The 66,165-nt window shown below is 41.4% G+C and overlaps 2 protein-coding genes across 3 annotated transcripts; both read left to right on the plus strand.

Annotated features, from left to right (window-relative positions):
• The first annotated feature begins 4,773 nt into the window (after window positions 1–4,773).
• On the plus strand, window positions 4,774–6,027 carry LOC128198597 (uncharacterized). Its single transcript, XM_052884791.1, has one exon. It carries the CDS (start codon window positions 4,774–4,776, stop codon window positions 6,025–6,027), a length of 1,254 nt encoding a protein of 417 aa, XP_052740751.1.
• Window positions 6,028–33,181: 27,154 nt separating this feature from the next.
• Window positions 33,182–57,910, plus strand: LOC112052364 (retinal homeobox protein Rx-like). 2 transcript variants are annotated; one of them, XM_052887740.1, is made up of 6 exons: window positions 33,182–33,463; window positions 49,970–50,136; window positions 50,421–50,561; window positions 55,392–55,479; window positions 56,772–56,916; window positions 57,048–57,910. In XM_052887740.1, the coding sequence occupies exons 1-6, from the start codon at window positions 33,394–33,396 to the stop codon at window positions 57,226–57,228; spliced, it is 792 nt and encodes a 263-aa protein (XP_052743700.1). In that variant the 5' UTR covers window positions 33,182–33,393; the 3' UTR covers window positions 57,229–57,910. The 2 variants fall into 2 exon arrangements, with proteins under 2 accessions (XP_052743700.1, XP_052743707.1); XM_052887747.1 differs by having other exon boundaries at window positions 50,424–50,561.
• The last annotated feature ends 8,255 nt before the right edge of the window (window positions 57,911–66,165 follow it).

Here is a 66,165-nt window from a genome sequence, read left to right on the forward strand (position 1 = left end):
TAACTTTCAATAGCCACATAAGTTACATCTGCAAAAAGGCACTTAATATATACAAGCCACTCGCTAGAACTGCAAAAATAAATTGGGGCTTGTCTGCGGAGATTATTAGGACGATGTATGTTGCAGTTATTGAACCGATTATCTTATACGCAGCTAATGTGTGGGCTCCAGCCGCGGAAAAGATAACGGTCCAAAAGCAGCTAAACACGGTTCAACGAGGCTTTGCACAGAAAATGTGCAAAGCCTACCGAACCGTCTCCCTCAATGCCGCTTTAGTGTTAACCGGCTCCATACCTCTCAATTTAAGAGCCCAAGAATGTATGGAGCTGTACGAAGCTAAAAGAGGGAAGCCGCAACTTGCTTTAGGAGATCGGGAGGTGGAAACCAAAGTATGCTTTCTGAATGCAATGCACCCCGTAAAAGAGACGATAGAGGCATATACTTGTCTCGAGGAACTGAGCGCAAAGACAATCGAGGAGAACAGTATAATGGGGCTGAGTATATTCACGGATGGCAGCAAAATTGATGGCAAAGTTGGAGCTGCACTATCATGTTGGGAAGAGGGAAAAGAAACAAGGAACAATAAATTTCTCTTAGGGAGTTATTGTACCGTGTTTCAAGCAGAACTTTTTGCAATATACAAAGCCACGGAGACAGCTCTCAAAATGAACAAACCAATCGTGAATATACTCAGTGACTCAAGGTCGGCCTTGGACAGCATAAAATACCCGAATAACTTTCACCCCCTGGCATATAAAATTAGAAAAAATCTATCAAAAATAAAAGAAAATAGAAAGGATATTAGGCTCTTTTGGATAAAGGCACACGTCGGAGTTGAGGGCAACGAAAGAGCTGACATCCTAGCCAAAGAGGCAAGCAAAAAGAAAACTGCCCCCAACTACGATTTGTGCCCTCTATCATTCATAAAACAAATTATTAGGAAAAATACAATTAAAATTTGGAATGAAACCTACCAGGGAGGTGATACCGCGGCCGTAACAAAACTGTTCTTCCCGGATGTCAATTGCGCATATAAAGTAATAAAAAAGGTAAAGCTGACTCCAATCCACATCCAGGTGTTGACCGGGCACGGCGGGTTTGGACACTATTTACACCGCTTTAAATGCAAAGGCAGCCCAGCCTGTCAATGTGACCCAAATTGTGAGGAGTCAGCAATACATATCCTAGTCGAGTGCCCTATGTACGGCAAGGAAAGATTCGAGACCGAACAAATAATAAAAAATAAAATAAACGAGAAAACATTAGCACAAATTATAAACAGTAAAGAAAGCAGAACAGCATTCCTGGAATTTTGTGACATGGTCTGCAGGAAAACTATAAAAAGAAATAAGACCGAATAGACTAATTTTAGTATATTATATAGGTTAATAAAGATCAAATGTATTATATTTATTATAAGAATAAATGTATTTAATTGATATAAATTACACATGTATAATTTAGTAAAATTAGGCTAAATTGTATATTTTTATAAATCTTAAAGTAATAATTGTAAATATAATTTAATACTGTATTATTTAATTATATAATTTATCAAATTGACTTACAATAAAAGGAAAATAAGAACTCTGACTAAAGTCGGGGGAAATCAGGACTTCTCCGAACCGGGGATTTTTATTAAAAAAAAAAAAAAAAACCTAACCTAACCTAACTTAACCTAACCTAACCTAACCTAACCTAACCTAACCTAACCTAACCTAACCTAACCTAACCTAACCTAACCTAACCGCAGAAGAGTGAGGACGCGTCCGAGACCATTTTTAATTAAATCGGCCGCGAAATTCGGGTGACTTTTTGGTGACTGAATGTCAACCGTGAGTGACTACATGTCAACCGCGAGTGACCACATGTCAACCGAAGGTGACATATAAAGTGAAAGTGCTGTTTTTGTGTCCTTGGAAAGGAGCCCTACTATTTGACACCTGCTGGCCGCTGACGAAGAAGGCCGGCTTACTCTCACAACCATCGCCGAGGAAATTGCAGGTGAATACAGAATTCTGGTGAATTTGGTGACTGCATGTCACCCGCCGTTGACAATTACAGTTAACACAAGCTAAAACCTTGGTGCGACTTTAATTGTAATCCTAGAGTGACAGAGTGTCAACCGCGAGGGACAACCAAGGTTTTGGTGAAGGTGCAGCCTCGAACTGGGAGCTAAGCCATTTGGCACCTGCGAGCTGACAGTGAGGAAAGCCGGCTAGCTGGCTTTAGAAGTTTTCGCCGCGGAAATCGCAAATTAAACTTTACAGAATACTGGTGACTTTTGGTGACTCTACGTCAACCGCGAGTGACATCAGAAATCCAGTGACGTTCGGTGACGGTAAGCGTGATCACTGAAGGACAACAGGAGTGACATCGCTGGGTGATAAGTTGCTGTGAGCGACATCAAGTGGAAGGAATCAAGGAGTGACTTGTGTTACCTGTGGTCACCGACTAGGGTTGCTGGTGGTGACTTGATGCATTACGCCTGAGGGTAATATTTCGGTGGAGACTTAAGTGACCGGTAGTCACATATAATTGACAAGTTTAAAAAGTAACCGCCAAGTGTCTACCGGAGTTATTGATATTTTTTTTTTTAATAACCTAACCCCCCCCACTTGGAAATGTCGAGCTCATCTAACAGCTCTTCCTCTACAAGGAGAATCGCTGCAAAGCCATGTACACCGACCAAGAAACCTAAACAACTGAGCGCTGGAAAGAAACCCGTGCCACCTCCCAAGAATCCTATTACTGCGCCGAAACCGAGAGTAATAGGTCAGAGCAGCCAGAGTAGCCAGGATCTCGGGGCTCCCTTGGACAAAGAAAATAAGGATGTTAATGAACCGCCCTTCGGTACCCCGGGCTCCTTAGGTTCAACTGCGGAGAGCTATAAAAGTGCAATGAACTCTGCTCAACAGGATTTGTCACCAAGATTGAGACGTGGGAGTGAGAGCGATGCGCACCCCGCTACATCTACGCCACAGTCTAGACCGACAAATGAAGCACTGTGCCCAAGACCTAGATCCGAATCCTCTCTGCTGAGAATTAAGGCTCAAATCCGAGCAGCATCAGCGGTGGAAATGGAGAGCAGTATTCAACAGGCAGAGGAACCCGATGACGACGAGAAAAGTGACCTTTCTGTCATTTCGGACTTGTCTGCCATTGGTGGGGGAGCACTTCATGAGATGCCGAGGCTCGCAAATGCTTTGATGTTGCAAAGCAAAGAGAAGCTCGAATCTAGCCGAAACCTCAACAGGGAGATCCGGGATGCAGTAAACAGTGGCCTACATGGGCTCTATGAAATGGTCCTAAGACTGGCAGATTCGAGGAACCGACACCTGGCGGAAAAAGAAAAGCTGAGGGCTGGATATGAACGCCAACTATCTAGACTGGGTACAAAACACAACGAGGCGCTTCAGGCTTTGATTCATTCTCACCAGGATGACCAGAACAAGCTTCTGCAGAAAGTCGGGGACACATTCAAGGAGGCTGAGGCGGCCAGATACCTTGTCTATGAATTAGAAGCTAAATTTAAAGAGCAGTCTGCAGGTCTTCAGAAGGTGATCGATAAAACCGACAAATTGTCTACTGGGGGACAGTGTGAACAGGGAAACAGGACCTTACAGGAAGATATAGCCATGATGCGACTTGAGTTGGGAACTTTAAACATGACGAACCTAGAAGGATCACAGCGCTTCGGGGAACCAAGAAGTGCAAGTGAGCAATTTTGGACCGCAAAAGATAAACAGAACATACTAACGGACATTGCTCACATCAAGAAGTCAGGAGATCAAGTGCTTGCGGCAGTAAATGAATTAAATAAAACAACTGCTAAGAACGGGGACCACATGGCATCGACTTCCAAGAGTGCATTCAAGCAGCCGACTACCCCTGCTGGTGAAGTCGTACGAACCTACGCCGGTGTTCTCGCGACTCCAAAGCATGGATTAGTGCTCGAATCTATAGAGCCACGCCACACTGGTGATGACATCCTTAAGAAAGTGAAAGAGGGAGTAGACGTAATCAGCATGGGTATAGGAGTCAATAAAGTGGCTAAAATAAGCCGGCAGCGTGTCATCATAAATTGTGACTCGGAGGGAGAGAAGAACAAACTCCGGCAGGCCATTAAAGAAAAGACAATGGGCCTAACTGTCTCTAGCACCCGTCCAAAGAACCCCCTCCTCCGTTTGATAGGCGTTTCAGCTGAACTGACTAATGTCAAAATAGAGGAGGCCGTTTTACAACAAAACAGAGGCCTCATGGATGGAGTCAAGGAAGAGGAGAGACATATAAAAGTTGTCCGCCGCACCAAAGGCCGAATCGCTCTACTAAATAATGTTGTATTGGAAACGACTACGGTGATGTGGCAATGCTTGCAAGGCCGAAAACTAAGAATTGGTTATCAAGTGGTTGAGGCAGTGGACCAAACTCCACTCATCCAATGCTACAAATGTATGGGTTTCGGTCACAAGGCAAGCGACTGCAGAAATAGCAGTAGGTGTGGCCATTGTTCTAGCGACCACGACACAAGGCAGTGCGGAGCCAGAGATTCCCCTGCAAGATGTGCCAATTGTATAGCACAAAAGTATTCGGATGCAGCACACCCTGCCTACAGTTCCAACTGTCCTGAATGGTCCAAATGGGATAGGCTGGCCCGATCCGCAGTTGCCTACTGCTAAAGTTCACACAGCGAATAGCACAGTCCAGTCTTCTAGACCTAAGAAGCAGGATTTAAAGTTAGTGCAGGTTAACCTGCAAAAGAGCTACGCCGCTATGCAGGAGTGTATAACCGAGGCTATAAATCAAAAAGTCTCGGTACTACTTCTCCAGGAGCCATACGTAGGATCGAAAGCTCATGTAAGCAGCTCTCACAGGGTTATACAAATGCAAACAAATGACCGGGAGAAACCAGTAAAGTCGGCAGTTCTTGTCATTGATCGTAGTGTAGCTATAATTGAAGACCCAGAGTTAATAGATGAAAACATTGTCGCGGTAATTGTAAAGATCGAAAGTATGAATCTTGGTATAATTAATGTATATCTACAAGAAGAGAGGGACATTGCAGAAGACCTAACAAAAATAGCGGGAAGACTCCGAAAAATGAACACAGACACAGTCATCGTTGCTGGTGACTTCAATGCCAAGAGTCCCTGGTGGGGTTGTAAGGCCGAGGAGGAGCGTGGATCAAAAGTAGTCGAATCAATAGCCGAAATGGGTCTACACGTACTTAATGAAGGATCGACACCAACGTTCTACACTATCCGGAACGGGAAGCCATACACCAGTATCCCAGACATTACCTTCTGTACCGACAATCTGCTACGTAAAATCAAGGGATGGCGAGTAGATCTAAATTTTGTTACTTTATCGGATCACAGGGCAATCCTTTTTGATCTTATGAAACATGCTGGAGATACTGACACAAAAATAAGAACCAGCACAAGAAAATACAATACTTCCAAAGCCAAATGGTCAAGCTTTAATAAAAGTCTTGCTGACAAACTAAGCCAGAAGGAAATAACAACCTCCAGCATATATGGTCTAACCACTGCGCTTGATTTAGATAAAATGGTAGAGGACTATGTAGCATGCATCAGCGAGGCTTGTGATGAAAGTATCCCAAAGATATCTCCGACAGTACATCCTAAGAGGACAGAATGGTGGACGCAAGAACTGAGCCTGAAAAAACGAGAAATGATCCGAAAGCGAAACCGAATCCGTAACTCAAATCCCACAAGGAAGCAATTTGTGATCAATGAATACCTCGAAGAGCTAAGGAGCTACAAGGAGCTATTAACCCAAACCATCACAGCCAGCTGGAAGGCTTTCTGCCAAAAGCAAGAGAGAGAGTCGGTATGGGACGGGATCTACAGAGTACTTCGAAAAACTTCCAGCAATACAGGCGATAAGCTCTTGAGATCTCCAGACAGTCGAGACATATTAACGGCGTTGGAGTCAGCATCACTACTAGCAACAACCTTCTATCCTCAAGATGACAATACCTCAGACTCTCAGAAACAGAGTTAGATCAGGGAAAAAGTCAAGACAGCACTACAAGTGTTATCGGGGGAAGGAGTCCGGCACTTCACTAAAGAAGAGGTCAGAGTGGTCTTGGGAGGCATGAGTGCAAAAAAGGCACCGGGGGAAGATGGACTAACAGCGGACATCTGCAGTAGAGCTTTTCACGCAAATGAAGAAGTTTTACTGGGAATCTACAACAAATGTCTAGACTTATCTTATTTCCCAAGTAAATGGAAGGTCGCTGTAATAAAAGTAATCCCTAAACCACACAAGGATGATTACACAGCCCCAAAGTCTTACCGGCCAATCGGGCTCCTCCCTATCCTTGGGAAAACACTGGAAAAGATTATAGCAAACAGAGTGCTTTATCAATTAGGCAAAGAACATGCATTGAGCTGTAAACAATACGGTTTCATGCCTCAGAAAGGGACAGACGATGCCTTGTACGACGCGGTCAGTATAATTGATAAAGCCTGCTCAAACAAGAAAATTGCCGTGGCTATATCACTGGATATTGAAGGTGCATTTGATAATGCCTGGTGGCCGGCCATTCTGGAGCAGTTACTGAAGAAACAAGTAGAGCCTGCACTTATAAAACTCGTAGACAGCTACCTATCGTCACGAGTGGTTAAAGTTAAGTACCTAGGCGAAGAAGTGTTGAGAGATACCAATAAAGGCTGCATCCAGGGTTCCACTTGTGGCCCCTTATTATGGAACATACTTCTGGACGGACTCTTAGAAAAAGAAAATGAAATAGGAATCCACGTACAGGCCTTTGCGGACGACATCCTACTTGTGGGAGCTCATTCAGATGGACACAAACTGGAAGTACAATTGAACAAGGCGCTAGAGGTAGTCACAAAATGGGGCAAAGAAGTAAAATTAAGGTTTGCTCCACATAAGACCCAGTTGACGCTCTTTACCAGAAAACTAAAATACCACGTACCAGTTGTGAGTATGATGGGCCAAACCCTTACTACTGGAAATCATCTAAAAATCCTCGGGTTAACTATTGACGAAAATCTGAACTACCTACAGCACTTAACCGAGACGACAAACAAGGCCATCAGAATTTACAAGAGCCTGACTAGAGCTGCAAGAGCTCAATGGGGCCTTAACTCTGATATTCTTCGTTCTATATATATAGCGGTGATAGAACCAATAATGCTGTACGCAGCTAACGTGTGGGCATCCAAGGCACAGACTGTCCAAATACGTAACAAATTGGATAGAGTCACCAGGATGTTCGCTATATTCATATCCAAGTCACACCGAACTGTGTCCCTCTCCTCCAGCACTATTCTTGCCAGGATTCTACCACTGGATCTTCGCGCTCTCGAGAACAAGGAATTATATGAGACTAAGAAAGGGCGCGAAATGGACTATTTACCAGGCAGGGAGATAGAAAAGCCCGTCAGCCAGTTCAGCTTACCCCATCCTGCCGATAGAGTAACAATAAACTTCGGAATGGTTGAAAATGAAGAAGATCTTATGGAAATAAAACAAGGAAGATCTTTAATTTTTACAGATGGAAGCAAGATAGAAGGTAAAGTCGGGGCAGCTTTCTCCGTCTGGCAGGAAAAAGAATTGAGATACCGAATGCTTTCCCTATCAAGCTACTGTTCGGTATATCAAGCCGAACTCTTGGCAATCCGGGCCGCAATCTCAATGATGAAAACTGACAAGAACCACCAAAAAGCACTTATCCTCAGTGACTCAAGGTCCGCTCTCGAAAGCTTGCGCAATCATAACAATGTGCACCCCATAGTAGCAGACATCCGAGAGAATGTTAGAGAATTAGAAATGTCAGGAGGGGAGGTTGAATTCTTTTGGGTCAAGGCTCATGTAGGAATAACAGGGAACGAGAGAGCGGATGAGTTAGCGAAGAGAGCGGCCCTTAAAGTAAAGACGGCACCAGCCTACGATCGGTTTCCCTCATCCTTGGCTAAGCACTTAATCAGGAACTCTACCCTAGAAGTCTGGCAAAAAAGATACTCGATGGCAGAAACTGGAGCGACGACAAAGAGGTTCTTCCCCACAGTTCTTGAAGCCTACAGAACACTCAGCAAACTGGACAAAATGGACAACACTAGGTCACAATTATTCACAGGGCATGGGGGTTTCAGGGCTTATCTATTCAAATTTAAACTTGCTCCCGATCCCTTCTGTGTCTGCGACAATGAGTCGGAGGAAACAATAGAGCACGCGCTTACGGAATGCCCCAGATTTGCGCTACTGCGACTGAGTTGCGAACACAGAATGGATCGAGATATAAGTGTTCACAATTTATCAAAATTAATAAATGACAAGAACTGCCGGGATATCTTTCTTACCTTCGCCTTAAAAGTGGTAAGATGGGTAGCCAGAGCTAATGGCTCAACTATAGCATAAGTATTGATGTAAATAAAAATTTTGTATATCTTAAAAATTTGTATATTTGTATATTAATTTGTATAATCTGTAGTATTTGCCCGTGCTGGGATCGCCGAGAGGATACCCCTGTAACCAATTGGTCACCCTAGTAACGAGTTGCAGAGGTCACCGCTTGGTGACGTTTGTAACTGTTGCTCGGTAAAATCGTAAATAATGCTACAAGTTAAAGACATGAACTTTTAAGTTTGTAGTATTAGTAGTTTATAGTACTGTGTTCATGTTATGGGTGACTGTGACACTGTGACGTGACTGCTTGGTGGCAGGGGTGACCACTTGGCGACCCTAGTAGCCAGTTAGTTGCAGGGATCACCACTTGGTGACGTTTGTAACTGTAATCGTAGATATTAATAGAAATGAAAGATAAATTTAACTTTTAAGTTAATTTTTAAGTTTGTACGATTGTAAAATCGTACCGAAGCCCTAAGTAAATTTGAAGTATGGTATTGTATATATAAAAAAAAAAAAAAAAAAAATTGTATATCTTAAAAATTTGTATATTTGTATATTAATTTGTATAATCTGTAGTATTTGCCCGTGCTGGGATCGCCGAGAGGATACCCCTGTAACCAATTAGTCACCCTAGTAACAAGTTGCAGAGGTCACCGCTTGGTGACGTTTGTAACTGTTGCTCGGTAAAATCGTAAATAATGCTACAAATTAAAGACATGAACTTTTAAGTTTGTAGTATTAGTAGTTTATAGTACTGTGTTCATGTTATGGGTGACTGTGACACAGTGACGTGACTGCTTGGTGGCAGGGGTGACCACTTGGCGACCCTAGTAGCCAGTTAGTTGCAGGGATCACCACTTGGTGACGTTTGTAACTGTAATCGTAGATATTAATAGAAATGAAAGATAAATTTAACTTTTAAGTTAATTTTTAAGTTTGTACGATTGTAAATTCGTACCGAAGCCCTAAGTAAATTTGAAGTATGGTATTGTATTATAAAAAAAAAAAAAAAAAACCATGATTTGAAAGATAAAATACTCATTCTAAATATGATAAAAAAAAAATACCACTGGGTACAGGAAAAAAAAAAAAAAAAAAAAAAAATATTATTTATGCACATTACTATGTTATATTTATATTATATTTATATTTTAAAGTGTTATTTATTTATGTACTCCTACTACCTACTCGTTTAAAGGTTGCCACAAAATAAGTAGTGGCAGTAGAATCGCGGGTCGCAGGTTGTTTTTAGTGGGTAGTACCGTACATCCCTACGGGTGAGTCCCACATACCCTTGCGGAAATGTCGCAGGCCTCCTGGGACATTTCCGCAAGGGATGCGTAAATGCATTTTCAACCTGCGAGTTCTAAATAAAAAAAAAAAAAAAACCTAACCTAACCTAACCTTATACCAAGCCACCAATATTGCTGCCAAAGTACAGGACAAACAGACAAACATCTTCAGCGACTCGAGATCGTCACTGGATACAATAAAAAATATAAATTCATATCACCCACTGGGATTCGAAATAAGACAAAATTTGATAAAACTAAAGTTAGATGGAAAAATAGTAAAACTTTTCTTGATCAAAGCACACGTCGGAGTCGTGGGTAACGAAAGAGCAGATCAACTAGCTAAAAAAGCAGCCCTGACAAAAAAGACTGCCCCCGACTACGACGCGTGCCCAATATCTTTTATAAAAAGAAATATTAGAATAGACTCAATAAAAATTTGGCAAGAAAGATATTTAAACAGTAGAAACGCAGAAGTTACCAAATTGTTTTTCCCGAACTTAGAGGCTGCATATGTTATGTTGAAAAAGATAGTCTTGTCGCCAGAATTGGTACAAGTATTCACCGGACATGGCGGGTTTAACCAATACCTAAACCGGTTTAAGCTGAAGGAAAACTCTGCATGTCAATGCGATACAGATGAAACACAGTCCGTCCACCACATCCTAACGGAGTGTCCCATACTCAGCAAAATAAGATACGACATTACACATTACATTGACCAAGAAATAAAAACATCCACAATACCAAAGATAATGGAAAACAAAATTACGAGAAACAAATTTTGTGAGGGCAGCAAAATTGGTAATAAGATTAAACAAAGACATAGATTAATATAATATTAAAGTCAATTATATAATATATCGTGAATACAGACCCAATGTACTTTATATATTATAGGAATATAAAAATCTACGTGGGTAAAAATTACACGAAATATCATATAATAGTTATAAACTCTAATAAAAAATACCAAGTAAATAAACAGTTAAATTGAATAAATAAGGTCTCCGTCATACGTCGGAGGGACGCCGCAATCTTCAACCAATATGGAGATTATAAAAAAAAAAAAACCTAACCTAACCTAACCTAACCTAACCTAACCTAACTTTTCGCTTGGGGTGAGTTTGAAATTTTTTCGGTACAAAGTCGAAGTAGTAGAAAAGTCTAAAATTATGCAAATTCAAACTAGCGTATTCTGAGAGCGCGGTTGTACGTAACTTTCAATTCTACATCATATTCAAAGACTCTTTTCGCTTGAGGTGAGTTTGAAATTTTTTCGGTAATCAAAATTCAAAATTCAAAATTCAGTTATTTCAAGTAGGCTCAGTTTACAAGCACTTTTGACACGTCAGTTGACTATTTGTAAAGATTCTACCACCTATTCGGAAGGCAGGTTCTGCTGAGAAGATACCGGCAAGAAACTCAACAGTTGCTCTTTTGAAAAAGTCATACAGTATTGCAATTTACATTTGATAACAATTAAATTACAATTTCTTATAGTTTTATTTCCTGTGTGAAGGTGGAAGCTGATCCAATGGCCTCCAAGCACCTTTGTCGTTAAGGAACTCATCAATAGTGTAGTAACCTCGACTAAGTAAATGTTTTTTAACACATTGCTTAAAGTTGTGCATTGGCAAGTCCATCACAGTCTTGGGGATCTTGTTATAGAAGAGTACACCCAAACCCACAAAAGATTTTTTAACTCTTTGGAGACGATATGCAGAAATAACTAACTTATGCCCGTGTCTAGTAAGACGTGGGTTTAAATCTCCTTTTCGTTTGTACAAATTAATATTTTGTCTTACATAAACTATACTGTTAAAATGCCTATTTCTTTAAACTTTTGACGAAGGGACTCGCGTGATTTAAGTTGATATATTGCTCGAATTGCTCTTTTTTGAAGTACAAATATAGAATGTATATCAGCAGCCTTGCCCCACAACAAAATACCGTAAGACATTACGCTGTGAAAGTACGCAAAATAAACAAGCCTAGCTGTATCAACATCAGTGAACTGTCTTATTTTTCTCACTGCAAATGCCGCTGAGCTAAGTTTACCAGACAGTTTTTCTATATGAGCACCCCACTGAAGTTTAGAATCCAAGGTCACTCCCAGGAAAACTGCGGAATTCTCTATTTCTAGTGTTTCACCATTGATCATTATAGACCTATCTAATTTTATAACATTTGGTAATGAAAACTCAATACATTTAGTTTTCTTTGCATTTAAAAGTAAGTTGTTAACAGTGAACCAATGCGACACATGCGATATGGCACGGTTTACATCGTCGGAATTATCTTTACTTCTGTCACTCTTAAAAATTAGGGATGTGTCGTCAGCAAACAGTACTATCTCACAGATGCCGCTAACATGGTGTGGTAAATCGTTTATGTACACTAGGAATAGAAAAGGACCCAGATCCAAAATGTACGTGTAAGCATTATAATATTATAAACAGAAAAAATATTATATAATGATTTATTTATTTTGCTATCATCCGCGAAAATTCGGCGAACCCATGCGACAACGTCACCCAGGTCCGACAAAATACTCTCTACGTACGTTTCACCCCGAAACCGGAGCATCCTCAGGAGATGTTGACTCTACAACGTGCAATTGCAAAGTGAATAATGAAAAATACTTTTATACATACATGCAATTGCATGGGTTCGCCGAATTTTCAAAAAGACACTTGGCTTTTGGTTTTTGTCGCTAGATAGAACCGCAGTGTCGTCGGCGAATGTAGCAGTTGTAACCCCTTTTACCTCTGGAAGATCTGATGTGTATAAGGTATACAACATAGGCCCTAAAAACCCTGCGGAACCCCAGCCTTTATTTCATAAAATTTAGATGTTACATCTATTTCCTTTACCTGGAACAATCGCTCTGATAGATAAGATTTCAGTAACAAGTAATAACTATGTGGGATATGTGTTTTTATTTTATATAACAGACCATCATGCCAGACTCGTTCAAAGGCTTGTTGGATATCGAGAAAGACTAATGAGCAATATTCTTTATTTTACAATGTTTCTCTTACTTTATCGCTAACCCTATGTACCTGTTCAACAATGGAGTGTTGCTGCCGAAATCCGTATTGGTGGCTTGTTATTGCATTATTGGCATTTAATATTAGTAAAATTCTTCGCAAGAGAAGTTTCTCGAATAATTTTGAAAGAATCAGCAGTCAACTGATTGGTCTGTAGAAAGTGATTTCAGTAGGCGGTTTTCCAAGTTTAGGTATCATCAGTATTTGTAATACTTTCCATAGTAGTGGGAAATATTGTACTCTTAAAATTCAATTAAAAATGTTATGAATACAATTGCCTCTTTTGGAAGTTGTTTTAATATTTCATTCGTAATAAGTGTGGTGAGCCAAGGAGTTCGCTTTACATAAGACTGGCTGTCTCATCGCGTGTTTTGAATTTAGAACACAATTCTGCCTGGCTGCGCATCGAACGTGCGCAGAGGAGGATCGGGCCGATTACCACTGAGTTCTCCACACAAGCGACTGATATTCAAACAAGAGCCTGAATTATAATTTCACCGCCTCCATTACTCATGTACTATTAATTAGTGGAATATATATAATGTTATAATCTACCGGCGTCTTATTCACAAGTAAAAGTATTGCAGCAAGCATTGAGATTAGTGCCAAATAAGGTCGAATCTTTTCTATCAGACAATCATTTAATTGTTCCCCACGTTTCTCTAACTGTAACTGGGATAGGTGGAGTAATCTCTGAAGTTCCATATTAAGATGCTGACTAATATCCATATTGGTTGGGTTGGGTTTCATAATTTTAGACTTTTCTACTACTTCTACTTTGTACCGAAAAAATGTCGAACTCACCTCAAGCGAAAAGAGTCTTTGAATATGGTGTAGAATTGAAAGTTACGTACAACCGCGCTCTCAGAATACGCTAGTTTGAATTTAATAATTTCTGATTTTCAAGTACTACGACTCTGTACCGAAAAAATTTCAAACTCACCTCAAGCGAAAAGAGTCTTTGAATATGGTGTAGAATTGAAAGTTACGTACAACCAGCAGTTGCTTCAAGGTCACTCCAAAAAGGCTTAGAAGCAATATCCAAATAGCATCATGCAAATGTCAGCACTTCCAAGTCTGTGCAAGTCACGTTTACGCTGCGCAAAGAAAACTTGCACCTTGATAGGCGTTTGACCTGACACCACCATATCAAAACAAAGAGACAAGAGGTTAACTTACGATACAAGAACATATACTGGATAGCAGGGTGGAATAGCAAACTATGCATTGATAACAAACTTTTGATATATAAGGTAATATTGAAGCCGGTCTGGATGTATGGCATCGAGCTATGGGGAAGTTCTAGCAACTCTAACATATCCATCCTGCAAAGGACCCAAAACTTAATTTTGAGAAGGATCTGTGTTGTTCCGTGGTTCATAAAGACTGACGAGATTCATGAGCAAATGAAACTGTATATGAAGAGATTGACAGAGTCTCTCAAAAGTATAAAACACGAATGATAAATCATCCAAATGTTCTGGCTTCAAAATTGATTCACAGAACATATCAGAGCTGGCTTAAAAGGAAGCACATTATTTAAACATATTATTATAAAAACAATGAGGGGATGTTCTTACTGGGGAATACACTCGAAAACCGAAGTTATCATAGAACATATCTGCTTATAGTTCTTACTGGTCGCAGAGAAACTCAGAAAAAAAAAATTACATTCAATTCCGAATCGAATGACACCTATTTTTATAGGAGACGGAGAACTTTTTTCTACTAAAGAGCTGTCATGTAGACTACTATTAGCTAAAGGCACTTTGCTATTGACAGTAAACTGTAAAGCTGCCTGCACACCGCGCTGTCGAGTCGTGCCATCGCGGCAGCTCTGCGGAGTATTAAGTCAGCCATTGACGGTCAATTATTCTCACGTTTCTGCAGCGCAAACGGCAGCGAAGACGTTTCATAAGTCGAGCCGTCATGAACGCAGTGACCAATACACGATCAGTTGTAGTCGTGGGTGCTGCAGAAACGTGAGAATAATTTATCGTCAATGGCGTGCATTATTGCGCGATAAGAGGCGACACTCAAGCGACCGAGGGCGCGAGCTAAAGGCACTTTGCTTTTGTTAGTAAACTGTAAAGCCGCCTGCACACCGCACTAGCGTGTGCTACCCGGTTTTAAATTCGGGACTTCATAAAAATATGGTTTATGGTTAGTAAAAGTACGGTTTCATTTATAGAATTGCAAACTCTCTCGGCTTAAGAGGGGTAACTTCTGCAGCAATGATTTGATGATGGTGTTGCTACCGGTAATCAGTAGCTGGGATTTAAAAAAGTACAGAGTGTCTGAGACCCCTTTATATAATAATAACAAAGGGGACTTCACCCGCTTGAAACCCTAACCCTAACCAACCCTACTCCCACCCTACCATACCCCTATCCCATTTCTACCCTACCTCTGGCTTACCTCTACCCTACCCCTAACCTACTCCTAACCTATCCCTAACCCACCCCTACCTTACCTATAATGTCCCTCATCATCATCATCATCATATCAGCCGATGGACGTCCACTGCAGGACATAGGCCTTTTGTAGGGACTTCCAAATATCACGATACTGAGCCATCTGCATCCAGCGAATCCCTGCGACTCGCTTGATGTCGTCAGTCCACCTGGTGGGGGGTCGGCCAACACTGCGCTTACTAGTGCGGGGTCGCCATTCCAGCACTTTGGGACCCCAACGTCCATCGGCTCTTCGAACTATGTGCCCCGCCCATTGCCACTTCAGCTTCGCAACTCGTTGAGCTATGTCTGTGACTTTGGTTCTTCTGCGGATCTCCTCATTTCTGATTCGCACGCACGCAGAGATACTCCTAACATAGCTCGTTCCATCGCCCGCTGTGTGACTCTGAGCCTTCTTATGAGGCCCATAGTTAGCGACCAAGTCTCGGAACCATAGGTCATCACTGGCAACACGCACTGTTCGAAGACTTTTGTCTTCAGGCACTGAGGAATTTTGGACGAAAAGATGTCGCGAAGTTTCCCGAATGCAGCCCAGCCGAGTTGGATTCGACGGTTCACCTCTTTCTCGAAATTGGACCTACCTAACTGGATCATATGTCCTAGGTATATGTATTCGTCTACAATTTCGAGTGCAGCGTTCTCAACTATAACTGGGTGGAGCGATACATGAGCATTACACATTATTTTTGTTTTGCCCATGTTCATTTTCAGGCCCACCTGTTGAGAAACGCTGCTGAGGTCATTGAGCATGGTACTAAGGTCATCCAGAGTCTGTGCCATGATGACTACATCATCCGCGAACCGCAGTTGAGTGATGTACTCGCCATTGATGTTAATGCCAAGTCCGCCCCAGTCCAGAAGCTTAAAGACGTCTTCCAGTACGGCGGTAAATAGCTTCGGAGAGATCACATCTCCCTGACGCACTCCTCGCTGCAACTGGATTGGCCTCGTAGTCTGATCCTGAATACGGACTGACATAGTGGCGTTTTCGTACAAGCACTTCAACGCTTGGATATACCTGTAATCAATTCGGCATCTCTGCAATGACCTTAGCACAGCCCTGTGCTAAGGTCATTGCAGAGTCCCTCACCTAACTATAATTATACATTGTATCGGTGTGTTTGAGTATCATGACTATTTACAGTTGGTGTAAGTCTGAGTCCGACTGATAATAATTATTTAAACATGACATGTGCCTTCGCAAGTCGCTGGTTTGCGACTTAGAGATCTGTCTACTGATTTGTCGGTATTTTGACGCATCTGCTGAAGACTGCAATCTCATTTCTTGCCTCTCTTCCATGAGTTTAAGTGTATGGTCTGAGAACTTTTTGGTTCTTTTCGTACGGTGGGTCTTATAGAACTTAGACCCAACGGAATGGACAGTTTCCACGAACCTGTTGTTCGTACCGATACCGTTCCAGCTGAAAGTTGATATTCAACGTGCCTCTAACCATTCGGTGATCGCTACCGGTTTTCACCCTAGTGTGCCTGCAAGTATTGCGTTGACACATATCTTGCGCAGTGTGCGGCGGGCCTGGCGCGCGGAGGGTCGGAACAATGCGTCGACAAGCGGAGAACATGAGTTCGAGTGGCGTGCGGTAATGGCCGGCCGAGCGACATCGACGACGACACGACACGACGACGTCACGATACGACACTCGGTGACTGTTACATGTAGACTTTAATTTTGGTTTACTTAATATTTAGAGCTTTTTACTTTATACGGGAAAAAAACTAAAAATATATTCCTAAATAATATAGTTTTGCTAATAAACTATTTAAAAATAAAAGTTTCAGTTCATAAAAATCTATCTAGAAAATGTATTTTATAATTCAATTTGAAGAGTTCTTATTGGTAATCTGGTTTAGACGATACTTAATGAATAGGTACTAGGACTATCAGTACACTGGAACTGACCCATGTCCTGCCGGTGTAGTTCGACAGGGCCACAGCGAGACTTATTTATATCGAGAGCTATCTCCTAACACAGAATAAAGATGTATTTTTATTGATTAACCATATTTTAAAATATTTACAACCGAATGGGGATGAAACCGAATCTAATGTTAGGCAGTTGACAGCTTCTACGCGGAGCAAGTCACAGGTTTCTGCTACCATCAATAAATATTATTATCATCAAGCGTCCTTGTCTCCCGCGCGAGTGGTGGGCGCCGACTCTAGGTACGAGTAAGTACAGTGTGAAGGGTCTGCGACTCTTTCGACCTCACCGCGACCAGGCCGAGTAGTCTTTACTAAGTTACCACCGTTCATACTGCCTCAGGAATCATACCGGGACCCCAGTTATATGGACACAGTAATTATTACTCGAGCCGTTTTGTCGTTTATCGCTTATATCGGAAAATACGGCAGACGCGGCGGCGGCGGGGCGGGGCGGGGCGGGGCGGGGCGGGCGGGGGCACTCGAGCAGTTAATGCGAAACCACTTACCGATCTTTAAGCTTCGATTTTAAACAATGACGCCAAGAAATGCCATCAAACATGCATTACCGGCAGCCCCACCTCACCTGGCGACACGACGCCGACACGATGCGACGCCGAGCCGCACTCGAACGAGCGACGTCAGAACAATATTTTGGTTTCAAAATGTTTACCCACTTGTAGATGACCTAGATAGTTACAATTTGGTATCCAGCTAGTTAATTATGTTCTTGTAAAGAGAAAAATCCGAGAACAATGAATTTCAACGAGTTGAGTTTTTTTTTTAATTTTCAATTTGTTTTTGTATGGACGAATTTACTGTTGACACACTGGCTAATCATTTACTAAAAATTATTAATAATATTGCAAAATCTCAAAATTTAAACTGCTTTCGGATTCTCAACATTTCATTGTTTAGATTTTTATTTATGTTAATACAACAATTTTTCCACTGCAACCTCACAAGCACATAAGTTCACCAACTTTACATCTTTACAACATTCATCATCACCATCATCATCATCATCATCATCATCATCATCATCATCATCATCATCATCATCATCATCATCATCATCATCATCATCATCATCATCATCATCATCATCATCATCATCATCATTAACGATCCATATTCGGCTCACTGTTGAGCAGGTTTTGTGACGACAGTTTTCCTTCACCGTTTGATACATGTGATATTTCATTTCTTAAAATGCACTCGCATGAGTCAGTCGCCAATAAACGTCTTTAGAGTGCACACGCACTGTGGCTTCATATCAACATCATCCGCAACCTGAAGTGAACCGTAGCCGATCAGGGTCAGCCTGGCTGTTCAGCGCGGAAACGCAACCAGTATTCTTGCCACCATTTCAGTTAGGCATGATTTGTATAGTTATTAGGATAAGTTAGCTTCAGAGCGCGCAGCGCTTCGGTTTGATATGGATAAAATTCGAGTTTGTTAAAATTAAAAAGAACTGGAGATCTGTGGGGCATGTCAATGAAAGTAATATCTAATATAATTGATGTCATTGCTCCCCACTTAGCCATTATTTTTAATGAATGTGTGGACTTAGGTATTTTTCCGAACCTAATAAAACATGGCAAATTGATACCACTTTTTAAATCAGGAGACAAATCAGATCTTAATAATTATAGACCGATTACAATATTGCCAACACTTAGCAAGGTCTTTGAAAAAATCATATTAAATCAACTTTTATGTCATTTTAATTTAAATAACTTGTTTCATCCTGAACAGTATGGTTTTACAAAAGGTCGCAATACAACTGATGCAGGGGCTAAACTTTTAAAACATATTTATGAAGCATGGGAAAGTTCTAAGAATGCTATTGGTGTGTTCTGTGATCTGTCCAAGGCGTTCGATTGTGTTGACCATAACACTCTTTTACTCAAGCTAAGCCACTATGGCATCAAAAATGTTGCGCTCGATCTCATTGCCTCTTATCTCAGTGATAGAACACAAAAGGTATGCATAAATGATATAAAGTCGCACGGTTCCACTACCAAAATGGGCGTCCCACAGGGTTCAATTCTGGGTCCTTTTTTATTCTTAGTGTACATAAACGATTTACCATTCCATGTCAGTGGCATATGTGAGATTGTACTGTTTGCTGATGACACATCCTTAATTTTTAAGACGGACAGAAATAAAGATAACACTGACGACGTAAACCGTGCCATGTCGCATGTGTCGCATTGGTTCACTGCAAATAATCTACTTTTAAATGCCAAGAAAACTAAATGTATTGAATTTTCATTGCGAAATGTAATAAAATTAGATAAGTCTATAATGATCGATGGTGAAACACTGGAAATGGAGAGTTCCACAGTTTTCCTGGGAGTGACCTTGGATTGTAAACTTCAGTGGGGTGCTCATATAGAAAAACTGTCTGGTAAACTTAGCTCAGCGGCATTTGCAGTGAGAAAAATAAGACAGTTCACTGATGTTGATACAGCTACGCTCGTTTATTTTGCGTACTTTCACAGCGTAATGTCTTACGGTATTTTATTGTGGGGCAAAGTTGCCGATATACAATCTAAATTTGTACTTCAAAAAAGAGCAATTCGAGCAATATATCAATTAAAATCACGCGAGTCCCTTCGTCAAAAGTTTAAAGAAATACGTATACTAACAGTAGCCTGTCAATATATGTATATCAGTATAGTCTATGTAAGACAAAATATTAATTTGTACAAACGAAAAGGAGATTTAAACCCACGTCTTACTAGACACGGGCATAAGTTAGTTATTTCTGCATATCGTCTCCAAAGAGTAAAAAAATCTTTTGTAGGTTTGGGTGTACTCTTCTATAACAAGATCCCCAAGACTGTGTTGGACCTGCCAATGCATAGCTTTAAGCAATGTGTTAAAAAACATTTACTTAGTCGAGGTTACTACAACATTGATGAGTTCCTTAAAGATAAATGCGCTTGGAGGCCATTGGATCAGCTTCCACCTTTACACAGGAAATAAAACTATAAGAAATTGTAATTGTTATCAATTGTAAATTATAATACTGTATGACTTTTTTAAAAGAGCAACTGTTGAGTTTCTTGCCGGTATCTTCTCAGCAGAACCTGCCTTCCGAACCGGTGGTAGAATCTTTACAAATAGTCAACTGACGTGTCAAAAGTGCTTGTAAACTGAGCCTACTTGAAATAAATGATTTTTGATTTTGATTTTTTGATTTTGAAGCGCAAACGAGATGCCTTATTATGACTTTCACCTGAGTGAAAGCGATTCTTGGCATTTAAAAGTAGGTAGATTATTTACAGTGAACCAATGCGACACATGCGATATGGCACGGTTTACGTCGTCAGAGTTATCTTTATTTCTGTCGGTCCTAAAAATTAAGGATGTGTCATCAGCAAACAGTACAATCTCACATAATGCCGCTGACATGGTATGGTAAATCGTTTATGTACACTAAGAATAGAAAAGGACCCAGAATTGAACCCTGTGGGACGCCCATTATGGTACTGGAACCGTGCGACTTTATATCACTTATGCATACCTTTTGTGTTCTATCACTGATATAAGAGGCAATGAGATCGAGTGCAACACTTTTGATGCCATAGTGGCTTAACTTGAGCAAAAGGGTGTTTTTGGTATAGATTACCGTCGCCCGCTCGCTTCACTCGCCTGCTCTGATGCTCCACTCGGCCTCGCAGGCTGCTGCGTGCAGGACTCCCTCTGCCAGCTCCGGCGCGCCGGCACAGCGCGGAGTCGTGCCGGCATGCCAGAAACGGCGCCGGAGTTATTTTATTACTTACTGTAAACGACTTATGATTTGTCGAGGCAGAGCGCGGGCGGGGGGCGAGCGCGGGGGCACAATGAACAGTCGCATTCATCAGGATAATGGCTGCGCTCAAAGCGATCGCTAATGGGCGCAAACAATCGCGCGGGGCCGGGGGCGGGCGGCGCGGGACGCGAGGGGGGAGCTAATTTGGCGGTTCCTTCCTTCCTTCCTTCCGGCCGTTCCTCGTCTCGATGTAATCGTCGGCTTCCGGCGCACTTCTGTCGCCGATTGCCGTTCTTCGAGAGCCGGCGCAGACACCTCGCGGGCGACGGTGTGCGATGCACATGGCGACGGTGGGGCGAGCACTATGCTCAAAACTATAACTTTAAAGATGACCGATTTATATTTTTTAAAGTAAACCCGTTTGAAGCCCTTTGACCAATGTAGTTGGCGCGTCGTTCTGTTACACCGACACACACAAACATAACATGTCTCTTACGTCCGTGCAGCTCTGCACAGACGACTTGACCATCCCCCCCCCCCTTTATCCGAAACTACTAAACCTAAAATTCCGACAAAAATGCAGAAGTTAGCTTTGTGCTAGTATATTTCCGGAAAACTTTGATACTCTGAAATTTTTGAATATGAAGGCCATTTTTAGGGGTCAAGATGGAAAATTAAAAAAAAATAATTTCAAACTGTATTGTGTGACACATCAAATGAAAGAGCTTATTAAGACGTTCTCAAATATATATTTTTTTGTAATTTTGGAATAAATAGTTTGCAAGTAATTAAAAAAAACCGAAAAAGTGCGAGCAGAACTCGCGTCACGAGGGTTCCGAACGATGTAGATTAACATCGTGTTTTGAAAACTGACCTGAAATATGTGTAATGAATTCATTGAATAAACAAGAATTTTGACATACCAATTACAGATCTAATAAGTAAAAGTAAATTAATATAAGGCTTCTTTTTGAATAACAAGTTACAAACGACTGCATTAGTAAATTAAATCAAGTACGCAGAATAATATTTTGAAGAAAAACTTGGAATGTGTTTTAATTTTAGCTGTTACTTAGGGTTTATCACAGTATTTTTTTATCTCTAAACCTCTCCTGTTTGTATAGGAGAAGATATGATCATTGATCATACAAGACTGTAAAAGTGAACAATATAAAAATAATAGTTTAAAAAACTAAAAAACACGATTTTAACACGCACTAAAAATTACAAAATAATTCGGACATTTAGTTTGATGACTCAAGAGTTTTCCCTTTGCCAAATCTTCATTAAATCGCAGGTAAACATAAACAATTTCAGTTCGTGACGAACGATAAACGACTTTTTACTCTCTTATTATTAGAGTCTCAATGTGTCAACTAGCATCATCGATCTACTAAATGAACACACTAGATACGAAGTCTGGAACTAACGAAGTAATCACTCGACACTCCAAATGAGAAAATCAAATCAGAATGACAATGCCAAATGAGTTGTCGTCCTGTTGTCATCGAGAATACTAAAATATCGTAAACAAAGTTGTTGTGTTTATGCTTACAGAATTATAATTACGCTAATCATGTAGTTAAAACATATAATGGTAAAAAATAATGAAATATACGGTTTGGCCGTGAAATGGTGACAAAAATACAAACAGACAAACTTACTCTCGCATTAGTCTGGACTATGGATATATTTTAAGCGTAGGATAAATATTGTATTATTAATTTAGTTACTCTAAATTTTCGGAAGTAGTGGTGGACGTACTCTTAGAGACTAGGGATTACCATAGTCTCTGAGAGTACACCACTAGAGTAGCGAGCAAAGAAAACATTTAATTACCTATTAAGACAGTTCAAATTTTCTTTGTTCGCTACGCTATTTCCAATAGGTCGTCGACACCTGCTCGCACCTGGCTGGTGGTACACATCGAATATGGCTCAACTATGGCTCTGCGTTTGCTTCGTCTGCAGAGGATGTCAGAGACACGGAGAGCCTGCGCGACAGTCGCGGCGCGGCCGGAGAAACGTCAAATTCATTTCCGGCGATTAGCGAGCGCGCCCGAGCGCGGCGGGCGGGCGGCGGGCGAGCGGCGGGCGGCGGGGCGGTCGCTAATGGGCCCGCTATTATTTTATTTTCCGGCGCAGAGAAAATTGCCTTAATTCGCGACAAAGAGACAACCCACCACCTCCCGTGGTCGCACGACCACTCGCCGGCCCGCGGGAGGGGCCGCTGCGTTGTCAGCCTTCATTCTTCACTTCCTGTGAAGCATAGCGCGCCTCGCCTCGTCTGGTGTCTTCTCACGTTTCAGAGTGAGCCGATTGTAAGAGAAGAAGAAGCTTTAACAGCTGTGTTAAAATACGCGTTATATTTGAACGTTTGAGAGTCTGCAGGCTTACTGCTACTATACTAGTGACCTATCGTTGGGGCATACCTAAATATGAAAGTTTGAAAAAAAAAATGACTTCGAAAACGTAGAACCGAACGATATTACGAGTACCTATAATCATTATAAAATATTATACCTATAAATATACAATTTATATAATATTTTGCTCTGAATATACAATTCTTAAATCGCAATAGGAATTTAACTATTTTTAAATGTTAGCTTTCTGTATTCTCCGTTGAAAACGAAAAATACTCGTGAAAGAATTATTTCGATACGTTAATTAATTCCCGAGATATAGAATTTTAAAGTGAGCGCGCGGTGATCAGATCGCGTTTAACGCCGTGACGTCATCAAACAACATTTACTCGCCCGTTATAGGCAATTTCGTACTGACGGTTAAACTAATGGTTAAAATTTATTTTTTTTTGTGTTGAAAAGCCCATTTATCGAGGAAGGCTATAAGGTACCTACATAACCTACATAACATCAAGCTACGACCAATAGGAGCAAAGCACCGATCAAAAATGTGGCCAAAACGGGGAAACTAATTTTCCTCACCAATTTTCTCGTCAAACGAAGCTAAGAATAATCTCGATATCGTCCTAGGTACGGATACTCTCTAACGCCGCTACTACTGAACCGATTTGGCTGAAATTAGAAATGGAAATAGATTTTACTATGGATTAACATATAAGCATACTTTTCATCCCGAAAAAATCTATGGTTCCCGCGGGATTTTTGAAAAACTGAATTATGGGAAAAGCCGGTTAGATGCCCCACTTTTCGAAAACGCTTCATGTTTTAAAAATATGAACTTTGCGGAAAATTGTTCAATGATAATATCTCGAAATATTGGTCTTTTCTCTTCTATAATAGCCTATTTTGTATGCGTAATTAACAATGGTTTTTATATAATAACTGTTTTATTTCACCTCTTGAAAAAGGGATAGTCCTACCATGGTGGATAGAGGCCAAGCGTGGAAAATGTTTCGCCTTATGCAGGGATAGTGACCTATGATTTTTATTATGAGTAAAAAGATACGTTTTTCAATTTTGTATTTGTTTAGCGTAATCTTAGTATTTTCTTTGGATTACATTGCAATGTAATAAAATACATTAAAAGGAGATCATTCACGCTCTATACATTTTTGGGCTCTTTTTGAAAGTGCCGGCCAACAAAAAAAAATGGCACGACTCGTTAGAATTAGCTATTTGGAGCAATAGTTAATATGGCATAAAAGTTGTCAGGTGGCTCTGAACCAAGTTATACAGGTTCGACGATTCATTATTTCCATACATTTTGTCAATTTTCAAAAGTGAACGCTAAGAAAAAAAACTGACACGTATCGTTAGAACTGCCCATTTGGAATAATAGTTAGTATGGCACAAATGTTGTAAGATTGCTCTGAATCAAGTTATACAGGTTCAATGACTCGTCACTTCTATACATATTTTTTGAGTTTTGTAAGTGACCACCTACAATATAAATAATACGTATCGTTGTAACTAGCATTTGCAGCAATAGTTACTAATGGCATAAACATTTTAGTATAGCTCTGTGTCCAGTTATGCAGTTTCGATGATTCGTCAAATCCATATGTTTTATTGATTTTCAAAGTGCCGTTTTACAAAAATATGCACTTATCGTCAGAACTGCCCATTTGGAGTAATATTTAGTATTTCACGAATGCTGTAGGTTTGGTCTGAACCAACTTATAAAAGTTCGATATTTCGTCACTTATATGCATTTTATTGAGTTTTGTAAGTGCCCAACGACAATATTAATGGTACGTATCGTTTTAACTGGTCATTTGTGGCAATAGTTAGTATAACACGAATGTTGTAGGGTTGCTCTAAACCAAGTTATACAGGTTAAATGGCATGTCATCTCCATACATTTTATTAATTTTAAAAGGTGCCTGCCAATAAAATTCTTACAGGTATCATTTTAACTGATCATTTAGACATACTTTTTCAGTTAGTATGGCAGACACGTTGTATAAATGCTGTGATCTAAGTTATACAGGTGTGACTATTTGTAATATATAGATATTACAAACATATATACATTTTCTTGATTTTTAAGTGCCAACCATTAAAATGGTACGTATCATTAGAACTGGCTGTAATAGGAACGGGGAGTAATAGTTAGTATAGTACAACAACCGTTGTAGGCCTGCTCTGAGCCATGTTATACAAGTTCAATGATTCTTAATTTCTATGCATTTTTTTGATTTAAGCAATACAGTTAGTTGGTAGGTATGACAGAAACATTGTATGATTGCTCTGATCCAAGTTATTTGCGTTCGATGATTCGTCACTTATGTTTTTGTTGATATCTGAATGTAATGGGGAACAATAAATAGGTAATAATGATGAATACTTTACTAATAATATGAAACAAATGTCATCATGGTGTAAGAGCTGTGTCATCATTATTTGTTATGTTCTTCCTTCTGGACCGTTTCTGCACTTTGCCATGTGATTCGCCGTTGTGCGTGTATTTGTTATGTTATTCAAGCTTGTAAACCGAAATTACCATTACATTACTAACGTTTTTATTTCTCTCAATGCACAATAACACAATTTTTAGTTACATTTGCACCATAATGTTGAATTTGTGCAAATGCTTAGAATCATTATTTCTATATTTTATATTATTGCTTTTTCCAACTTTTTTGGAAATCAATTAATGAAAGTTATATAACTTGTTTCAGTACTAGAATTTTTTTAAAGCGTGTGCAACGTGTTACTAACTATTGCTCCTAATGACTAGTTTTAACGTTAGGTACCATATTTTTTTAGTGTACTTTAAAAAATCAGTAAAATATATGGATGTGACGAATTATCTAAACAGTATAACTCGATTCGGATCTATACTACAACCTTTATGCCATAGTAACTATTACTGAAAATGGCTAGTTATAACGATAGCATTTACTTTGTAACTTACAAAACTCCATCAAATACATTGAAGTGACGAGACATCGAACCTGTATAACTTGGTTCAGAACAATCTTGCAACACTTGTGCCATACTAACTATTACTCCAAATGGGCAGTTTTAACCATAAGTACCATATTTTTGTTAAACGGTACTTTAAAAAATCAATAAAATAAATGGATTGGACGAATCATCGAAACTGTATAACTCGACATAAAGCTATACTACAATGTTTATGCCATAGTAACTATTGCTGCAAGTGGCTAGTTATAACGATACGTATGATTTATTTTGTTTGCGGGCACTTACAAAACTCAGTAAAATGTATAGAAGTGACGATTCATCGAACCTGTATAACTTGGTTCAGTGCATTCCTACAGCATTTGAGCGGTAGTAACTATTGCTCCAAATGGACAGTTCTAACGATACGTACCAGTTTTTTTTCTTGGCGGGCACTTTTGAAAATTGACAAAATGTATGGAAAAAACGAATCGTCGAACCTGTATAACTTGGTTCAGAGCCCTCCTACAACTTTCATGCCATATTACCTATTACTCCAAATGACTAGTTCTAACGATTCGTGCTATTTTTTTTCGTTGGCCGGCACTTTCAAAAAGGGCCCAAAATGAATGATCTCCTTTATCATTATTATAAATTATTAGCATAGCATATAAAAATTCAACAATTTGGTAATAACGTAGGTATTACTAATACTAATTTATATTAATACCGAAGTTTATTTTTCATCACATTGAAGTGCTTTAAAACATTTAATGAAAAAGTTAACAAACGCACTAGTCATACCTTCGAAGTTTGACAAGGTCTAGGCGTCTTCGAGTAATCGTATAACATACATACAACAAAAACATACAGAAAAATTGAGGACTTCCTCCTTTTTTTTGAAATCGGTTTAAAACAAACAGACGAATAATTGAGAGTCTCCTTTTTTGTAATCGGGAAGAAATATATATCATCCTCATCGTACTCACCCTCGAACTTGCCTTTAAATATTCGCGACAGGACAAGTAATATGGCAATACTGTCTTTGCTTGTTAATTTTTTAGTTACTCTAGAGACAACTATCCGCAAAAGTAAGTGGTGCAACTATCCTTTTTGAAGGATCCTATCCGGATACTTGCCCTTTTTTATTGCAAAATATCGATTTTTTTGTAATAAAACATATCAAACAAGGCAATTTAAACTCTAATACATGCAAAGAATCAAAAAGTTGACTGCAACCATGATTAGTAAAAAAAATAACTTGAGGAGGTCAGTACTATAGAAAAGCATATGCACGACTTATGTTCCTAACATAGTGTATTAAAAATCGGAGCATAGTGATGTGTTAATGGGTGTAAATATGAACACTGGTTCTCATCGTGAATTCCATTTTAAGTTTATAAAGACCAAACAACAATATGCATCATGTATGCGCACACAATCCGTGCGAGTCAATTTTGAAGTGTTCGCGCGTCGGTCGCTGGCACGACGGGCCGGCGCGGAGTCCCCGCGCCCCGCAACCCGCGTAGTCGTCCGACGTCTGCGCTTGGACAGAGCATGTATCCCACCGAGGCAGCTATCTGGCATTTCCTCTATACGCGGATGAAGTCGCGGGCGTCCGCTAATCTACAATATAATATAATAGCCTGCCCAATAATTTATAATGTAGCAATATACGTAGCGCAGAATCAGAGCCAGTTTGTCAAGAGGAGCGATTGTAACTTGCGAATGCGATACCCGAAAATATTGTGGGTGTGAAAAAAGCAATTTGTACGACTGATCCCATTTTTGGAACAAATTGTAACTAGTGTTATCTTGTCGAAAATGCATGTTATATTTTAGGAGAAATACGTTGCGTTTCTATGTGTAGGTATGTTTTGTATTCAAGTTATCGTTTAAAATTATTAGTATGACGGCACAAGACTAAATTCCACTTCTGATTATCGCAGAATGACTAACTCACGGTGGATTTCGGAGGAAGGAGGAGAAGACATACTGAATCTCACACACTGATATCGTAGTATGTCTCGACTAGGTTCTGCGCTTTACGTCAGGGATGGCAAAATAAACAAAAAAATGATAGTCAATCACTACCGAAATGATCACTAGACTTACTACTACAGTTCTACCCTCAAACTACAATATTGATCGAGGATACCGCTGACACTATCAGATCGAAACCAGGATAAGCTATCGTATGGCAGGGAGTCAACCCCGCTCGTCGTTGACTCCCTGATCTCAGACTGGCGATCGATAGTAGTAGGGTTTAGATGCCCTTTTAAAACTAGTTAACGTACCCTTCTCCGCTCATGTTGCATCCCAGCCAAGTAAGTAACTAACAATGCAATGGCCGTCGATAACTGGCCTACTTACGAAATTCACTAACTCACTATTAAACCAACTCAACCAACTCAAGTGCTCAACTGAATTAACCGGCGAGCTACCGTTTCTCGCTCAGAGATCGTCAACTGTCAGATGTCCACAGACAAACTACAGACAGATAGACGACACGTACTTCTTGACGTTTCTTACAGATATCGCCACCTAACTCACGGAACATTTTCACGGACCGATCTAATGACTCATTCGCGCCGACAACTAAATATTTTAATGACTATAAAAGATTTTACAAATCAATAATATTATTTATGTTTTAGTCAGTTAGTACCGCAATTGTAACGAAATGTCAATAGTGTACCTACTTGTCATATTTTTTCCTTCTTAAAAACTACTTAAGAAGTCGATCATTCTCTGTTGAGCCAATCATGAGTTCAGTCGACAGTGGAATAGAAACAGTTTGTAACCAACATTTTTTTAAAAGAGCCACTGTAGAGTTTCTTCTCTCGATTCCTCTCTGCATTGTCTGCACTTCCGAATCGAAAGTATAGTATCTACCTACCTACAACAGATTTATTATCAAAGGTAAACGACTATAGTCATCTTAGAGACGTATAGCACAGGTATATTTGGATTACTTAGACTTATTGTTGAACTCAATCATCAGTGAAAACATTTTTATTTGTAATTTGCACTTAGGTATAATCGACGTATACGACGACTTACCTACTTTACAATTTTTTTTTTTGAATTCTTAATATTTTGGTAATTCAACTATCATAATAAATGTGGCAAGCTATGGTAGTACACGCGTCCTACGCAGCAGGCGGGACCTACGACATGTTCTTACCTCCGGCGTAGGACAGAGAGTGCTCTGCCAGAACTGTTGCAGCGCAAGCCAACGTGTAGTCACGGCTCGCGGCAACATAAGCAGTAGTTGTATTTACTTGGAATTGTATATAGTTATTGTGATAGGAAGGTACCTACTTGTTTTTTGACGTGACTACGTCTTATAATTCGATGAAGCCAGATGCAAACTTGAAAAAAGATGACGTCATGCTTCGTTACCTCGCTCTAGGGTTCCCACTTTTTTTCAAGAATTTATTTATTTATTTATTTATTATTAAGAATAAAAATATATTCTGGTCTATGAAGATTATTAAACAGTATTTTAGAAAAACGAACAGTATATTTATTGGAACGAAAGTTCCATATCGCGAGTAACAACACTTTTTCTATACTTAGTTAGTACCTACTTAGTACGAGTGGTCTGGGCTGGAATTGACCCCTCAAACCCAAAAGACTCCCCAAACCACAAAAGACCCCCAACCCCAAAAGACCCCCCAAACCAAAAATACCCTTAACCCCAAAAGACCCTCATACACAAAAGACACCGCAAATCCAAAAGACCCCTAACCCCAAAAACCCCCCATACCCCAGAAGACCCCCCAACCCCAAAAGACCCTCTAACCTCAAAAGTCTCCCTCACCCCAAAAGACCCCCCAAACCCAACAGATCCCCCAAATTCAAAAGACCTTATAATACACTAGCGGACGCCCGCGACTTCGTCCGCGTAAATTTCGATGTCAACTTTACTACTACCCCTACCCTACCACTACCCCAACCCTACCCAACCCCTACATCTACCCTACCCTACCCCTACCCCTACCCTACCCCAAACCTACTCCTACCCTACCCCTACCTTACCTACACCCTACCGCCATACCCCCCCCCCCTATCCCAATCCTACCCGTACCCCTATCCTACCCCTACCCTCCCCGTACCCTATCCCTATCCTACCCCTATCCCACCCGTAACCCTATCTCACGCCTATCCTACCCCTACCCTACCACTTCCCTATCCTACCCGTACCTCTACCCTACCACTACCCTACCTCTACCCCTACCCTACCACTACCCTAAACCCGGCCCTAAACCTACCCTACCCCTACACTACCCCTACGCTTCCCTACCCGTACCCTACCCTACCCTGTAATTTCTCTATCTTACTCCTACCCTTAGCAAAATCGGTCCAGTCCTTCGAGAGTGGTGGTATGACCAAGAGAAATAGAGACTTCTATGCTAATAATATAAAGAGGTAAAGTTCGTGTGGTTGTAGGAGGTAATCTCTGGATCTACTGGACCGATTTGGAAAATTGTTTTACCAATAGAAAGCTACGTTATTTGCGAGTGTCACAGGCTATGTTTGATCCCCATATTCACACGGGAACGGGAACTACGTAAATGAAAGCGCCAGGCGTCATATAGCGGAATTTCTGCGTCTTTTAGAAATTTTGTATTATCTCCGAAACTATTTAAGTAATCAACATACTGTAAAGGGCAAATCTTATCTCCATAATATCCTTGTGATTATTAAATAATTTATTTTAATAAGGATTAAAGTTTAGTCGTATAAATAATGACGTAAACCTAAGTATATAAAATTAATAATTTTTAAAACACAAAAGGTACTATATCTGCTAATATATAGAAGATAGATATATGGTGTCGCGGACTTTTTTGTAGAACTTTTAAAGATACATTAAGTCTCCATACATTAATTATTTCAATTTTACACAATAGTTAAGGCAGCGCATGTGAATAAGTCTGTTTAAGAGGATTTTCAGTCCGACCTGTATGACAAAAACTGTGATAACTCGGCTAATATATATGATACCAATATAAAATATAGTCTATAGCACTCCCCGATAATGTAGCATTCTACTGGTGAAAGAATTTTTAAAATCGGACCAGTAGTTCCGAAGATTACCCCATTTAAAAAATGTGACAAACTTACAAACTTACAAACTTCACCTCTTTATAATATTAGTATAGATTTAAATAAAATGGAATCCTAAACAAGTCAATTATTACTAAAATTAAGCCTACTGATTAAATTTATATTACATTATATTTTAAATAATAAAAAAATATTATTATCACTTGAAAAAAAATATTACAATTCTATCACTAATTAATCGAAAGGAACTTCGTTCCATCCGGGTGTCCCTTGGCACCTCTCAAGTTTTTTTTTATTTATTGTTTTAAATATTTTCTGACGTTGTCACGTTCAAGTATCATCAGTAGATAAACCGACTTTTCACTACTCTTGCTCAAAAACATTGTCATATTACCACTCCACAGCGGGGCTAAACAAGCATTTCAGCCTCTAGGGGCTAAAGTAATTTTGTTTTTTTTTTTAATTTTTGTCTGTTACGAGTACTAGCCAAGTACTAGCCTACATTATAACTAAGGAGGTTTTATTCGTAAATAGAATCATCGTAGGTAAGGCCCTTCTTCTTCTTCTTTTGGTTATATGGCTCCGCGCGTCGAGCAATTGAGCCAGAGGCAAGGTTCTGATTGTTTGATAAAAATAAAACTTGGAATTGGAATAAAATGCAGCGTTCTTGTCTGTGGAATGCGGTAATTTTTTTTTATTTGACTTTTTTGAGTTGCGAATTTATAGAGCGAGATTTGAAGACAAGGTTACGGTTTAATGATAAAAATACCTTTGCCTTTTCTTCATGGGAAAAAATTATACCTATTAGTAAAGAAAATAAAATTAAAGAGCGAGAATTTAAAAACAATTATTGTCGTGAATAATCTAATTACTTGATATTTTTAAATAAATTCATTGTGAATTTGTGACCGTAATTTACATGTTTCGCAACATTAATTTTTATGTCTTCATCTAGTGAGAATAGTGACCCTAATTTGGAGATGGATCAAAAAAGACTTACAAATTAAACACCTAGGCTTACGAAAAATGTAATAAGTGGAGAAAAGAACAGCAAGTGCATTCACTTACGCATGGTGTTTTTTAAACAATTATCTAACATGTTTATTTAGGCGGTTATACCTAATATAAATACCTCGTTTAAAATGGGTTTTTTAGCCCCTTGTATAACAATCTACTATTACAGACAACCGATTTTTTTTAGTTCATTACGCTTAAGCAGTCAGTTTATTTTTGTTTTTATCATAATAAGTATATTTTATTAATTCCACCTAAGTAGGTATGTATTCTGTGCCTAGGTATTTAAGAACACTTGGGTTATCAATACGAATCTAAGGATATCTTAATTACCTACGTTTGGAAAGCAATGATATTATAGTACGTATAAAGTTATCATTGTTGGAACATACCTACATTACATACCTACTTACTTACGCGCGAAAAACAAAACTCTTCTTCGAGTCGGGTAATAAAATCGACCGAAATAAAAGACGTAACTATCCTGCTTAATACTGTAACTAAGAATTCTTAAATAACGTTTGCATTGCTAGATTATAGTTTCTATTTGGGAAAATATAGATTAATATTTTAGAACTTATTTGTTACTAGAATGGAATTTTATTAGTAAAACTGCAACCGACACAATCGTCGTGCGTCGGCTACCTAGATATTCTGTTATTCTTTCTTTGAAAATCCTACTTAGTCGAAGTACGAGCCTCGTCCCGGCCGGCGGCGGCGGCAGCGGCGCGTCCGCCGAGCGCGCCGGCGACCAATGGCGGCGCCGGGCGGGGCGCGCGAGCGGGACGGCGCGCCGCGAGCGAGCGGGACGGCGGCGGGAGGCTCCGGCGGGAGGCGGCGCCGGCCTCGAGTCGAAGCCTTCAGTCACAGTTCGGCGACAGCAGGGTGAGATCGGTCGCGCCCGCGCATTGTTCGTGTACTTCGCGCGTTCGGTCGACGACTCGGATAAGTCGGTCGCTGAAGCACGGCATCGATACTGGCAGTGCGAAGTTTCAATTGTAGTCCTCAGCAACGGGCAGCAGTGATGTGCGCGACATAGGCGCCGGCATGGCGAGCAGCGCGCGGCGCGGCGCCGCCTACACCATCGACAGCATCCTGGGCACCCGCCGCTCGCCCGGTACTGCGCCGCAACGCGACACACTAGTATTATTTTAATTCATATCGATGACCCCCTGATGATGACGTATTTGTGGGTGCTACAAGTTTGACATGTATTCCCGTAGCTGTCCGTGTGATTCTGTACGTTACCTTGAAAAGCGATAGACCGATTATAATGCGGTTTTCCGTTTGGACAGCTGCCGCGATGGATGTGACCCGATCCGAAGATATCGGCGATTTCATTATGATGTAAAGAACTTCGGAGATAAATAAATGTTCTTACTCTGTTTAAAATTGTAACTTTCAAGGTTTTCAAAATTCTTAATTTTCACTTGAGTGTTCATTCGTGTGTTCAAAAAGTAACTGTGGCAATAAACGAGCGTGCCTCAGACCACACGTCGAAAGCAAAACTTCGTTAGCTCTGCCTATCAACGTCCAACGTGCCTATCCTGATTACATTTTTCGTAACGAATTCACCAGCTTAGCTACTGCCCAAATGAAGTGTGCGTAAAAAATTTTTCTATCTACTGATAGTTCTGAAACGGCGTCAAACCACATACTTAAATACTAAAAAACTACTTGAAAATACTTAATTAAGGATACAAAGTTAATAATATCGTATCAAAACATAAATGTGAAAATGGGAGCCAAATTCAATCCTTAATAAGTTTCGATAGGATATTTATTATTCCTTTTTGTTAAAATTACTATTTATTATTTTTTTAATAGCAGACTCCATGTAGTTTCACCCGCGTAGTTCTTGATCCCGTGGGAACATATAGTCTAGGTATAGTACCTGGGGGTTCAGCTTTCTAGAATTTTTCAAATCGGTACAGTAGTTTCGGAGCCTACTCAATGCAAACAAACTATCAAATTTTTTCTCTTTAGGGGGCGTTCATAAATTACGTGAGATGTTTTAGGGGGGGAGGGGGTCGAGTCAAATCTTATCTAATCTTACGTTGGAGGGAGGGGGGGTCTCGGCAAATATCACGTAATTTTTTTTCTGAATGAAACAAAAAAAAAATATACTATTTTGGTCAATTTAATCCAGATTGTACATGCTTAAAATTTAATCTTAAGCGTAATCGTAATACGATTAAGATCATTTCCTAATTCGTTCTAAAAAAAATAATTTCATTTATACCTCGACGTTATACATTTACTGACTGTCCAATCACCATCCCTCATGAAAAAAAATGTAAAAAATATATATTTCGAAGTAAAAAAAAAAGGTATTTTAAATATATTAAAAATCTATAAAAAAATATATAAAATATGTACCTATAGTAAATATATTTTAAATAACTAATTTTTGGTCAGTTTTTATATATATTTTATAATATATATAATATATTTTTAATATATTTTAGTTATATTCAAGATATATTTTAAAATACATAAAAAATAAATGGCTAAAAATATATTTAAAATATATAAATTAAAGTAGACTTTGCAATTGCACGTCGTAGAGTCAACATCTCCTGAGGATGCTCCGGTTTCGGGGTGAAACGTACGTAGAGAGTATTTTGTCGGACCTGGGTGACGTTGTCGCATGGGTTCGCCGAATTTTCGCGGATGATAGCAAAATAAATAAATCATTATATAATCATGATGAACTTCCGCAAAGAGTAACGCCTGCTTCTATCCAAATATAACTTGGACACCCAGGTCACAGGTCACAGGGATTTTTGGAAAACTATTCAAATCAGTTTTAGATAATTAGGTGGTGTACCTATCTACGGTTTGCGTTTTATCCATTAATTACGGAACACTCTACCTACGTAAATACCTTGAAATATAAAGATAAGTACTAAAATATTGAAAAACAGCTAGTGCACCAATACATAATAATATAAATATTATAAATAATAATTAGCTTTACCTGACTGCAAGAAGGGTTATTATGTTTTTCGTGCGTGTATTGTACATACCTATTTATTAATATTCTCTATTTGGTACCTCATATTACTTATATTCCATACCGCAGAACGGATTCACGTAACTAAGTTATCGTAAGATTCGTCTTGAAGTCGGTTTCTTTTCTTATTGAATTCTTCTAGTAGGTAGGTATGTCATGGTCATATTAAAAATAAATTACCATAAAAAAATTATTAAGTATCTAGTAAGTAGGTACTAATTTATTTTATTGTTAATAGGTACTAATTTTTGTTAATGCTTATTGTTGGTAATATTACATTACTCAGCAGTCAACATTACACTGTGACTCTATACTTCTATAGGTACATACTAATATTACTTATAGGTAAAGTTTGTGTATTAAGTATTGAAGATACGGGGTAATTTCTGGATCTGCTCAACCAAGGTTAAAAATCCTTTTAACACTAGAAAGCTAAGTCATTTGTGAGTGTCAAAGGCTATATTAAATCCCAGTATTCTCATGGTGACGAGAACTACGTTGGTGAAACCGCGAGGCGGCGGTGGCTACTTTATACTTACTAATATTATAAAGAGATAAAATTTGTAAGGTTGTGAGGGGTAATCTCTGGATCTTCTACTGCAACTATTTTGAAAACACTAGAAAGCCACGTTGTCTGTGAGTGATATAAACTATTATATTATCTCCATATTGTCAAGAAAACTGGCACTACACGTGTGAAACCGCAAAGCGTCTGCTAAAATCCTACAAAGAGGTACAGTTTTTGGTATTGAGGGGGTAATCTTTGGATCAACGGAACCAATTTTATAAATTCCTTTACTACCTACTAGAAACCCCCGTTATTAGTTAGTATGATAGGCTATATTTTGTCCTCGTATTCCCACGGATACGGAAACGGCAACTGCGCGGATGATGTGATGAATATTATGTTCCGCTTGTAATGAATATATCCCACTATTTGCCCACCGTTCGGGTACAAACTTTTTTTAGACTAATATGAACCATATTTTGAAGGTCTATCGAATAAAAAAGGGATTGTTAAAATCGGACTACACTATAAAAAGTTACGCGTGGTTTTACTTTACAATTTAATAGGTAGGTATACAATCAATCATCCCCAGTTTTCCTACCCTTAGGATTGGATTTTTGTTTTCCAAATTGATATGGGACCTACTTCGAAATAAGGGTATATTTATATTGTAATTAAAAAAAATATCAAAATCGCACTACTCAACAAAAAGTTACAAGTGTTCATATTGTTAACCTTCTCCGTCTTTCGTCGGTTGAAAAATCGGATAAGGGGTTAGGCCAATAGTCCACCACGCTGGCCCAATGCGGATTGGCAGACTTCACACACGCAGAGAATTAAATGTGCAGGTTTTCTCACGATATTTTCCTTCACCGTTTGAGACACGTGATATTTAATTTATTAAAATGCACACAACTGAAAAGTTGGAGGTCCATGCCCCGGACCGGATTAGAACCTACGCCCTCCAGAATCGGAGGCAGAGGTCATATCCATTGGGCTATCACGGCTCAATTTTTTTATTACGCTCTTTTATTTGATGTAGGTATCACACGAAAGTTTTATTTTTAACTTTCCATCCTTACCCCCCATAAGTGCCCCCATATTCAGATTTCATCTACTCACGGTACACCTCTGCGTTTGGGTCACAGAAATTGATATGTGTACCAAACAACTTGGTCTAGTAGGTTCCGAGGTAACAGACGGACATCCGAATGTGCGCGAGTGATATTAGGTATATGGGTTTCGTTATTAGTCCCCGACGCAAAGAGAGGGGTGTTATAAGTTTGACGTGTCTGTCTGTTTATGGCACTATAGATACCGAACGGATGAAGCGATTTCAATTTAGTTTTTTTAACCGACTTCAAAAAAAAAGAAGGAGGTTCTCAATTCGTCGCGTATGTTTTTTTATGTTTGTTAGCGCATAACTTCGTCATTTCTTAACCAATTTTAAAAACTATTTTTTGGTTTGAAAAAGTATGCTTCCAAATTGGTGGAATTTCATTTTCATGAAAATCGGTTCATTAATTTTGTGTTAAAATGAAAATAACGAAATTGCTGTACGTATAGTATTTTACAGTACGGGCCAATTTTTTTGCCACAATATTACTAAACTGATTTTATGTGAATTAAATGCTACACACTAAAAACAGAAAAATAAAATCATTTTAATAAATAAGTTGTTATAGCCGATTAAATCATGAACTTTTAGGTTTTAAAGACAGTGATTTCACGTGGTTCTTTCAGAAACGGCTTTAATTAATACGTCACTGGCTTGGCACCGCCTTCAAATTGATCGAAAGGTAGCACATACGATGTTATTTTTTGCTTTTTAATTTATTTTTGTGATTTTGATCATATAAATAAATTAAAAAGCGATTTTTTGTTAAATTTTTTGTTACAAAGATTTTATATTAAAGGTGACTTATTATAAGCGAGTGTTCTTAAACATGTTTGATGAAAATCGGTTGAGCTGTTTGAAAGTTGTGGCTGAGAGTGGGGGAGGACAACCGAACGTCTGCAAATATTCTCGAGGGGTATCTACTGAAAGCACACTGAAAGATAATGTCGACGACTTGAACGAGAGTGTAATTTTTAAAATGATTTCTGAATATTCGGGGGTTATTCAAAATTTTCAGTTTGGAGTTTGGACTTACTACGTTCGGAACTCCAACTTGTGCCAATAAGAAATACCTATATTTAACAAAATAAAATAAGCAATAAAATTGATCATGAATGATTGAATTGAGGATGATGATTCCCGGCAACGTGCAGAGTCGTAGTCTGCATCGCAGTTCAAAACTGTACAATGCGCTCCTGGAACTGTGCACACGGCGCCTGTGTATATTGCAAGAAAAATATAATAAAAATAGTTCTTGATAAAAATGTTTGATAAAGTACGCCACATTATTTAAGAATTTTACACGAGGTCTAGGGTTCGAGTCTGTATGAAATTAATTATAATAACATTTTTTATCTTAACAAATTATAATGATAAAATATACATGGCCGCTACAATAAACTGATAATGATGGGGCTCAAGTCGAGCATCAAGTCGTACATAGTAAACTAAAACAAATCGCATACGTTCCCGTCCGTCCCCTATTTGTAAAGTTATTAATCCCTCTATAATTATTCGTCATCCCCGGGGCGCCGACCCTCGCCGGGAGTACCGGCAGCGATTATTGCACAACTGTCAATTCAAATAGCTATTGATGTATTGCCGCGTTCAAACTTCAAGCAGGACCAACGTGCTGGCTCGAGCGACTGGCTGAGCCGGTATTGAATGTCGAGCATGGATTCTTAGATTTGTTTCTCTCAAATCCTGAGCGTCGCGAGGGATTCAAGGGCACCAGTAAATAAATTTACTGCCGTGCGCAACACGAAATTTTTCATCTCACCATATGAAAATGCTAAGTATAAGAAATCTCAGTTTGACAATACATTCCCTTTTCTAATGTAGATGCAAAAAAAAATAAAGTTTAAAAACTATAACCCGACTACGTAAAAAGGAGTCTAAAAAACGAAACAAGAAAATATTTCCTATTGAAATAGAGCAATGCTTAGGTACAAAAATGGTCAATGGTATGTAGCTACGCACATAACTTCTGAACAATTGGACCAGTTCGGATGATTCTTGGTTTTATGTACTAATCGTTATCGTGTACCTAATATAAAAATTACAAACTAAGTAAAAAAGAACTCAAAACCACAGTAGGGTAGGTGTAGGAGAGAAATGTTTCGACGGCCTCCGTGGCGCAGTGGTATGCGCGGTGGATTTACGTGACGGAGGTCCTGGATTCGGGCTGGGCCGATTGAGGTTTTCATGAGGTGTGGATTTTCATCCAACTCCTATCAAGTTAGGCCGCTACCATCTTAGATTACATCATCACTTACCATCAGGTGAGATTGTTGTCAAGGGCTTACTTGTAAAGATTAAAAAAAAAGTGTACATACTCTTAAGTCAAAGCGAAGCGTGACCGGGCTTGCTAGTTTTTGATAAATAAAATTATTGTATGCCACACTAGGTTACAAAAATTAGTTATTCTTTTAATGGTAATCGCATACTTTTTTTATTATTCTTTACAAGTTATCCCTTGACTACAATGTCACCTGGTGATAAGTGATAATGCAGTCTAAGATGGCTAACTTGTTAGGAGGAGGATACTGCTCTACTACCTATATCTACAGTCAAAGAACCGGCTACATGAAACCACGCGCGTCTATCTTATTACGTCATTGCTCTCAATAACTTTTTATTAAACGCAAGCGTCTACAGAAGTCGTATTATAGTGTTAATAACAATTACATAAACGATAAAAGCTTGGAAATGAAATGCATTACATGACTGGCTTCTTATATACCTATTGCTAAATAGTGATACACTTCAAAATAAAAAACCTGGCTGACTTGTGGGCTCTTCTCGGACCAAGACGTGTTTGGAACCCTTGTAATTTTAAGTTACATTTTTTTTTTTTAATCTTTATTTTAAGGAGCTGAGTCCATTGTGGACTATGCCGCTCCGTAAAGCCGCCTTTGTAACAATGCTAATCTTATAATTTAATTAATTATTTTAAAACTTTTCCTATAAAGCTGTACCAGCGCCCTGGCCTGTAAACTAAGCCTAATTGAAATAAATAAATTTTCATTTGATTTCATATGCGACTGAAGAGTAAGGAATGTTAAGAATTTGGATTGTATTGTTGATTGTCGTCCTTTGTAATTCGATTTTAGGGTGTGACATAACTTGTGAAGTCATGGTCACCCTATCACTCTTATCACCCTTCCCAACTACCCGAACGTCACACTTCATCAATAGTCGCAGGTCGCATACCAGTATAAGTCATAAACTGAATGACAAGCTATAGTGCGCTATCTCGTTAACGTTGCGATCAATTACTTTATTTATTATTAATTAGCCATTTCAATGAATACTGGGGTTGAATTTGAAACGGCCTGTCCGCCATACGTATCAGCTGACCCGATGGCGGCGACATATTCACCATACAATATGGTCACTCTTGTTTTCTACTTAATTGTTTTTGATGATTTTCATGATTTGTAACAAAAATACAAAGAAGAGCCACTTTTTTTATAATTCATATATTTTACGGGATTGCAAAAAAAGTCCGTTTTGGTTTACTATGAGATAAAGATCGGCGACTGCTTTTTGTAAATGTTTAGATCTTGACTATCAGCGATATGTTATACTATAGATTGGTTCCGTGCCTACAACGTCACCGCAAAAAGTGATCCGAAGTTAGCTACACAACTGAGCGCACACATACTCAATTTTGTGTTTACTTACATTATATATTTATTATGTATATATAGGTAGTTTTTACACTTCCTGACACACAAATCGACATTGTAGACAATATTCAGGTACCTATTACTTGTTTTAATAACTTTCTTTGTTTTACTATGCGATTACATGAAATGAAGATAATTAGCCAATTAGGTAGTTTCGTTCGCCTCAGTCACGAATCAATTTTAAAGGTAGTATACACATTTGTATACTACCTTTAAAATTAAATCTATTTGTTCTATCTAAAATGTTTTCTATTTTATTAAATGACAATTAATTAAAATTTAAATAAAAAAACAACTAACATATAAATACATTAAAGAGCACTCATGTCTAAACTTCCATATGATAGAATTAAAACGTTATTTATTTTTGTTCAAAATTCATTTATTTCAAGTAGGCTCAGTTTACAAGCACTTTTGATACGTCATTTGACTATTTGTAAAGATTCTACCACCGGTTCGGAAGGCAGGTTCTGCTGAGAAGATACCGGCAAGAAACTCAACAGTTGCTCTTTTCAAAAAATGTCCTCCAAACACCTTTATCACTAAGGAACTCATCAATGTTGTAGTAACCTCGACTAAGTAATTGTTTTTTGACACATTGCTTAAAGCTATGCATTGGCAGGTCCCTCACAGTCTGGGGATCTTGTTATAAAAGAGTACACCCAGACCTACAAAAGTTTTTTTTACTCTTTTACTCTTTCCCCAGTGCTCACTAGTGCATAAAAGCATAGTGTAAAGCAAACGATAGTGTAAAGCTTACTTCAATGTTCTATCTCTCTCTGAAGCGAAGTTCATCGAGATCTATATACACATACCTACCTACATGTACATATATACATTGTATTGGTCTAAGATCTGGCATTAGAAATATATACCCTCATTTGTTGTTCATTAGTAATAAGAAATAAATGATATACCTATATTATGTTCACATTGAAAGTAGGTTGCCTAGTTCAATAGAGGCCAAACACATTTTTCACACAAAATTTCGAAAACAATGAACAATATCAAAGGCAACCTAATACAGTAACATTAAGCATAAAATAAGCTTTCATTTTACTGACTGACTGACTGACGAGGGTGTATAAATAACATTACTTAAGTGTTTATATCTGGCAACCCCAAAGTCGCCGTGTGAAAGCAGGCAACCTTTACTTTTTAATTATTTTGGCCAAATTCTATTACCTCACTAGTGTACGATTGTTTAAAGTAATGAGCGAAGGAGATTATTAAAAAAAAATAATCTAGTAGTACTACCGGCCGCAATTTAACTAGGCAACCTATTTGGTATATGTCAATGTGAATAATTTTGTATCAATTATTTGTTATCCCAATTAAATAACAGACATTTCATGCGCCCGATCTCGTACTATAAATATACTAGGTAATAGTTTTAAGGAACCCTAAAACATGAAAAAAATATTAAACGGTTTTGAACATATGAGTAGAAGATCGCAGTGCTCATGATTAGCTTAGCTTAAAGCGATTTAGATTTTCTCGTAATAACAAGATTAAGTTTAGCTTTGAGAGAGCGGCTTACGATTATTTCATTAAAATAAAGATTTTTATCCGGTAACCTGAGGCTTAGATGTACCTATAATAATAGGTTCTTCTCCGGCGAGACTTAATCTGCCTACCCACCTTCTTACAATGTTTCACCAGTCAACTCATTCAGACGAACAACATTTACATTTCTTTTAAGCACCAAACTTAAACCAAACACCCTCGGCTGTCGAAGATAATAATTTGTCCAAATTAACTTGAAAGTTATAAATATTATTTCTGGTGTCGTGCGGACGCGACCAAAAGACATCAATGGGATCGCTGCGCCGCTGCGGCTGCGGCTCGCTGCGGCTGCGGCTCGCTGCGGCTGCGGCTCGCTGCGGCTGCGGCTCGCTGCGGCTGCGGCTCGCTGCGGCTGCGGCTCGCTGCGGCTGCGGCTCGCTGCGGCTGCGGCTCGCTGCGGCTGCGGCTCGCTGCGGCTGCGGCTCGCTCTGCGCCACACCAACTATAGTGTTACACTTGCCCAGCGACTGGTGCTACTCACTGGTGGTGGTGTGAGTACCTACCTACCGTTGCGATTCTGACGCGCGTGTGACGTCAGATCGCTCGTGCAACGATAGGCGCGATGGCGTCGGCGTGTCTTCGAATAAAAGAAAATTATGGTTTTAACTAGTCATTCGTACGATGAAATGTATAGACGAAGTTTTTGTCATACCGCATCGCTAGGCGCAGACGAACACAAAAACATAGACAATATTATAATAATATTGCTGACTTGCCGCGAACAGCCCGCCGCGTTGCCCGCCGAACGTCAGTCAGGACAGAGATCCAAGTTTTTTAACCGAACTTCGAGAAATTATTCGGCTATAGACGTGTTTTTATGAAATAGTTGCGTAAATCGTGGCTGATTATAAATCGAACATTCTACGCGTTATTTTGCTTTCCTACACTAATCCGGAAAAAGTTCACTCGTGACAATCGCTGCCGAAAACAGGATTTACGGCTCCAATTCATCAAATAGGTACTACGCATTGTAAATGTATTTCCTGAGACGAATTCACATCATATATGTTTGTGAAATACGAAGCCATTCTAAGTGTAGACAAACCTATCGGATGCGTGACGAGTCGCCGCACAGTCCTCGCACACGAGCGACGAGCGCCGGCGCCCGCCCGCAGCTCCGACCGACGTTCGTAATGATGTTATTTCAGTCGCAAAGGGCAGCGCACACAGTCTTAACCGATAATGAAACAGATCAAAGCTAACGCCGCCGGCGCCCGCCGCCCCCGCCACCCCCGCCGCACCGACAACATTAGCTGCGCGCAAATATTTGCGACCACTGCGTCGAACCGCGTCAGTCGCGTCTTTCTTTTTCTCGCCAAATTGGAATAATTTACAAACTTCAACCTCTTTTTCTTTTCTTTAAAATTATAATCAGTGTCGGTATAGTTTTATAATCACATTTAAATGCATAATGATAAGGTTTTTTCTATTGTTCCGAGCCTTGGATTCGTTAACTCAAGTGGCTCGTGGAGCATTTTGATCGTTGACGTAAATACATAATACCTACAATATGAGGAGTAAACAGTAAAACCCTTCAATGAAATAATAGACAATAGATACTCGTATTGTGTACAATTTAGAGTTGAACGTTTTCACCTATAACAAGGTAATATATATCTTCATTATAGTAAGACTGAAGAAGTCGAGTTTACTTTGAACAAAATTAATTAAAATCGACTTGGGGCGATTTAAAATAAGTAACAGAACACAACTTTTTTTTTAAATTCTTTCTGTCATGTGCACGCTATTCTCTGGTTTTACTGCTCAGATTTTCATGCAGTTTTCACAGATAAAATGCCACGCTTTTGTCTGTCTATTCTCCTGTCTCTCCGTCTTTTTGTTCACCTGGCACCACGCTAAAACTACTAAATGAATTCAAATGAAACTTGGCAATATTTGAGACCATAATATGAAGAAGGTTAGGTAAAGGATACTTTTTGTCGCGAAAATAAAATAGAAGGAAGTGGAATATTGGTTGAGAGTTTGTATGGACAGTCCTTCATGTAAAATTGGTATATGTCATCATTGTCATCATGTCAGCCGATGGACGTCCACTGCAGGACATGGGCCTTTTGTAGAGTCTTCCAAACATCAGAATCCTGTGCCGCCTGCATCCAGCAAATCTCTGTGACATATGATCCAGTTAGGTAGGTCCAATTTCGAGAAAGAGCTAAACCGCCGAATCCAACTCGGCTGGACCGCATTCGGGAAACTTCGCGATACCTTTTCGTCCGAAATTCCTCAGTGTCTAAAGATTTTGTCTTCAGTCACTGAGGAATTTCGAGTCTTGCGTGCACGAACGTTGCGTGTTGAAAGTGATGACCTATGGTTCCGTGAATTGGTCGCTAGCTATGGGGCCTCATAAGACAGCTGAGAGTCACACAGCGGGCGATGGAATCCGCTATTCTCAGAGTATCTCTGTATGATCGAATTAGAAATGAGAAGTTCTGCAGAAGAACTAAAGTGACCGACACAGCTCAGCGAGTCGCAAAGCCAACGGGCGGGGCACACAGTTCGATGGACCGGCGTCCTTACAAAAGGCCAATCTACGGCAGTGGATGCCCATTGCTGGATTTGATGATGATGATGATGATTGTTAGACTTTCTCATTTTTTTGAAGCATTATCGCCAGTTTTTTTAATCTAACCAATATTCTGTTTTCATTAAAATTAGTCTGTTAGGAGTGAGTGGACTGTTAAAACTTTGTTAGGAGTGAATACGATAACAGCTCAGCGGGCGGGGATCGAACACACGACCTCTCCGTGTGAAGGTGGCCCCTTTACCGTGGAGCTATTGTGACTTTTATTTATACTTTGACTACGAAATACCTTTATATATAACTTTCGGGAACAACAGTCTGGAAAGTATGCCTGTATGTATCTATGGAGGGCTGTGAAATCAAGAACAAGGAAAATAAATGTAATGTTACCGACAGCCAGAATAATATTATATCGTCCGCAGAGGCTGCCGAGGGTGCAGGAGGCGCCGCGACGCGACATGCCAGTCGCCAGTCGCCAGTCGCCAGTCGTCTCGAGTGCCAACTTGACAGGATCACTGCGACTGCGACGACGCGGAGACGGCGACGGCTAATAACATTCTTTGATCGCAACGGCGAGAGGGCACGTGTTCGGTCTCAAACTGTTGCCGAGTCGCTGCTCATGGTCACGTCGCGCGCTCCGCGCCCCGCACCCAGGCTGTCGCCTGTCGAATTTATTCTTTCTGCTGCTTTGAGCAGTGATTTTGATACAGAAATGGGTCTTGCGCTGTCGTTGAGCTAAAAAAATGTAACCTGTCAAACGAAATTGTAGTAAGTAGTTACATACCTGTTTAGAGTACCTAAACCTAGTAAAAATAAAATAATTTCGGTTAATTTAAACTAAAAAAATAGAAACATTGAATCTCGTGCTTAGTTAATCTCTTTATGGGTTTGACGATTCTCGAATGAAAAAAAATGCTCGCGAGGGGCGGGATGCGCTCGCGAGCAGGCAGCTTCCAAGGCCGGGGCGCGGGACGAGAGAATCCCAGGCCGGGGCGCGGGACGAGAGAAACGAACGATCGTTTAAAATATTTCTAATTTTAACATCAACAATAACTCAATCGCAACGAATCTCTTTGTAGCACACGATAATAGCGCGCTTCATCCGCGTAATCCGCGTAATCCGCGCTTTGTGCGCTAATGCCGTAAACAGCGATACAATTGCTATAAATAAATAGTGCGAGTAACGTCGAGTGACGTTAAGTGCTTCACAAAGCGCATTCAGTGCCGTGCGCTCGTCGCCGGCAGCGCGGCGGAGGGCTCGAGCGAGCGAGCGAGCGACTGCCGCGAGCGCTGCACGCCGGGGACCGCTCGCTCGCTGTGCACTGTACGTGTAGTGTCACTATCCCAGCAACCACCAACTAACAATCTCCGCGCAAAAGCACATTTATTTATTAGACAACGGAAACCAATACTAAACATATACATAAAGTTTGATTGTCTGTCTGTGATTTCACAATAACTGTACTTTATTGAGTGCTCATGTATCTAGTTATTAACTCCACACCAAAACACAAAAATTGCTTTTTATTGAAATTGATTTGGTGGATAAGATGATAGAAAGTATAAATGGTTACTTTTTCGCTCTCAGCGGTGGGGAAAAAAAAATCGACTTTAAAGACAACTTTTATTACTTCGACTGAAATCATCAGAGAACATGAGCGATTATTCAGGAGATTAGGTTATTCAAAATAAGAAAAAAATTAACGGCGCTCGTGGCTCGATAACAGAAATGTAAGGGGTTTATTTTGTAACTTTAGGACCCTTCCATTCCATTACGTTACGCTCAAATCGTCAGATTTTCGAACTGCACTCTTTTTAGCTACCTTATCTTGATTTAACGTGCTGGTTGAATATTTCTGAAGTTAGTTTTTTTTTGGTTGCCCTTAACGTACCCACCAAGAGCTCATACTTGGTGGAGGTACTGAACAACGTGCAAGTTATACTCCCTTATGAGTTATGTCCATCTACCGCGCTCGAGTAGGCAACTCCCCTACTACTAATCGTATAGATTTTTGATACTTTCAAATGTAAATATTATGTGCATATTTTGTAACGTTTACTTGGTTATGTTATGGTAATACTTATCGCAAACTAGCAGACGCCGCGTGGTTTCACCCGCGTGGTTCCCGTTCTCGTAGGAACATGAGGATAATATATAGCCTATAGCCTTCCTCGATAAATGGGCTATCTAACACTGAAAGATTTTTCAAATCGTACCAGTAGTTCCTGAGATTAGCGCGTTCAACAGCTTTACAATATTAGTATATGTAGACGCTGAAACGAAGCTGACCATCAAAATGATACATCGAATATTTTACAACCAAATGAAGTTTGTATCTACTCGAAAATGATTTTGATTTGTTAGTAATTTGGCATGGGTACATGAATATTTGGGGTTAAAGTATGAAATTGCCGATTTGTACTGAAAATCTAAATTGTTTATTTTTTAATTGTTAACAAATTTATTTAATCAAAATAGTTGCCATTATTATCTATACATTGCTGCCATCTAACGGGAAGGTCATTAATGCCTTTGCGATAGAACTCCGACGATCTAGACTGCACAAACTGTGTGAAAGCATTTTGTACTGCCTCCTGGGAAGAAAACTTCTTGTCACGTAGATAATTGTCCAAATCACGAAAAAAATGGTAGTCCGTTGGAGCAAGGTCTGGTGATTGCATTTTTCTTTTCCGGTTATAAAGGATCCACTTTTCATCACATGTTACAATTCGATCCAATATTCCTTCATTTCTGTACCGGGTCAACAAGGCAACACAAGTTTCAACACGCGTTTCTTTCTGCAGATCAGTCAAATCATGAGGCACCCATTTTTCGTATTTTTTTATTTTATTGATTTGACGCAAGTGAGTCAATATTGTGGATAAGGTGACGTTAAACCATGCCGCTAATTCCTGGGTAGTTTGACTAGGATCGGCTTCCACTATCTCTCTTAATTCATCGTTATTCACCTGTGTGGGCGGTCTTCCTCGTGGCTCATTCTTTAAGTCGAAATTTCCATCACGAAAGCGTTTAAACCAAAATCGCACGGTGCGTTCATTAGTAGACCCCTCTCCAAACGCAGCATTGATATTGCGGGCTGTTTCTGCCGCGTTAGTTCCGCGTCGGAACTCGTATTCAAAAATCACTCGAATTTTTGCAGTATCCATCTTTCTTGTCTAAATTGAATAACAAAAACAATTGAAAGCCCATATTCAAATGTTTCACATTTTTTAAAAAAAGAACATCATAGAAACCATTTGAAAAAAGTTTCATTCGAAAACCTCAAACCATGAAGATTCTATGTCAATTCAAAAACCTATTGCAATAAAACGGCAATTTCATACTTTAACCCCTATTATTAAACACGTCTATATAAAATGGTGAAAAGAGCTGTGATAGCCCAGTGGATATGACCTCTGCCTCCGATTCCGGAGGGTGTGGGTTCGAATCCGGTCCGGGGCATGCACCTCCAACTTTTCAGTTGTGTGCATTTTAAGAAATTAAAAATCACATGTCTCAATCGGTGAAGGAAAACATCGTGAGGAAACCTGCATACCAGAGAATTATCTTAATTCTCGGCGTGTGTGAAGTCTGCCAATCCGCATTGGGCCAGCGTGGTGGACTATTGGCCTAACCCCTCTCATTCTGAGAGGAGACTCGAGCTCAGCAGTGAGCCGAATATGGGTTGATGATGTGATATAAAATGGTAAAAGGAAAATTAATATATATACATATATATACTTGGTAGGGAAATAATATATATATCTATATCTATACTCTATACTAATATTATAAAGAGGTAAAGTTTGTAAGTTTGTAAGTTTGTCACATTTTTTAAATGGGGTAATCTTCGGAACTACTGGTCCGATTTCAAAAATTCTTTCACCAGTAGAATGCTACATTATCGGGGAGTGCTATAGGCTATATTTTATATTAGTATGATATATATTAGCCGAGTTATCACAGTTTTTGTCATACAGGTCGGACTGAAAATCCTCTTAAACAGACTTATTCGCATGCGCTGCCTTAACTATTGTGTAAAATTGAAATTAATGTATGAAAACTTTATGTATCTTTAAAAGTTCTACAAAAAAGTCCGCGACACCATATATCTATCTTCTATATATTAGCAGATATAGTACCTTTTGTGTTTTAAAAATTATTAATTTTATATACTTAGGTTTACGTCATTATTTATACAACTAAACTTTAATCCTTATTAAAATAAATTATTTAATAATCACAAGGATATTATGGAGATAAGATTTGCCCTTTACAGTATGTTAATTACTTTAATAGTTTCGGAGATAATACAAAATTTCTAAAAGACGCAGAAATTCCGCTATATGACGCCCGGCGCTTTCATTTACGTAGTTCCCGTTCCCGTGTGAATATGGGGATCAAACATAGCCTATGACACTCGCAAATAACGTAGCTTTCTATTGGTAAAACAATTTTCCAAATCAGTCCACTAGATCCAGAGATTACCTCCTACAACCACACAAACTTTACCTCTTTATATTATTAGCATAGAAGTCTCTATTTCTCTTGGTCATACCACCACTCTCGAAGGACTGGACCGATTTTGCTAAGGGTAGGAGTAAGATAGAGAAGTTACAGGGTAGGGTAGGGTACGGGTAGGGAAGCGTAGGGGTAGGGTAGGTTTAGGTCCGGGTTTAGGGTAGTGGTAGGGTAGGGGTAGAGGTAGGGTAGTGGTAGGGTAGAGGTACGGGTAGGATAGGGAAGTGGTAGGGTAAGGGTAGGATAGGCGTGAGATAGGGGTACGGGTGGGATAGGGGTAGGAAAGGGATAGGGTACGGGGAGGGTAGGGGTAGGATGGGGGTAGGGTGTAGGTAAGGTAGGGGTAGGTTTGGGGTAGGGTAGGGTTGGGGTAGTGGTAGGGTAGGGGTAGGATAGGGTAGGGGTAGTAGTAAAGTTGACATCGAAATTTACGCGGACGAAGTCGCGGGCGTCCGCTAGTATATATATATATATTATTTCCCTACCAAGTAAAATGATTTTGGAAGTTCATTAATTTCACCTCGAAAATTATCCTCGCTTTAGTGTGTGATACTGATAGTGTGTTGTGTATCGCTATCGGTATTTTTGCAATGAAAGGGTTTAAAGTGCTTACTTAATCTACGGAACCCTTCGGCAGCGACATTAACGATATATACTTTTCAGATGGCGTGGATCGTTGCATAGAAATGAAAAGCGAAGGCATCCACTCCGACTCCGACCACGAAGTGGAGGCGGAGCACGAGCACGAGCACGAGCACGAGGCGAGCGCCGAGCCCGAGCGCGCCGAGCACGACGCGCTGGACGCGCTGGACGCGGGCCGGCCGCGCAAGGTAGCTCGCACTACTTAGTTTTTAATACAATAATTTAAGTTATGTCAAACTAGATAAATTATGGCTTCTTTATAAAAATCTTAATTTCATATTTCTGTCCATTGAAATTACATTTAGATTTATTTTCTCTTAATAGTTAATTGTTAGTTAATTGTTATATGTGTGGAAATCATGAAAGTTCGTTAGCGGCGCGCCGCTCTGTCGCTCACGGGCCGTGCCGGTGCCGGGCCGGTGCCGGGCCGTCGCCGGGCCGTTGCTCACGGGCCGCGTGGTGTGTTGTCAAGCAGGTGCGCCGCAGCCGCACCACCTTCACCACGTACCAGCTGCACGAGCTGGAGCGCGCCTTCGACAAGACGCAGTACCCCGACGTGTTCACGCGCGAGGAGCTCGCCATGCGGCTGGACCTCAGCGAGGCGCGCGTGCAGGTGAGTGGTGGCCGGCTCTACCGACAGCTCGACGTTAACGGTTCTTCCGAAATTACATTGTCTTCAAAATGTGCCACGTACCTCGGTACCTACCTACCCCTGATCGAGCATCCATTTTTGTTGACCACCTCACTAAACGACTCACTCCATCCGCCCCCAACTCTTCGCCAAAATGGAACGTAAAATTGAGCAAAGGCTTCTGGTACCGATCCCGAACACGGAAGGCCTAGTGGTGTTCTCGCCTAAATTGCTGCAGGAGTTAATACGCAAAGTGAAGCCAAGTGTACCGGGGAGCGACGGGATCCTGGGCAGAGCACTGCGCAACTCCCCGCTGCACGCCAGCTGGCACCTGCCGCCGGCGCACCGCCGTCGTCCGTGCTCTGATAGCGATAGCTTCGCGCCTAGGGAGGCGTCACTCGCTTAGCGCTACCGACGGATCATTTAGAGGGTAATCAAGGTGATGCTAACTTTGGTGCTACCTCCGGACGCCAACCGCATCTGACGTAATAATAAATTGTCATAAGTTTGTTAGGGTTTTTCAAGGAAAAGCAAAATAAAATTATTGTACACTTAAAGATGAAAGTATACAGACTTGTAGCACTATATTTTACTGCCGCGTAGCTCGAATATTAATTAATATTATTTAGAACTTGATTACGTTTCTGATAATGTAATAGTCAGAAGCAAAATTAAATTCCCTCTAAATAATAATGAAGGTGGCGGAACATTTCGCGGTTGGGTCGAGACGCGTTATTAAACTGTATGTAAATTCATCTGACGCACGCCACAGTGCGGGCGACCGCGGGAGCGATGTCACTGGCAGGTGACAGCTCAAGCACGGGCACAGGCCCAGGCCCTTACGTCGTGTCAGCGCTTTGTGTCGTGCTGCTGTGACGTATTCAATTGCCCAAATGTTTGAGAGCGAGCGCCTGTCCCGCGGCGCCGGCAACACGCGACTGTGGCGCGCGTGCATGTTGCCGCGAGGCGCACATATGTTATATCGTAATATTTGTTAATTTACATAATTTTCCGAGTAAATGGGTACACCTCTCGGTTACTTTTATGATGGGTTGGCCTTTTCACACAGCTCAACATAGTTCGTCGTAATCGATCTGAATTAAAAAGCAGCCGCGAAAGGTCGAATGACGGATACAGCGCCGGCCGTTGATTATAAATTTATGTTACATTCAACGGACCACAATGAAAGCCCTGCGAACCTCAAACCTCCAGCAGACAATGGCGCGAGCGGCGGCGGGCGCGGGGGCGGACGCGGACGCGGGCGCAATAATTAGCATTAGCGCCATTGTCCGCACACAATCGCGTAGATGAGCTGTCGAGCTAATCGGCTGCGGGCACTCCACAGCGCGCGGTGATAACGGACCGGAGCGAGAGGTTCGGCAGCACTAGAGCTGCAGACAATGACAGCGTAGGACGATAGGATGAAGAGCTTCGTGCGAATAAACTGTCTGTTTAGTGTCAGCGCAGGAAACGTTCGATAAATAATTTCATTGCGTTCCAATGAAATTCAAAATCAAGGCTCAAAACTCACTGGACGCCTCGGACACGGACCGCGTCCGTATCGCCTCGCCACCTATCCGCCGAGCCCGCGCTCGCTGCTCGCCTGCCGCGTGCTTACGTAATCACTTCGTATGGTGCTAAAGCTAGTGGTCATTTTTGGGTAGATATTTAAATCAAGTTGGACAACGGATCTCAGACAGAGACTCGTACAGGTTGTCCCGAGGTGAGGCGCTTAAGTTAGTCCTGTTAGTGTGCTCTGAAGTATGGAGTTTCATACAAAGAATATTGAACGGCATAAGGCGATTCGGAGCCGGTCCGTGCCTGCGGCGTTTTAACGAGTTTTAAGCATTACTCGTACATTTCAACTCGACTCGTGGACGATCGTGGCCAATGACGCAGACTGAGCCTGCAGACGCTCTCGCGGGCGCTGTGGGCGCTGTGGGCGCTGGCGGGCGCGGGCGGGCGCGCGCGCACACAATGGGCGCTAATTCAGCGTCATTACACCCTCGCGCTAATGTCTCGTGTTGTGTGCTAATTGTGCGCCTCTCGCCGCTCGCCCGCGCTAATCGGGGGACTCATTCTTACGAGATATTTCACTTTATCCAATATGCTTGTTGTTACACTACTACTTACTATAAAGGCGAAAATTCGTGTGTATGTTTGTTCCTCCTTTGCGCTGCGTCTACTGGAGCGATTTGGCCGAAGAAAAATTCCTCAAAATTAGATTTAACTAATTTTCAAAGGAGATGGTCCAAAATTGTTTGGAGCCCAGGATCAATCATTGTACCCTGTCGGAAATAAAATAAAATATTTTTTTAACTATTTTTGTTTATACAAAATCTACGAACTTACTTTAATTCTTTCGAAATAATGTTCATTCTCTCCCAAGAAATGCAACACTATTAAGGGTAATAATGGCGGATCGATGACGTTTTCAATGCAGTAGTCGATTTGACGTTTGCTGTCAGTTATTGTCAAGTCATAGATGTTATAAAGGCGCCATCTTAATAAAACTCAAAAACTTGGTTTTTAATATTATTTATTTCTTTTTGTTTAGTTACATTTATTCACTCATTTATATTGCTATAAAATCCTTGTATTTATTAAATTTTAATAATACGGGGTACAAGAGTGGACCTGAAATGGATATCTCCTTTAACAATAATTTTTAATATATGACGGACCTATGACAAGAGAAACATATAAATTGAATTAAGAATATAAACTTTTTATGAAGTCGGTAATTTAAATAAATTATGTGTACATACTTATTTTTCGAGGGTAACACCGCAAGGCGTAGATAATTTTAACGGAGCTAGGAGGTAATAAACACTTAAGTATAAAAAAAACGTACGCGTTAAATTGAGAAAACCACCATTTTGTAAAATCCCAAGTTAAAATAAAATGACGCGTACGAGTACTTATTGTTCGCGCGCAACACCGCGGGGCGCAGCTAGTGTAAAACATTTGAAACTTATGAGCTGCGTGCTTGCCGCATCGGTATGGTGCTCGTGTTGATTCATCAACTCGGCAGCAGTCGGTCGGTCGGTCGGTCGGTCGGTCGGTCGGGCGGGCGGGCGGGCGGTCGAGCGGTCGCAGGTGTGCGGCGGCGGTCGGACGCGCCGGCAGCCAACAATAGTTTAATTAAGCACGGTTTGAGCGCGAGAGCTCTCCAACTGCAGTTAAAGTGAGCGCCGCTGCAATTTGGTAATTGCCGGCGGGCGGGGCGCGGGGCGGGCGGGGGTAATCTCGCGCTCGAGAGGCAGTCGGCATCGCACAGACAATAAAACACTTTAACGTCGCGCAGGGCCGCGCGCTAACGAGGAATTCATTTCGCCCATTAGCAGCTCTCGCAGCGTTTCTTTAATTGCGCCTCGTTACCTCAAGGAGGAGGCGGGCGACGGAGCCACTCGCGGCGAGCGGCTCTGCAGGCGCCTGCTGCCTTTGTGCGGCTCCGCGAGTGTCGCACGACTTCCCTCTGCGGCGACGGAGCCACTCGCGGCGAGCGGCTCTGCAGGCGCCTGCTGCCTTTGTGCGGCTCCGCGAGTGTCGCGCGACTTCCCTCTGCGGCGACGGAGCCACTCGCGGCGAGCGGCTCTTAAGGCGCCTGCTGCCTTTGTGCGGCTCCGCGAGTGTCGCGCGACTTCCCTCTGCGGCGACGGAGCCACTCGCGGCGAGCGGCTCTGCAGGCGCCTGCTGCCTTTGTGCGGCTCCGCGAGTGTCGCGCGACTTCCCTCTGCGGCGACGGAGCCACTCGCGGCGAGCGGCTCTGCAGGCGCCTGCTGCCTTTGTGCGGCTCCGCGAGTGTCGCGCGACTTCCCTCTGCGGCGACGGAGCCACTCGCGGCGAGCGGCTCTGCAGGCGCCTGCTGCCTTTGTGCGGCTCCGCGAGTGTCGCGCGACTCTGCCGGTGCCGTCGCCGTCGTCGGCCGCTCCCTTGAAAAATTACAGATCGAACTGTTCAGATCCAGAATTCGGGTAGGCTTCCTGCACAAATACTCAATAAGGAAGATGTGAGGGTCGAAAAGCCAGAAAACGTTTCTTCGGTTCGCTCTCGATCGAGCGCGTCGCGATAATTGTAACGTTTAAGTGCAGTCAATTTAACCCCCTGCCCTGCCGCCCTCCGCCCGCGCCCCGCGGACTCGCTCGGAATTATGAAATGATAGCATTTTTGTCGGCGGCGACAATGTCTTGCTATTAGACTGTGTGCCGACGCGCGCGGCGCCACGGCTCAGTTTGCGCTGCGCGGGGCGGCGCGCGGAAACCACGTATGCGTAATTGCTTTTCATTACGACCTATTGTAGTGGAGAGCGGCAAATTGGCGACGATTACGCGACAAAAAACATGCAAAGCGACCGGCGCCGACCGCGGAGAACGACTCTCTAGTTCTTTGCGATAAATGCCAGAATCTTTTTCGTTCAGACGTATTCAGGAGGTTTCGTGCGAGGAAATCCTGCGGCCTCGCTTGTACCGTCGTCGCTGTTCGATCGGTTTACCTGGTTGTAGTGTAGTCGCCGAGCGCGGTGAGCGGGTGCGAACTGCGAAGCATTGCTGTGTTGCCGATGCCGAGCCGATGATGTCGATGATGTCGATGATGTCGATGATGTCGGTGTTGCTCCGCTCGTGTCGGTTTGAGGCTCTTATTGATGCGGACGAAATTGAACGAAATTCGTAAATTCTTTAACGTCGGTAGGTATTCAACAACTAAATATCAAACCGTGACAAAACGGCATTCTTTCAATGAAATTAAAAAAATATTTGCTTTTCTTAAATATCTTTGCAATGTTCTTATCATTTGTGTGTGTGTGTGCAGGTGTGGTTCCAGAACCGGCGCGCCAAGTGGCGCAAGCGGGAGAAGGCGCTGGGCCGCGAGCACGCGCCCTTCCTGCACCACGAGCACGGTACGTGCTCCCCCCTCCCCCCGCATGTGTGCAGGTGTGGCTCCAGAACCGGCGCGCCAAGTGGCGCAAGCGGGAGAAGGCGCTGGGCACGGCACGGCAGCAGGTCACTGACCCCACCCGCCGGCGACACGCGGGAGTCGGTCCACTAACGAGGCGCAGGTATCGTATCGCTATCGAGTCATTTAGTGATTGTGATCGGCGGGAAGCGAAACTTGTAATTATTATCGAATCATCGCCTCGCTCAGTGTACCCCCGGTGTGACGTCACGCGGCGTCGACAGTGAGGGGCAGACCGAGAGCTTGCGGTGGCCAGACCGGCCTCAGTGACACACGCCCACGGCTGACAGTTTGTTAGTATTGCTCCTACCGTTTAGTTAGTGCGGTAGTCAATTACGTAGTTTGGATCGTGGTGGCTGTCGGAGGTAGCAGCTTCCAAAAATTCAGAACTTGAGGGTGTGGATCCTTAGAAGTTGCCTTTAAACCACACGCAAGTCTTACTTCAGAATTACGATTAGCGCCTACTTGGATGTTCGAGATTTGGACTCGAAACCCGCTATCTTGCAGAGCCGCCACAATGCAGGCTCTATCGCCGCTTACCGTAGTAAGTAGATACGTAAGAGTGTGAGCTGACGAGACAAACACTCAGCTTTCATAAAGTGAAGAAGGTGTGGCTGTGGCGGACTCTCGTTGTATAGCTAAGGAGCCGGCGCACGGGCGGGCGCGGCCAGACGTTCGGCGGCGCGCGTGCCGGTCGCCATTAGCGCCGCTATCTCGTCACATCGCTCCGCGGGACTGGTATTTACAAAGTAGGTTCGGGTTTCCTTAAATCGTCCTTAATTTGTTGTCACAAATCGTACTGGTACGTGACATTGCTGAGGAAATTAGGTAAAACGGTTTATAATTCGACGGATATTACGACTACAACAATTGTAATTATATAGTCTAGTCCACACAACACAGAACGCTCAAGCTGACGCTTTAGCAATAGAGGGGGCGGCGCCCGCGCGTCCTCATGCATACGTACCTTCGCTAATGTGTTTGTATTATATGGAAATATATTTTGATAACGGTTAAATGGTACCTTTAGTTAAGTAGTACCTCAGAATACATCTGTGCAAGTTAGTATTAAAGCACTGTACTAGTAGTGTACTGATGTACATGTCACGTGTGGATAAAGGGGGAGTGACATAGCTCAGCGAGTCGCAAAGCTGAAGTGGCAATGCTCATAATTATTTGATATTCATATTCCATTCATAAGGATTCAGATTTGTAACTAGCGATGTCCGTGCGCAGGTGTGGCTGAGTGGCCACCCGGCATGGGCGTGGGCGGTGTGGGCGTGGGCGTGGGCGTGGGCGCTGGCGAGTGGTGGCTAGGGCTGGGCGCGCCGCTGTGGCACGAGGCGCAGCCCGCCGCCGCCTTCCGCGCGCTGCTGCACAGGTGAGCGAGCGGCCGAGCCGGACGGAAGGTTCCCTACGAGTTACCTTTCGCTCCAGCTCGAGCTGGAGGAAGCGCCACGTTTGCCTGCGCTGAGGCGAGTGACTAGAGCGGCGGTACGCTTCGTGTCGCAGGTACGTGCTGGCGCTGCCGCCGCCCGCGCCGCCCTCGCCCGCGCCGCGCTCGCCGTCGCCCGCCGCGCGCCGCTCGCCGCCGCTCGCCGCGCCGCCGCCCGCGCCGCTCGCCGCGCCGCTCGCCGCGCACGCCGAGCCGCTGCGCCTGCTGCACGACCGCTACAGCCGCGTGCACACGTAGCGCTCCAGTGAACGCTGTCCGCGGGACCTAAATGTTTATTTTGTCAAACGATACGTCTAACACGTAGTATGCAATACAACCTCCAACATTCTCGGGGTCCGCACACTGGAACGCCTTCCGCGCTCGCGCTTGCGGGGTCAGCTTGGAGTTCAAAGTTTATTATTAATTTCGATGAAATTCAGTCCCAGAGCCCGACCGCAATCGCGGCCACAGAACTTCGCGCTGACTCTCCGGCCCGAGGTCGCGGCGTTGACGCCTTTCCGTTTCCTTACGTGTTCTTTCCTGTACCCTTCACCTAATTTGGTCATTTCCCTGTATCGAAAGTATACTGCACAGCGGACTCTCGCCGCGGCCGGAGCCGAGCCCCGCCCGCGAGCGCCGCTCCGCCGAGCCGGCCGCCGGCGGGCCGTGCCCGGGCGCTCGACCCGACCACCGAGTCGGATGATAACGTATAAATATAAGTGTAAGATAGTGTAGCTCCGTAGAGTAAGCTGTAAATATTGTAAAGTGTAGAGACGTCACCGGCCGCCGCCCAGCGCTCGTGTCGTCGAGTTAGAGAAAAAACTAAACAAACCAAAGATGTAGCCCACGCAGGCGCGCTCGGCGGCGGCGCGGTGACCACTGACCGTAGCGTGTAGTGTGCGATGTCGTCGTGTAGTCTGCCAATAAACACGTGAGAACACAGACGTCTTTTCATTTCCCGATTTCCGCCACGAACGGTTAAAGTTCGCTCTGTATCGAACCAGTCAATGCAGCGGCGAGCGAGCGCATCCTGCGCGTCGAGTCTGCAGCCGAGCGCCGCCGACGCGGTTGAACAAAAAGGTTTGATTCAAAGGTATGGCGGTCGCACCGACTCGTACCGGTATAGTCTCCAACAAAATGCTTTCAATGATTCGTTGGTAATGCCCGCCACAGCTGAGCACTCGCAAAAGACTATTCAATATCGGTTAAAAAAGATCCAGACATTACCCCCACAATAAACTTAACCTCTTTATAATATTAGCATAGACTTGTGGCCGTCGTCCCGCGGTTTAACGTGGGTAGTTCCCATTCCTTCATAGTATCATATTCCTCATTCATAGTAGATAACATACAGCCTTTGACACTCACAAATAAAGTGGCCTTCTACTGTTAAACGACTGTTCAAACTCGGCTCAGTAGATGTAGAGATTACCCCATACACATACACAAACACATATAATTATGTCTACCCACAAATTTTACCTATTTTTAGCAGACTTGGACGTGGATTACAAAAATAAGAAAACCAATGTAAAATTTGTTAATTATGTTGTCCTGACAAATATTGCGAATCATTGGTGGCGAATGCACAAAAATTGTCAGGACAAAATAATTAACAAATCAAATTGTAACCAAAACAAACCCTAGAATGGAAGAGAACACCTTGAACAGTTCCGGGGGCTTGTGACTCCGGGTGGAGGTTTGAGGCCTTATATCGCAAGTCGTTCCCGTCCGATCGCTACCCCTCTCTAATTCCCTAATCTTTACGGAAACAAGTCGCACCTAGCGTCGGCACGAGTTCGAGATCGAGTGACGTCATATCCGTCTCAGACTACTATTTCCTACAAGATAACATTAGTATGAATAGAAGTATAGATTCACAGAATCTAATGCTGATTGCTGAATAACTTTATGATCAAAAATTTTCGAAAGAAAATTTCGAGTTTCAGATGGGGGGGGATATTAGGATGAATTTAATATGAATTCGTATTTTTTCACTTGTTGATTACACTTAAAATTATCAAAGATTTATTTTTTCTAAAAATTACAACACTTCAAAACATAAATGTACCCGCAAAACTTAAAAGCGAAAAGTTACATTATAATAATTATTTTGTACATATTGATCACTATTACACACTCTCGTAACACGTAACACTTTACGAATCGGTGCGAAACCATTAAACAAAGTGGTGCGCGAACGAGTAGGCCGAGAGCCAGCACTGTTCGCTTTCTCTCGCTCCGAGTCGGAGGAGTTATGACTGTTGGTCGATGTGCTCTATCACAGGGAATTTAATTATATATAGTCGGTCTAGATGTGATACCTCGTAACTAACAAATTTTAGTAAAAATTGATTTTGATGCTTCAAACAGCTTTTCCGGTGGTAGCCCGTAAATATCTTGTAGTACGTACATTAAACAACGTTTTTGGTCGCATAAAACGACTTTTAGTGATACCTAATAGATGTTTCTTGTCTCTCCTGTAAAGTTCGTCAGTTTGCACTTACGAGCTATCACATCTAGACCGACGATATTCCCTATACAATACAAGTCGATGTGAATGTATGGTAGCCAATAAAAAACGTATTAGAACACGTCTCCGTAAAAAATTAGGCGTCCGTCGAAACGTCGACCGTCCGTCATCGGTTTCGTAGGGGAGTAGGTACCTACACAATATCTGTCGACACTCCACGTAATGCCTGCCGAGTGTTTACATGTCGCGGCTTCACATCTGGACACCGTTGAGATTGGCTCGGGCCTACCCCTCCCCCACTCTCGCCACTTGTGAACTTCATATTCAACTTTGTATCATATAAAATACGTACACCGTCGTGCAAAAATAGCTTCATTGAACAATGTCTGAAAATCACAATAAGTATCATAGATACTTATACATAAATTTATTCTGTGATTCAAAATCCTACTAATATTATAAACGTGAAAGTTTATATGTATTTTTGTTAATCTTTAACGCCGCAACTACTGAAGCGATTTAGATGAAATTTCGAATAGAGATAGATTTTACTCTGGATTAACACATACTTTTCATCCCGGAAAAATCCCTGGTTCCCGCGTTGTGAAAAACTGAATTCCAGGGCGGACCAAGTCGCGGGCGTCCGTTAGCATAAATAGAATCTGAATTAATACCGGGCACGACTTCACGTATGTTCGTGCGATTTTCAGTGAAACTCGTGTAGACGTATGACCTTAGTTTACAGCGATGTATGATTCGTTTCACTGAAGTCAAATGCGCTCGCCGCTCGGAGCGTGGGCTCGGAGCTCGTCTGAAGTGTGTAGTCGCAAAAGTCAATGCTAATGTCTGCCAGCGTGAGGCCAGCAGTCCAGCACTCGATACTCTGTACTTACTGTAGGAACAGCTCAACTACTCGTAGGACCAGCTACAAACTTTGTAGCGTGGGCCTGCGACCGCTCGAGTATATAACGTCCAACTGTTATGCTATTTTTACAAACTTTTGAAAATGAATCTCATAAAAAATGTTTGTCTTTTATCTCATTACACATTACTTGTATGTACATACTACATCTGCGTGATTACTGATCGATGGATATAGCGGTAAACACACCGGGACACGTCGCTGAGCCGAGTCGAGTGGCGAGCGTCGAGTGGCGAGCGCGCAGCGAGTGGCAGCACTAGGCATATAGCGATCACTGCGAGATTAAATTTGCAGCGAACAAAGACGTCGAGTGTTTGAAGAAAGATTAATTTGGTAAAAATTGGGCGCTCCCCTCCCCCGCCCCCGCCCCCGCCCCGCAGGATTACAGCGAGCGAGCCGCTCTACGGCTGTACGCTGTACGCTGTACGCTGTAGTGCGCCGCGGAGAGACGGCGAGCGCGCACTGACACTGACACTCTACGGTCCTCATACTTTGGTCAAGTCACGAACTAATTGAGGATCCAAAAAAACAATTTATAAAAAGAATCGATTCTTTTGACGAAACAGCCAAACATCGATCAGTAATCGAATATTCTATGTATTTAATCTGTGGATAGTCTAAGCAATGTCACAGTAAATATACAAGCAGTAGTTTGACTTTTCAATTTCAACTTACTAGTTAAATAGATTTTATTAATTAGAAATAAGACTAACTCATACTAAACTTAAACTTAAAACAGATACACTAACAATATACTAACACAGAAAAAAAAATTAAAACTGTTACTCTTATTAATTGAAAAACTTGTTTAATGTAATAATGTAAGGAATAATAAAGGCTTTGAAATTGAGAAAAACATAAGGGATTAAAGGGCTAACATAATCTACGGTGCGTGGCCCGACACGCACTTGACCGGTTTTTTAATATTTGGTCACGTAGTGTGGAGAATACCTAGATGGCATCACCAAAATAAACATATGAATACGACCTATTCCCAAAAGAACCACGTGAAAGGACTGTCTGAAAATACTAAATCTTTATGACTATAACGGCTTAAGTAAATGCATCACTGTCTTGGTACCGCCTTCAAATTGATCAGAAGGTAGCACATACAATATTATTTTTTGCTTTTTAGTTTAGTGGATCCATTTATATGATTATGAAGTCGGTTGTTTTTTTTTATTAAATTTTTTTATTTTTCCATTTTTAGTTATACTCGTATTTTAAAAATACGAAATATGAAAATCTATATATTTACTTGGGTAAATGACCAGCCGAAGCCACGGTCAGAGGCTCTATCTCAGATCTCCGGCTGAAGGCCGGTGTATGGTAAAGCGCGGCCGAAGGCCGCGCGTTTTTTGTTTGCGCATTATATTTACTTGGATAAAATGACCAGCTGAAGACAAGGCTTTATTTCAGATCCCCGGTTTTCTATTTGCGCTTTATATGTACTTAGATAAAATTACCAGCTCAAGCCAAGGCCAGAAGCTCTATCTATGACCCCGGCCGAAGTTTTGTTCGCTTATTATATTTACTTGGCGCTTTTTTGATCGCGTGTTATATTTACTTGGATAAAAGGACCAGCCAAAGCCACCATTGAGGAGTTTTCTTAACTGTCCTTAGTTTTCATCAACAGATCCTTAATAACAGTCACAACCTATCTAGGTGGAAAGTTCTCATCAATACAAATTAGTCAAGCCCAATCACAAGGTAGCTATTGTAAACCGTTGAGGAGTTCCCTTAACTGTCCTTCGTCTTCATCATTAGACCCTTAATAACAGTCACAACCCATCTTGATGTAAAGTTCTCATCAATACAAATTAATCAAACCCAAACACAAGGTAACTACTGTAAACCGTTGATGTATTCCCTTGTCAGTGATTCGGCTCCATCATCAGATCGACTCCAGACCTTCAGTAAGTTGTAGTGTATTAAAATACTTTATGAAAAAAATAAGGAAACGCATTGGCCGCCCCTACAATTTTCAATAGTTCCTCTCGATTTCTCTAGGATTTCATCATCAGATCCTGGTTTCCTTATCATGGTACCACCCTCGGAACATCTCCTTTCCAACCAAAAAAGAATTATCCAAATTGGTCTATGATGAAGTTATGCGCGAACACACATAAAAAAAAAAAAATATATATATATATATATATATATATATATATATACGGTCGAATTGAGAAACCTCCTCCTTTTTATGAAGTCGGTTAAAAAAGTATATTTATAATCACAAAACTAAATGGAAATACAAAGTTGGCAAATGTATTTAAAATGCTGGAGGCAGGCAGCCATATCACATGTTTACGTACCGCGCGCTGTAAGTATTTATTTCAAAAATACGGCCGAGTATACTGCTTGTATATATTTTTACTGTGCACAATGTGTTTGTTAGTGTGTGTAAAAATTACGCGTGTGTGTATTGCGAGTCAAATTTATAGTTGTGTGTAGTGACACAGAATATACTTAATGGTGTTAAATGTTTTCGATGTGTGAGTTTACCTCGTCCCCCTCAAAAAATGACAGACTTTTTTGTTGGTGAGTTTGGGTGCGAACCGCGTCCAGTTATTAATGGTCTAAGCATTATAATGATCCTGTGCACACACACTCTTATCAATACCTATACGGTATAGACAGGCGGCGTAGCGTCGGTGTTACGAGTAAGTATAAACTTTGCAGTTCGTCCGTATCAACGGTTCGTTACCTATAATATCTAGCGCGACAATCAGCCGAAGTCCCACATGTGACTGCAGTTCTCCATACCTGACATAGGGTGAGAGTTTCTGCTGATGTGAAGTACCGCTTTACTTTATTTTGGCTGCCTGATTTTGTACCTACTGTCTTGGATTTATTCTAAATGCATTTCCTTTCAAATGCATAAAGTTGAGATTTGAGGATAATGTTACCACATAATAGCTCAATGCTATCACATATAGGAACGGATATACTTCGGAAAGTGAAAGGACTCCTTTTAACAGCGGAAAGACACGCCTGAGTTTTGCTGCGTTAAACTGAACCAAATTGGCGTCACCCGGTCGGACACCGTCTCCAGGGTCGAAGTAACGCGCTCCAGCGGGGCCGCTCTAGGCTGAAGTATCTCAGCGCCGCGGCTCCGGAGTTAGACATGTATCGGTTCGTATTCGTCCACGTGGAATTCAGTTTTTCACAAATCCCGCGGGAACCATGGATATTTCCGGGATGAAAAATAGCCTATGTGTTAATTCAAAGTAAAATCTATTTCCATTCCAAACAGCCAAATCGCTTCAGTAGCGGCAGCGTAAAAGAGGAACAAACATACTTACAAACTTACACACAAACTTTCGCCTTTATAATATTAGTGTGATTCATTAATAGAGCAACCCTAAAAGTACTGAAAGACAGAAATCTAAAAATTATACGATATCAATCTATATCTATCTATCTATATCTATCTATAGGTACTTATAATAAATCTGTAGAGAGGTCAATTCTGTACATGAAATGTATTTCCAAAATAACTATCAGGGGTTGATAAGTGATCGATACTAATGCCAAAAATGCAAACAGTAAAATTTTTGTCTGTCTGTCAGTATGATATTTATAGAAACAAAAACTACTCGGCGGAGTTTAACGAAACTTGTTACAATAATTCTTTATACTCCTGGGCGGGGTATAGTATACTTTTCATCACGCTACGATAATAGGTGCAGAGCAGTGAAGGGAAATGTTGGGAAAGCGGGAGAAATCATTTTTATAGCGATACTATAAAATAAGTGTTATCTAGTGCTTATATTTAGTTATTTATATATGAAACTAAAACTAAATCAAACATTTTTAAATTATTGTCTGTCTATACGGGCTAATCTTTCGGACAGACAGACGGATTTAAAGGCTCCTTTTTAATCTGAACAAATCCATTATTCAGTGAAAAGCTGAATTTCACGCGGACGATGTCGCGGCCTTGATTAGCCTCAAGTGTAGTATGTAGCGACTACTCTACAGACCGCGTATATTATGTCGGCTTCGGTTGCAGGCAATGATAGAACATGAAACCGAGCTGTCTCGAATACGTTCCTAATCCTGAGCCGCTTGCCGGCGCGACGGGGGCGAGCGCTGAGCAGTAGGAGTGCTCTTTACTGCGAACGTGAACATTACTACTTCTGTTTGTTTTCTATAAGTCATTATGTCATAAAAATAAAACAAAATTGGAGTCGACACAAAGGATGAAGTTTGTATAGAAACAGAAATTAATTTATTTCAAATGGGTTTATTTCAAACATGATCAGCGTTCCTCTCTCCCCGCGGGCACAGAAATAGGTCTGGTGAGACAATAGAGCACCGGCGGGATCGAACCGCCACCTCGCGGAGCCATTGTGTCCGCAGCGTCTGCCGCTGACGGCGCGCGCTAATGAGTATCTGGTTTCAATCAGCGGCTCACTGCGCATTGTGCGGTGCGGTGTGCGGCGTGCGGCGTGCGGCGTGCGGCGTGCGGCGTGCGGCGTGCGGCGTGCGGAACATTCGCGCTCGGCCTGAGCTCACGGAACGTTAGCACACAGCTGCAGTCAGCAGCGCCCGCAGCTGATACTCGTCTAGGATTCTTTTGTTTGTCATTCTACGACGAGTGAACCCTTGACTGCGATCTCATCTGATGTTAAGTGACGATGAAGTCGACGACGAAGTCGAAATATGAGAAGAAGAAATATTTATTGCACCAATATCTATAACGGTTTCTACGCGTCATCGTACCGGAACACTGAATCGCTTGGCCGGTTGGGTGGCAAGTAGCCACGACCCACGTACCACCAGACGAGACTAATTTAGAAAATATAAAATTCGAAACCGACCGACTGGGAATCGAATTCAGGAACCTCTCTGTTGAGCACCACAGCAACAGCAGGACCAACTGCACCAGAGAGGTTTATGACGACGTCTCTGGAGCGGCTGGGATTCATAATTGTAACTGTACTATCATTTTGTTGTACGTAGAGGAAGCACTTCGAGCAGGTCCCAGGACTTGTGACCTTGGGTAACTTACCGGTAGGTACGTCACCTGCATCACTTGCATCATCTACATCACCTGCATCTCTTGCAACATCTACATCTCAAGAAACAAAGTAATCATGTCAGCGTAATCTGACAAGCTAACAAGATTAATGCTTCTTTTACTTTACGACCAAAAGAAGCACGAAAGAGGAGAGAAGGACTATTATGGGATTTATGAAATAATGACCGAGGGCATTTTATTTGCGAACTATCTTGTTGGTTAAGTGTTGATGGTCTAAGTGAGCACAGGATCTACCTACGCCAATAGTTTCCAAACTGGATAGGGTCCCGACCCACCAAACAAAAACGGACTAAGTCGAGACCTACCTCTTTGCCGTCTTAAAAAAGGGCATAAGATATAGGTAACGCTCAGATTACATAGTTTTTGTGGTCAGGTTGTGTCATCATAACAGTCAAAAATAAATAATAATTATTGTAAATTAATAACTTTATTTTTAGTCTGTGGCCATCCAATCCAAAGAAATCCGGTCGGCTGTTCGTCCGACCGGATTTCTTGTATCAGGGCCCACTCAATATTCACTCTCGACCCACCTCTGGGTTGCGACCCATACTTTCGGAACACCTAACCTACGCTATTAACAATTTTAATTTAATATACATACATAGGTACTTATGTTACGGCACCCCAGGCCCCATGACGACGGTGCCGGATTGTCGCTTCCGTCACGGCTCCGGACTCTCCCTGGAAGTAGTCCACGGGTTCCTGCTACAAGTACAAACAGACCGGACGCTCGGCGCCTGCAGCTCGCGCGGG

This window comes from Bicyclus anynana, chromosome 2 (genome assembly GCF_947172395.1).
Source record: "Bicyclus anynana chromosome 2, ilBicAnyn1.1, whole genome shotgun sequence".
NCBI lineage: Eukaryota > Metazoa > Arthropoda > Insecta > Lepidoptera > Nymphalidae > Bicyclus > Bicyclus anynana.

Bases quoted from the DNA above. Each gene is read 5' to 3' on its own strand.
- LOC128198597 (XM_052884791.1), top strand. From the start codon at position 4,774: ATGCAGGAGTGTATAACCGAGGCTATAAATCAAAAAGTCTCGGTACTA.
- LOC112052364 (XM_052887740.1), top strand. From the start codon at position 33,394: ATGGCGAGCAGCGCGCGGCGCGGCGCCGCCTACACCATCGACAGCATC. The intron at 33,464-49,969 runs GTACTGCGCCGC...TATACTTTTCAG, and splicing joins GGGCACCCGCCGCTCGCCCG to ATGGCGTGGATCGTTGCATA. The intron at 50,562-55,391 runs GTGAGTGGTGGC...GTGTGTGTGCAG, and splicing joins TCAGCGAGGCGCGCGTGCAG to GTGTGGTTCCAGAACCGGCG.